Here is a 72089-nt window from a genome sequence, read left to right on the forward strand (position 1 = left end):
AATTGGTATGGTTGAACTCGTATCGTAATGGGTGTTCGGACTTCATAAAAATTATATCGGATTTCGTTAGGCGAGCCCCGCGTTGACTTTTGTAGACTTTTTAGAATAAATTTTTAAGTCGACGTTTTATTATCCGGAATTATTTTCGGTGAATGTTAATGAAGTTATACAATTAATTTAGATAGATTTGAGCGGTCCGGAGGTCAATTCAAGAAATAAGGCAATTTTGGAATATCGGCATAACTTCAAAAAAGTAAGTATCTTGCCTAACTTCGAGTGGGAGAATTACTCCTTAGGCATTGAGTCTTATGTGCCGTTTGTGAAATGTGAAAAGTCATGTATGCAAGGTGAGGAGTACATACTCGGGCTTATATATGCAAAATATATTGGGTTTAAGTCTTAGGCATATTGTGTAGTAAATTGAATAATTGTTGGTATTTATTTAATCATCTATTTTTCATGCCTAAATCCTTATTGGTTGAACTTGTTTTTATATGACAATTTGATGTGATTGTTAATTGAATATTTATGTAATTCTGTGAGTTTGTTGGTTTGATATTTCTTGAAATTTAATCTCATTATGGATTTTCCCTCCGCAAATAATTAATTAAGCAAGCTTAAGAAGATGGGTTAATATAATTATCTAAATTTAGATTAATGAAGGCTTTGCTTTATGTTAAATAATTTCTATCTCGGTTGATTATTTTGTGGTGATATACACATTATGTAGAGCCTTCGGCTATTAGTTGTGAAATTAATTGATTTGGTTGTATCTTTGGAACTTTGGTTGTGGCCATTAGGCAAATTGTGATATAAATTGATTTTGTTATGTTGCCATGATAATTTTCCGTATAAATTGTTGTGTTGTGTGAGTTATTATTTTGGAAAAATAAGGGTGGCATTTCACCGTTGATATTACGTGGGTATAAGGGTGGCATTTCACTGTTGTTGTGTTTGTTAGAATATTATCTGGGCGGAGTGATAAGGGTTGCTATTGGAGTGATAAGGGTGGCAATAGGAGCGATAAGGGTGGCTATAGGAGCGATAAGGGTGGCAATAGGAACGATAAGGGTGGCTATTGTCAGGGACGATATGTGATGATGTGGAGTTGTGGTATTGGTGATTTTCATGTGATGTTGTAATTTTTTTGTGTTTATTTTTATACCTTGTGCAATTTGTCTTGCTGTTGGTAAATTGATAACAATCTGATTTATGTTGAAATTGAGAGCATGTGGCTATTGCCAGGCGAATTATGAAAAGAAATGTGGGCACGAGGTGCCGTGAATAAATGATAATGATATTTGGCACATGAATTGTCCGTGCAGTTGTGGTATGAAATGAGGGCACGAAGTGCAGGGGAAATATGTTGATTTAATTATGGGCACGAAGTGCCGTGAAAATATGAAAATGGGCTGAGGCCCGTATTTTTATGATTATGAAATGAGCTGTCACATGGAAACTTTTTAATTGAAAGAATTATATTCAAAATATTTATATGAAAGAATTGTATTTGAAAGATATTTATTTGAGGAAAATTATATTTGAAGAGATTTATTGAAAGAATTTTATATTCGAAAGATGTTTATTTGAGGAAACTATATGTGAAAAAGAGTTTTATTCGTAATAATTATAGGTGAAAGATATTTAATAGAGGAACTTGATTTAATTGGGTGTACTTATATTTAGAAATTGTTGAGCGATATTAATGGTGTCATTGTTGCCCTGTTATGCATATCACTGGTTGATTTGTGTTGCCCTTATTGTTATTTCCTTTCTATTATTCTTGTATATCATATTGCACGGGTTTTTAGACTAGTGAGTGTCTTGACTGTACCTCGTCTCTACTCTACTGAGGTTAGTCTTGATACTTACTGGGTACCGATCGTGGTGTACTCATACTTCACTTCTGCAAATTTTTGTGCAGAGCCGGGTATTGAAGATATCAGACTTGGGCTGAGTTAAAGAGGGATCGTAAAGATTCAAGGTAGAGCTGCTTGGCCGTCGCAGTCCCTTGGAGTCTTTTCATTACATTGTACTTTAATTATTATTCAAACAGTATTGAGTATTCGATCCTTGAGATCAATTCATGTATTCAGTTAGAGTTCATGACTCAGTACTACCAGTCTTGGGAGGTTGTATATTCATATTTATTCCGCTGTTAGTTTTGATTACTTATTTAATTAAAAACAAATGGCTTCAAAATGTAATTGAAATCGGCTTACCTAGTCTTAGAACAAATGGCTTCAAAACAATATTGGGATCAAATACTCAATATTGTTTGAATAATGATTAACAATAAAATAAAATAGAAAGACTCCAAGGGACTGCGGCGACCAAACAGCTCTACCTTGAATCCTTGAGATCCCACTCTAACTCTGTCCGAGTCTGATATCTCAAATACCTGGCTCTGCACAAAAATATGCAGAAGTATAGTATGAGTACACCACAGTCAGTACCCAGTAAGTATCAAGACTAACCTCGGTAGAGTAGTGACGAGGTACAGTCAAGACACTCACTAGTCTAATAACATGTGCAATATAGTATACAAAATAATAGAAAAACAAATAGCAGTGATAGCAACAATAATCAACTAGTGATGTAAACAGCAAGGCAGTAAAAACTCCATAAATATTGCTCAAACAGATAATGAACACAAATACAACCAATAATCAAATCCTTCAAAATATACATCTTTCACCTATAAGTTTTTCAAATAAAATTCTTTAGAATATAATCCTTTCCAATAAATATATTTCGAATATACTTCCTTCAAATAAATATCTTTCTAATATAATTCTTTCGAATAAATATCTTTCGAATATAATTCTTTCAAATAAATATCTTTCAAATATAATTCTATTAAATAAAATTCACCCTGTGACACCTCATTTTATAATCATAAAATACGAGTCTCAACCCACTTTCATATTTCTACGGCACCTCGTGCCAATATCTCTATCACAATCACACGGACAACTCACGTGCCAATATCATCATCATATTTTCCCCGGCACCTTGTGCCCATATTTCATATCTGTTACTGCGTGCAACCCGATCCCATATAAGATTAATCATACCTGTTGCGGCGTGCAACCCGATCTCATATAACATAATCCGCCTGGCAATAGCCACAGGCTCCCAATTTCAACATAGATCAGACTATTATCAAGTTTACCGAAATAACAAGACAAGTTGCACAAGATATAAAAATAAACACAAGAAAAATCACAATATCACAAGAAAATTACCAACGCAATAACCCCACATCATTACATAAAAATTACCAACATAATAACTCCACATCATCACATATCATCCCAGACAATAGCCAATATTATCTCTCCTATAGCTACCTTTATCACTCTTATAATAGCCTCCCTTATCCCTACGTCCTGACAATATTAATAGCCACCCTTATCGCTCCTATAGCCACCCTTATCGCTCTGTATAATAGCCACCCTTATCACTCCGCCCAGACAATATCCCAACAGACATAACCACAGTGAAATGCTTCCCTTATACCCACATAATATCAACAGTGAAATGCCACCCTTATATCCTCATAATAATAACTCAAATCACACAACAATTTACACGGAATATTATCACGACAACACAACACAATCAATTCCTATCACAATTTGCCCAACAACCACAACCAATTTCAATGATATAGTAAAATCAATAAATTTCTAAAAAATAACCCAAGGCTCCACACAATGTATATAAAACCTTAAAACAACAACAAGGAAGGAAAATTAACTCAGTATGACACAACACCTTCTTTAGTCCAAATTTTTGAAAAATATATTAGTATCTCAATTTAAACTTATTTAATAAATTATTTGCATACGGAAAAATTCATAATATAATTATTTCCAGAAAATATCAAATCAACAAACACACGAAATTCTCATAAAATTCCAAGCCGCAATCACACTAAATTATCACATAAATACAAACTCAACAAATAAAGAATGAGGTATGACAAATCAAGGATTTACTAAATTTCCACAATTTTTCAATTTAATACATAAGGGTGTCTACAATTTTTAACCGATATAGTTTGCACATATAAACCAAGTACGTACTCGTCACCTCACGTACATGATTTTCCAATCACACAATTTCCACATAAGACTCAATGCCTAGGGAAAATTCCCCCCCACAAGGTTAGGCAAGATACTTACATTTTTGAAGTTAGGCCGATATTCTAAAATTGCCTTCTTGCTTGAATTGACCTCCGGACAACTCAAATCTATCCAAATTAATTCAATTCAGTCAATACTAATTATAGAAATTAATTCCATATGAAAATACTAATTTTCCAACAAAACCTGAAATTTAACTCAAAAATTGCCCGTGGGGACCACGTATCGGAATCTGACGAAACTCATAAAATCCGACAACCCATTCAATTACGAGTCCACTCATATCAATTTTATCAAATTCCGATAACAACTCGACCTCCAAATCTAAAATTTTTGTTCTTGAAAAGTTTTGCAAAAATCTTGATTTCTTCCATTTAAATCTGAAATAAATGATTAATATAACCATGAATTTATTAAATATAATCACTTTTGGATATAGGACACTTACCCAAGTCGAAGTCGTAATGAAATCCTCAAAATCGCCCAAGAACCGTGCTCCAAAAATCCAAAACGAAATGAAGGAAATGACCATTTTTTGTCCTTAAGTTTCTGCCCATCCATCACTAAAAGTCCATTTTCCGTCACTAAAAATCCATTTTTCGTCACTAAAAGTCCACATCAGAACTTGCTTGCACCAGCAGTTATTTTGTTCACTAAAAAGGCTCTAACTCCATCATACGAACTCGAAATTTGACGATTCTTGTTCCTATGAGTCACAAAAAGTAATACGAACCTAGTCACTCAATCAAAACTCAATTTAGAGCTCATTTGCTTAATGCGATACGAATTTCACTAGTTAAACAATTAACTCATGTTTCGCGCTAAAAACCCAATCGCGACTTGATGAAATTAAACCAAACTTTCTAGATCACTCCTATAATTTATCATCAAAATCTAGGAAGTCTCGAAATTGAATTTCGATCTCTAGAACTAAAAATGGACCTTTGGATCATTACATGCTTATGTTGAAAACATCAAACTCTTCCAAAACTCTTTCCCGACAGCATGTAGTGTATCAACCATAACTTCTTGTACTCAACCCCAACTACCAAACGATTTACATTTCTGCAAACTAGATACAAAGGTCTACAACTTTCATGTTTTCCTCCCAACTCCTTATAGATTACGAGATATAAGCTCCCAAAGTCAGCCCTGTGCAACAAAATTTCTGGCGATGTTTACTGTTGTAGCCAAAATTTGCAGTACCAGCTTCAGTCAATTGATCATAACTTTTTGTACAAATGTCCGAATAATGAATGGTTTGTCATTCTGGAAACTCGAATCAATGGGTTATAACTTTCATGTTTTGATAATTTCCAGATTCCTTATAGATTTTGAGATATAAGCTTCCAAATTCAGCTCCGCGCATCAGAAATTTCGCACATTGCTGTCAAACAAACCAGCAGTTAAAAATGATCTGAAACTCACTCGAGGTCCTCGGGACCTCAACACAATACACCAATAAGTCCTAAAATATCATACGAACTTAGTTAAAACCTCAAATCATATAAAACAACGCTAAAACTACGAATCATACCCCAAATCAAGCTTAAAGAACTCAAGAATTTTCAACTTCTACATTCGATACCGAAACCTATCAAATCAATTCCGATTGACCTCAAATTTTATACACAAGTCATAAATGACACAACGGATCTATGAAAATTTTCAGAACTAGATTCCGACTCCGATATAAAAAAAAGTCAACTCCCCGGTCAAACTTCCCAAAAATTCAACTTTCGCCATTTCAAGCAAAATTTCACTACGGACTTCCAAAATATTTTTTGGACACGCTCCTAAGTCCAAAATCACCATACGGAGCTATTGGAGTCATCAAAACTACATTTCGGGGTCGTTTACATATAATTCATCATTCGATCAATTACTTCAACTTAAGCTTCCAAAACAAGAATTGTTCTTTCAATTAAATCCTGAATCATCCGAAAACCAAACTTGACCACCCTCACAAGTCATAATACACATTTTAAAGCTGCTCGAGACCTTAAGCCACCGAACGGAATGTAAATTCTTAAAACGACAAGTCGAGACGTTACATCCTCCCCCTCTTAAAACATACGTTCGTCCTCGAACGTGCCAAGAATTATTCTGAGGACATTAAATTTCTAAGTGTATTATTACACACATACTCGAGGGTGATACTCGAGGGTGATTCTACGTCACCACAATTTAGCATGGGTCCGACAACACCATCTCAGTTGAGATTATTTCTTTAATCCTCATTTATAAACTTTAAAGCCAACTTCTTACTCTCCAATTAATTTCAAAAGGCCTTATTATCACATCAACGCTGTAACACTCCTCAAATCTATAAAAGTTTCAAGATCTGCTAAATATAGAATTTTTATTTTTTTTATCTTGCCTTAAGTGCATAAAAATTATACTTCTATTACGGATTTAAACCTTTGTGATTGACTTTTGAGTTACTTCCCTATTTATAAATAATTGGATATACAATTAGGGGAATATTAATAATTTTAATATTATTAATTTTTAACAATGAGTATCATTAAATACTAGTTAAGTCAAAACACAAAAAAAAAAAAAAAGCAATAAAGTCACGTGACTGGGGGAAAAGAAAAGGCTTAATGCCTTCTAGAAAATAGAAAGCCTTATACGAAAGGCTCTGTCTCTCACACACAAAAGGCTAAAAGCCTTATACAAAACGGAGGCGCCAGAAAATTGCACGGAAAATTCTAGGGTTCTTCACAACTCACTTATTCTTGAACACATGTACATAAAATTTTCTATTGTCAATTATCCTACAGTAGTAATAGGTAAGAATTGAATAGTTAATTCCCTTCTTCCTTTGTATCAACAATAAGTTCCATGTTTAGGTGTAAAACTTTGAAATTAATTCAAATGCACTGGTTGTTGTAGAATCAATTGTTTGACGAGTATAAATTGGACTGGGGCCTACGTATTGGCTCAAGGAGTTTTGAGGTGAGTTGATATAACCCTTTACTAAAGTGGTTTAACTCACAAAAGCACGCATACAAGGTGTTTGATGAATTGCTTAAAAGAGTTTATATGTACTTAATTGGAGCGAGTGAGTACCTTTGAATTGTTCTAGCTAAAGTTTAGATATATTATTATGATATATGTGCATAAATGTTTAGATTTTTGTGTTATTCTTATATGCCATTTTCATGTTGAAAATTCATGAAGGAGCAAGAATCTTTAGATATACTTTTGAATATTTATTTCATTCTTATGCCATGCTTTACATTTAAGGATACCAATATGAGTATGTATAGGATGTTTCAGAAAAGATTTAGACTTGAAAAGTCACAAGAAGAAGTTTTAGAAAGAAAAGATTTTTGGGAGTATCCTCTATTCTGAGAAGGGGTCATCGTCCAGGCCGAGGGTCCTGATCAAAGTAGGGAGCACACGAGCCGAGGGTCTCGTTGCTGAGAATTTGCCAAGCTAAGGTATGGTAAATGAGCGCTGAGAGCCATGAAACGAGTGGCACCTTATGGATTGCGCCTATTCGATCAGGTTGGGATCGAACCCGTGCCGATCACACGGTGACTGAGACAGAATTAAGTCAGGATAGTTGGAACTCCCGAACTATAAAGTGAAGTATTTTTTTTAAGAAAGAAAAAGAAAATAATTTCTTTTAGAATATTCATAAACTGCTATTATGCAATTATTTTAGAATTGTTCTTATAAGCTTTATGTTTTACATACATTTAGAATCTTTGCTCGTAATGTATATGTTATTAAAGTTTCGTCCCCTGTCGTTGAGACTCACTGAGTACAATGGATGGTACTGACGTTCTCTTTTGGGAACCTACGTTGGTCTGCGGTACAACGTAGGAACCGATTCCTTCGCTCAGTCATGTTTAGTGATCGGGTGCCAGTCCCGGCTTGTTCAAAAAATGGGTCATGACAAACTTGGTATCAGAGCGTCAGGTTTATGGAGTCCTAGGGGTCTATGAAGCCGTGTTACTAGAGTCTTGTTTATGGGTATGAAGCGCGCCATACTTATAAACATGAGGCTACAAGCATTTAGGAAAAGTCTCATTTTTTCATACTTAAGATCGTGCAGCAGAGCCTACCTCTAAGAAATTATCTAATGTATTCGTTTCTCCAAAACATGCAGAAATGGCTCATACTCGCAACTCTAACACCGACACTCAGGATGCTGCTCAAGAAACTATTGCTACTATTATGGCTCAAGGTAGAACTAAGAAGGTTTCAACTCAAAAAAGGAAGGGTAAATCCACAAAGGGGGTTCAAGTACCCCGGGTTGAACTTGAAGAAGGGGTGGGGCATGATGATCCAGTACCTCAGGATCCAGTGCCGCCCCTAACGGCAGCTCCGGCTCAGACAGCTATATCTCCAGAGGTGGGTCAGATGTTTAATGCTGTCAACAGTGCTATGGAAATGTTTAAAGCCTTCATGGCCAACCAGAACGAGAGAAGAGATGAGATTCCACCTCAATCAAATAGAACAATTCTGAGTCCTCAAGAGTGAATGAATTTTTAAAGTTGAGTTTTCCATTGTTCCATGGTTCTATAGCTGATGAAGATCCAATGTTGTAGCTGGAGGGTGTCAAGAAACCCTCCGAGCGATGAAGGCATTTGATGATGATGTTGTGGAGCTGGCTGCTTACCAGCTTAAAGATGTGGCTAGTGCTTGGTTTGAGATGTGGGAAAAGGAAAGATATGAAGATGATGGTCCTCCTACTTGGGAAGAATTTGAAGAGGCCTTCATGACTAACTTTATCCCGGAAGAGGATAGGGAAGCTAAGGCTACAGAGTTCGAATAGCTCAAGCAAGGGAATGAAAGTATGCAAGAGTACTGCATGGAATTCATAAGGTTGGCTAAGCATGCTCCTCACATGGTTAAGATAGAAAAAACAAAGATTTGCAGGTTTTTTGGCGGTTTGGCTTACCACATTAAGGATACGACATCAGCTGCAGCAGTAGGAATGACAGCTTTCTCCTCTGTTGTAGGATTCTCCAAGCACTTAGAAAAAGACAGACAACAAAGGAGAGAAGAAAAAGAGCATAACAAGAAAGCCCGGACAGCGGGCAGGTTAATGGTACATCCAGCAGAGGTGGAAGGGGTTCCTCCAATAAGGAGTCATTAGCACCAGCTCAGTCCAGTCATCAGTCAGGTGGTGGGTCTTCTTTCAGACGTACTCAGAGTTATGGAAACCAGTCTCGCCAGAATTAGAATTTTAGGACATCATCCTCACATAGCCAGAGTCATGCTGAGCAACATTCACAACAACAAGGTCTTTGTGGAACATGTAAGCGGCAACATTCAGGTCAGTGCAAGCTCGAGTTTCATGGTTGCTATCATTGTGGAGACATTGGTCATATAAAAACCAACTAAGCAAAGTTGCGACGTAATTTCAGTGGTGGATCAACTCGTCCTTCTAGTTACCTCAGCTACTGCAGTTGCACCACCTCAGGCTCGTGGTTCTCATAATCAGACCGGGTATGGGGCAGGAAGAGGTGCAGAACGAGTTACTCAGGGAGGGGGACAACCCCGTTTGTTTGCTACACTTGATCGTCAGAGTGCAGAGGCATCTGTAGAAGTTATTACAGGTATACTTCTAGTCTGCTCACATAATGCTTATGCCATAATTGATCCAGGTTCAACGTTTTCATACGTGACTCCATACTTTGCAATTAACCTCGGGCTAGAACCTAAACAACTTAGTGAGCCATTCTTAGTATCTACTCCAGTTGGCGAGCCAGTGAAAGTCACAAGAGTCTATAGAGGTTGTATAGTTTCAGTACATGGTCGTAGCACCGAGGCCGATCTCATAGAGTTAGAAATGGTGGATTTCGATGGTGGATTTCGATGCGATCATGGGTATGTATTGGTTATCTTCCTGCTATGCCATATTAGATTGTCATTCCAAGTTAGTCAGGTTTCAATTTCCAAATGAAGAAGTCTTAGAGTGGAAGGGTAGTTCAACATCGCTTGTAGGTAAGTTTATTTCTTACTTTAAAGCACAACGAATAATCAGTAAGGGGTGTCTCGCCTATTTGGCTCACATCATTAATCCAGAATCAGAACCACCAGCTCTTTCGTCTATGCCAGTTGTTAGAGAATTCCCAGAAGTTTTCCCAGATGACCTTCCCTGACTTCCTCCTGAAAGAATCATAGACTTTGGCATCGATCTCATGCCAGGAACTCAGCCCATATCTATACCTCCTTAAAGGATGGCTCCAGCAGAACTTAATGAGTTGAGAAAACAGTTGAAAGACCTTCTTGACAAGGGCTTCATCAGGCCGAGTATTTCACCGTGGGGTGCCCCAGTCCTGTTTGTCAAGAAGAAAGATGGGTCTCTCAGAATGTGCGTCGACTATCGGCAGTTGAATAAAGTTACCATTAAGAACAAGTACCCACTGCCAAGAATTGATGATTTATTTGATCAACTTCAGGGTGCAAAGTACTTTTCAAAAATAGACTTGAGGTCAGGGTACCATCAGTTGAGAATCAGTGAAGAGGATATATCTAAAACAACCTTTAGAACTCGCTACGGGCACTATGAATTTCTAGTGATGTCCTTCGGGTTAACATATGCTCTATTTGCATTCATGGACCTCATGAACAGAGTTTTCAAACCATTCATTGATACCTTTATTATCGTGTTTATAGACGATATTTTGGTATATTCTAAGAGCAAGGATGAGCATGCAGACCACCTCAGGATAGCCTTGTAGACCTTGAAGGAGAATGAACTTTATGCCAAGTTTTTAAAATGTGAGTTCTGGTTGCAGTCAGTAGCATTCTTAGGCCACGTGCTATCTAGTGAAGGCATAAAAGTAGACCCTCAGAAGACAGAAGCAATCAAGAATTGGCCAAGGCCTACAATGCCAACCGAAATCAGGAGTTTCTTAGGGTTAGTTGGCTACTATAGAAGGTTTGTAAAGGGGTTTTCCTCACTTGCAGCTCCATTAACTAAGTTGACTCAGAAAGCAGTTAAGTTTCAGTGGTCAGATGCTTGTGAGCAGATTCAAGAGTTAAAGAAGAGGTTGACCACTGCACCTGTGTTAACCTTGCCGACAGGTTCGGGTGGGTTCACAGTGCATTGTGATGCCTCCATAGTTGGTCTCGGTTGTGTTCTTATGCAAGATGGAAAAGTTATTGCTTATGCTTCCAGGCAGTTAAAGAATCATAAGAAGAACTACCCCACACATGACTTAGAGCTTGCAGCAGTGGTGTTTGCATTAAAGATATGGCAACACTACCTTTATGGCGAGCATTCTGAAGTGTTTACAGATCACAAAAGCCTCCAATACATTTTCAAGGAAAAAGAATTAAATTTGAGACAAAGAAGGTGGCTCGAGCTATTGAAAGATTATGACATCAATATCCTTTATCACCCGGGCAAAGCTAATGTGGTAGCACATGTACTTAGTAGGAAGTCAATGAGTGTCTTGGCCCATCTTGCAGTGCAAAGGCGATCTTTGGGTCGAGAAATTCAAAAACTAGCAAATGATGGAATTAGATTAGATGAGACCGAAGAAGGAGGTATAACTGCTTATGCCTTAGCGCAATCCTCCCTTGTTGTGCATGTTAAGGCTAAGCAAGGCGAAGATCCGTACTTAGTGAAGTTAAAAGAAGGAGTCAGAAACAAAGAAATCACTGCTTTTACCCTAGGAAGTGATGAAGTTTTGAAGTTTAATGATCGGTTATGTGTGCCTGATATAGATGGGCTTAAGAAGGTCATAATGGAAGAAGCTCACAGTTCGAGGCACTCTATCCACCAAGGTGCTACCAAAATGTATCTGGACTTGAAATAGTTGTATTGGTGGAAAGGCATGAAGAAGCAAGTAGCAGATCATGTGGCTAAATGTTTGAATTGCCAGCAAGTCAAAGCCGAGCATCAGGGTCCTGGTGGCCTAGCTCAAGATATAGAGATACCACAACGGAAATGAGAGATGATTAATATGGATTTTGTAGTATGTCTACCTCGCACATACCGTAAGCATGATTCAATTTGGGTTATTGTAGACCGACTGACAAAGTCCGCGCATTTTCTACCAGTAAAGATAACAGATTCTGCGGAGCAGTACATGCACTTGTACATCAAAGAAATAGTCTGATTGCATGGTACTCCGATTTCAATCATATCTGATAGAGGCCCTCAATTCACAGCACATTTTTGGCAGGAATTTCAGAAAAGATTAGGTACCAAGGTCAATTTGAGCATCGTTTTCCATCCACAGACCGATGGTCAGGCAGAAAGGTCCATTCAGACACTCGAAGATATGCTGCGAGCATGTGTTATAGATTTTGGAGGTAATTGGGATGATCACTTGCCACTTATAGAATTTGCTTACAATAACATCTATCAGGTCAGCATTGGTATGGCTACTTATGAAGCGTTGTATGGGCGAAGATGTAGGTCTATAGTGGGTTAGTTTGAACCAGCAGAGGTGCCGTTGATTGGTCCAGAGTTTGTTTGTGAGGCCTTAGAGAAAGTTCATTTAATCAGAGAAAGACTGAAAGCGGATCAGAGTCGTCAAAAGTCTTATTCTGACAAGAGGCATCGTGACTTAGAGTTCATGGATGGTGATAAGGTGTTTTTGAAAGTTTCACCAATGAAAGGAGTTATGAGATTTGGTAAGAAAGGGAAACATAGTCCTAGATTTATCGGACCTTATGAAATTCTAGAAAAGAAAGGAAACGTGGCTTATGAGCTAGTGCTGCCCGTTGAGTTGTCCTTTGTTCATCCTGTCTTTCATGTGTCTATGCTTAGAAAGTACATTCATGATGAGTCGCATATAATACCTATCGATACCATAGAAATTAAAGAAGGCTTGACTTATGAAGAGGTACCTATAGAAATTCTTGATAGGCAAGTAAGAAAGTTGAGAACAAAAGATATAGCATCGGTAAAAGTTTTGTGGAGTAATCATAATTCAAAAGAGGCTACGTGGGAGGTCGAGGAAGATATGAGGAAGAAATATCAATATTTAATTGAGGAAAAAGGTATGTGAACCTAGATTTGGTTTGGCATTTATATTTTATTTATTAAATACAAGTTAGCATGTGTTTATGTCCTTGCTAGATTATACTTAGTTGTTGAAGTAATTTAGTTTCTGTCAGAGTATATTTGGTTGTTGGTAGTGTAGTTGTGGTATTGATGACAGAGATATTTTTTGGATAGTCCAATTTATAGGGGAGACTGTCGAAATTTTTGAAAATTTAGGGAGTTAGCCAAAATTTTAAGTCCCTTGGGAAAGTGAGTAGGGCTAAGAAAACTTAAAAAGTTCAAGGACTTAAGGAATGATTGTTAGCTTAAGAATAGGGGCCTAGAAACGTTCGAGGACGAATGTTTTAAGGAGGAAAGATTGTAACACTCCTCAAATCTATACAAGTTTCAAGATCCGCTAAATATAAAATTTTTATTTTTTTTATCTTGCCTTAAGTGCATAAAAAATATACTTCTATTACGGATTTAAACCCTTGTGATTGACTTTTGAGTTATTTCTCTATTTATAAATAATTGGATATACAATTAGGGAAATATTAATAATTTTAATATTATTAATTTTTAACAATAGGTACAATTAAATACTAGTTAAGTCAAAATACAACACAAAAAAAAAAAGAGAAAGCAATAAAGTCACGTGACTAGGGAAAAGAAAAGGCTTAATGCCTTCAAGAAAACAAAAAGCCTTATATGAAAGGATCTGTCTCACACACACAAAAGGCTAAAAGCCTTATACGAAACGGAGGCGCCAGAAAATTGCACGGAAAATTTTAGGGTTCTTCACAACTCACTTATTCTTGAACTCAGGTATATAAAAATTCCCTATTGTCAATTATCCTACAGTAGTAATAGGTAAGAATTGAATAGTTAATTCCCTTCTTCCTCTGTATCAACAGTAAGTTCCATATTTAGGATAAAACTTTGGAATTAATTCAAATGCACTGGTTGTTGTATAATCAATTATTTGACGGGTATAAATTAGACTGGGGCCTACGTATTGGCTCAAGGATTTTTGAGGTGAGTTGATATAACCCTTTACTAAAGTGGTTTAACTCACAAAAGCACGCATACAAGGTGTTTGATGAATTGCTTAAAAGAGTTTATATGTACTTAATTGGAGCGAGTGAGTACCTATTAACTTAGAATTGTTCTAGCTAAAGTTTAGATGATTTATTATGATATATGTGCATAAATTTTTATATTTTTGTGTTATTCTTATATGCCATTTTCATGTTGAAAATTCATGAAGGAGCAAGAATCTTTAGATATACTTTTGAATATTTATTTCATTCTTATGTCATGCTTTACATTTAAGGATACCAATATGAGTATGTATAGGATGTTTCAGAAAAGATTTAGACTTGAAAAGTCACAAGAAGAAGTTTTAGAAAGAAAAGACTTTTGGGAGTATCTTATATTCTGAGAAGGGGTCATCGTCCAGGCCGAGGGTCCTGATCAAGGCGTTGACTTCCTGAAACTACTTGTGCCAAAGTAGGGAGCACACGAGCCGAGGGTCTCGTTGCTGAGAATTTGCCAAGCTAAGGTATGGTAAATGAGCGTTGAGAACCATGAAACGAGTGACACCTCGTGGATTGGGCCTATTCGATCAGGTTGGGATCGAACCCGTGTCGATCACACGGTGACTGAGACAGAATTAAGTCAGGATAGTTGGAACTCCCGAACTATAAAGTGAAGTATTTTTTTTAAGAAAGAAAAAGAAAAGAATTTCTTTTAGAATATTCATAAATTGCTATTATGCAATTATTTTAGAATTGTTCTTATAAGCTTTAAGTTTTACATGCATTTAGAATCTTTGCTCGTAATGTATATGTTATTAAAGTTTCGTCCCCTGTCGTTGAGACTCACTGAGTACATTGGATGGTACTGACGTTCTCTTTTGGGAACCTACGTTGGTTTGCGGTATAACGTAGGAACCAATTTTGCAGGCGAGCAGGCTACGGGTTAGGACTTCCCTCACTTCCAGTACTATTGGTGAGCTCCGCTTTTGTTCGTGGAGTACTCCTTTGAGTCGTCATTATTTAGCTAGTTCTTTGTTTACTTAGATAACTACCCAGGAAATCTCATGTCCTGAGCGGTGCATCAATTTATCAGTAGAGGCTTCATAGACACAGTCGGTGGGTTAAGATTTAGATGATTTTGATAATAACTTAGCAGTATTTCATTGGTTACTACGAATAAAATTTTGGAGTTAGTTTATTTTAGATATTTAAATTAATTAAAAGTATTTGGTTACAGTATTGCCTTGTGCCATATAACGTTTGAAGTTATAATAGATTTGATAAGCGTAGATAGTTCGCTTGATCATGTTTAGTGATCGGGTGCCGATCCCGGCTTGTTCAGAAAATAGGTCGTGACAAATGCACGGTATTAGTTTCAACCAGCTATAGCAACTCGTGCCTATGCACACATCAACGTATGTCCATAACCACATCTCTGGTCATAATAGCTATTTATAATTAATTCCAGCATCCTCAATTAATCTCATATTAACTAAAATCTCATTTCAAATTTTCGCAACACTGATAGCAACACGCGAGGCATGAAGACCTCATAATTATTTATCCGAATCAACGAGTTGCATTTAACACTACCTGGGCACTCACCTAATAGGCTAAAATGTAATGTTTACAGCACAAATATGGCTAAATATACACAAAAACATAAAAGAATTATCAAATAAGCCTAACATGCATGACTCCCCATTAATACTATAGTTCAAATTTAATTTCACAAAGGGAAAATTTAAACTCATAAATTTTTTACCACAAGGACCTCGTCCTTATATAACTTCCACCGCGGCTTGTAGCCCAATTTAAATATTTCACATCATATAAAAATGTGAGAATCTCGTCCTCAACTCTGAATCACAAGTATTTTGCACATTGTGCAAACTGAAATTTTTCCATTTCCTTTCTTTCTTCTTTTTAATCAATTCCGTAAATAATTTTCACAATACATAATGAACCCCCATACCAATAGGGCATGTAATTCATAAAATTGAACTCAATTATTCCGAAATCACATCAAAACCTACTATAGTGAGTAATAGAAAGTCACTTTTGGACTCATAGCTCTCAGTAGTGTACAAAACAAAATGATAGACACGAGCTAACACCATCAAATCTCCCAACAGGGATAAACACATAAATAGGTTTCCGAATTACGAAGCTCACCCATAAGTAGAGCATAATAGGAGGACTCACCTCGATACTCAGAACCGAATCAAACTAAGGAAAATATTCCTTTATAACAAATCAGGATCACACCTGTAACGACACCATGTAGTGTAGAAGCCTGAGCCATACCATATCAATTATATCAACGGGTCAGAGCCTCCCCCTCTAGGGCGCCCTCTACCCGCCTGTCCTCTACCCCTAACTGACTGTGCATGTGGGGTAATAACTGGAATAGAGCTTGTAGCCTGAGTATTCTGATGAAATATGCCTCTCCCAAGTCTGGGACAATCTCTCATGATGTGCCTAGTATCACCACACTGATAACAACCCCTCTGCAGGTTTGGCTGCTCATATTGAGTCTGTGCCAGATAACTAGAATAACCAGTATAGGAACCATGTGTCGGTGGTGCATTGAAAGAACTTACTAGAGCACTGCGAGTATTCTGAAATTGTTTCCATGACCCCGTTGATACTGAAATATAGAATTATTATGGATGCGGGAATACCACAAGTCCCAGCATTATCCAATATAAATCTTAACTCTTAATCATATACAAGTTTCGGAGAACCTTTCAATACCACATAAATACATCTCAGGCCAAAATTGATATAACACATGACCCCGCAATTTAATCGTTTATAGTTGACTCCCCTCACTTGGCGCGAAGCCATAGGATACATTCTGATGATCCACAATACTAACCTTCATCGCTCGTACGACATCGGTCATAAGACACCTCAAGCCATTTATTTGGCGCATGTCATCCTCGTGACAGTTAAACTCGCTTCCTCCAATGGCTTGGCTGCTAGTATGTACCCTTCGCTAAATAGAAATCCCATACGAACCACATAGTCCCTAATACCACCAATTATCTTTAGATCTACATCCACCTCGTGACCCTACCATGATTGTGATGATTAGGCAACTAATTAAACCTTCTTAAGATCGTACTTATCAACCAGATGTCAGAACCTGCTGCACTCATATGTGCACAACTGAATGATCTCTCAAAATTTCCGCATCCTCGATCTGGACGATATGTGGTAACAATGGTTGAGCAACCCTGGCTCCCTTATAACCCCTATGTAGTATCACGAACCGTTGGCGCATAGTTGATATCGAGTGCGCAATTTCATACACGAGTGGATGCAAAAGAACATAAGATATATGCTTCAAGCTGAATAAATGCGGCACGATAAGGAATGAAAGAAATGAAAATTTTCCTACTAGCTCTGTAGCATCTCGAAGATAAGTACAGATGTCTTCGCACCGATCCGCAAGACTCTACTAAACTCGTTCCTGACTCGTAGAACCTATGAACCTAGAGCTCTGATACCAACTTGTCACGATCCAAAATCCCACCACAGGCATCGTGATGACACTTAGTCTGTAAGACTAGGTAAGCCGATTATAATTACAATTCAAGCCATTTTTTTAAAACATATAATTTTATACAAGTGTCGAAACCAAAAGCGAAAACAAATATAAAAAACTCCCAAGACTGGTAATACTGAGTCACGAACTCTAACTGAACACATAAAATTATCTCACGGATCGAATACTCAATACTGTTTGAATAATGATTAATAATACAATAAAATAGAAAGACTCCAAGGGACTGCGGCGACCAAGTAGCTCTACCTTGAATCCTTGCGATCCCACTCTAACTCTGTCCGAGTCTGATATCTCAAATACATGGCTCTGCACAAAAATATGCAGAAGTGTAGTATGAGTACACCACAATCGGTACCCATTAAGTATCAAGACTAATCTCGGTGGAGTAGTGATGAGGTACAGTCAAGACACTCACTAGTCCAATAACTTGTGCAATATTGTATACAAAATAATATAAAAATAAATAGCAGTGATAGCAACAATAATCAACTAGTGATGTAAACAGCAAGGCAACAAAAACTCCATAAAATATTGCTCAAACAGGTAATGAACACAAGTACAACCAATAATCAAGTCCTTCAAAATATACATCTTTCACCTATAAGTTTTTCAAATAAAAATCTTTAGAATATAATCCTTTTCAATAAATATATTTCAAATATACTTCCTTCAAATAAATATCTTTCCAATATAATTCTTTCGAATAAATATCTTTCAAATATAATTCTTCCAAATAAATATCTTTCGAATATAATTCTTTCAAATAAATATCTTTCGAATATAATTCTATCAAATAAAAGTCACCATGTGACACCTCATTTCATAATCATAAAATACGGGTCTCAACCCACTTTCATATTTCCACGGCACATCGTGCCAATATCTCTATCACAATCGCACGGACAACTCACGTGCCAATATCATCATCACATTTTCCCCGACACCTTGTGCCCATATTTCATATCTGTTGCGGCGTGCAACCCGATCCCATATAACATTAATCATACCTGTTACGGCATGCAACCCAATCCCATATAACATAATCCGCCTGGCAATAGCCACATGCTCCCAATTTCAACATAGATCAGACTATTATCAAGTTTACCGAAACAACAAGACAAGTTGCACAAGAACTCCACATCATCACATATCATCCCTAACAATAACCATTATTATCTCTCCTATAGCTACCCTTATCACTCCGCCCAGACAATATCCCAACACATATAACCGCAGTGAAATGCTGCCCTTATACTCACATAATATCAACAGTGAAATGCCACCCTTATATCCCCATAATAATAACTCAAATCACACAACAATTTACACGGAATATTATCACGATAACATAACTCAATCAATTCCTATCACAATTTTTCCAACAACCACAACCAATTTCAATGATATAGTAAAATCAATAAATTTCTCAAAAATAGCCCAAGGCTCCACACAATGTATATAAAACCTCAAAACAACAATAAGGAAGGAAAATTAACTCAGCATAACACAACACCTTCTTTAGTCCAGATTTTTGAAAAATATATTAGTACCACAATTTAAACTTTTTAAATAAATTATTTGCATACGAAAAAATCCATAATATAATTATTTCCAGGAAATATCAAATCAACAAACATACGAAATTCTCATAAAATTCCAAGTCGCAATCACACTAAATTATCAGATAAATACAAATTCAACAAACAAAGAATGAGGTATGACAAATCAAGGATTTACTAAATTTCCACAATTTAATACATAAGGGTGTTTACAAATTTTTAACCGATATAGTTTGCACATATAAACCAAGTACGTACTTGTCACCTCGCGTACATAGTTTTCCAATCACACAATTTCCACATAAGACTCAATGCCTAGGGGAAATTCCCCCATACAAGGTTAGGCAAGATACTTACCTTTTTGAAGTTAGGCCGATATTTAAAAATTACCTTCTTGCTTGAATTGACCTCCGGATAGCTCAAATCTATCCAAATTAATTCAATTCAGTCAATACTAATTATAAGAATTAATTCCATATGAAAATACTAATTTTCCAACAAACTCCGAAATTTAACTCAAAAAATGCTCGTGGGGCCCATGTATCGGAATCCGACGAAACTTACACAATCTGACAACCCATTCAATTACGAGTCCACCCATACCAATTTTATCAAATTCCGATAACAACTCGACCTCCAAATCTAAAATTTTCGTTCTTGAAAAGTTTTGCAAAAATCTTGATTTCTTCCATTGAAATCCGAAATAAATGATGAATATAACCATGGATTTATGAAATATAATCACTTTTGGATATAGGACACTTACCCAAGTCGAAGTCGTGAAGAAATCCTCAAAATTGCCCAAGAACCCTGCTCCAAAAATCCAAAACGAAATGAAGGAAATGACCATTTTTGGTCCTTAAGTTTCTGCCCATCCGTCACTCAAAATCCATTTTCCGTCACTAAAAGTCCACACTATAACTTGCTTGGACCAACAATTATTTGTTTCACTAAAAAGGCTCTTACTCAATCATACAAACTCGGAATTCGACGATTCTTATTCCTATGAGTCACAAATAATAATACGAACCTAGTGATTCAGTTGAAACTCAATTCGGAGCTCATTTGCTCAATGTTATACCAATTTCGCTCGTTAAACAATTAACTCATGTTTCGCGCTAAAAACCCAATCGCGACTTGATGAAATTAAACCAAACTTTTCAGATCACTCCTATAATTTATCATCAAAATCTAGGAAGTTTCGAAATTGAATTTTGATCTCTAGAACTAAAAATGGACATTTGGATCAATACATGCTTATGTTGAAAATATCAAACTCTTCCAAAACACTTCCCCGACAGCCTGTAATGTATCAACCATAACTTCTTGTACTCAACCCCAACTGCCAAACGGTTTACATTTCTGCAAACTAGATACAAAGGTCTACAACTTTCATGTTTTGCTCATCGCCCAACACCTTATAGATTGTGCGATGACCTAAAAGGTCATCTTATGTTTTAGAACTCGAATCTGCGCTTTTAAGCCTTAAAATCTCATTTTTACCCTCCTCGATTTATGTGTACAGTCCGGGCGTATTTTCGAAAAACTTTTATGTTAAAAACTGATGAAAATAAGAATTTATGCATTAAAAGTTGATTTTAGTTGACTTCGGTCAACATTTTTGGTAAATGGGCCCAAATCCATATTTTGACGGTCTCGGTGGATCCGTATCGAATTATGAGACCTGGGCGTATGCCCGGAATCGAATTCGGAGATCCCTAGCTCGAGTTATGAATTTTTGATGAAAATTAAAAGTCTGAAAATTAATTATTTTTAAGAATTGGTTGATATTTGGCCTTGTTGATACCGGATCCGTATTTTGGTTTCGGAGCCCGGTATAGGTCCAATATAATATTTAAGACTTGTTTATGAAATTTGGTGAGAAACAGAGTTGATTTGACGTGATTCGGACGTCCAGTTGAGAAGATAGAAATTTTAAAGTGTTCTTGAAAATTTCATTTGATTGGATGCTAAATTTGTAGTTCTAGGTGTTATTTTGGTGATTTGATCGCGCGAGCAAGTTCGTATGATGCTTTTAGACTTGTGTGCATGTTTGGTTTGGAGCCCTGAGGGCTCGGGTGAGTTTCGGATAGGCCACGGGATGTTTTGGACTTAGAAAAATCTGGTATTTTTGCTGTATCTGGTGTCTGCTATGTTGTGCTTCGCGATCGCGTAGTCACTCTCGCGGTCGCGAAGGGAAAACTGGGCTGGGGAGGATTTTACTCTACGCGAACGCGAGACCATGGTCGTGAACGCGGAGCATTGGGGGGGGGGGGTTGCTCTACGCGAACGCGACCCGTCGAACGCAAACGCGTAGTTTTAGCTAGGCTGGGCAGGGGACCTGGGAAAGCTCTATGCGAACGCGATCCCTTTCACGCGAACGCGAAGGTAAGGCGGGCTAACCCTTCACGAACGCGTAGAGCCATCCGCGATCGCGTAAGTCCTTAGGACGCTGCTCTTCGCGAACGCGACAGTGTTCACGCGATCGCGATGAACACTGTCGCCCAGCACTTAACAGAATCTAAAAACGGGAATTGGCCATTTATTTCATTTTCTCAAAAACCAAACGGACTAGAGGCGATTTTCAAGAGTTGTTTTCTTCCCCAAAGTGTTGGTAAGTGATTCTAAACCATTTTCTTTCAATCACCCATTACATTTTATGAATTATCAACCTAAAATCTAGAGTTTTCATGGTAGAATTAGGGGTTAGAGTAGAAACTAGAGATTTTGGAAATTTGTGGATTTAGACCTCAATTTGAGGTCGGATTCCAAAACCAATTATATATCCGGGCTCGGGGGTAAATGGGTAAATGGATTTTGGTCCGAACCTCGGGTTTTGACCAAGTGTGCCCAAGGTCGATTTTTGACTTTTTGGAAGAAAATTTAGGAAATCTAAATTTATGCAATATAATTGATTCCTTTAGCAATATTTGATATTATTGAGTCATTTTTTAATAAATACGAGTGGTTTGGAGGTGAATTCTAAAGGAAAAGTTGTGATTGAGTATTAAATGGCCTTCGGAACGAAGTAAATGCTGTGTTTAACCTTGACTTGAGGGAATTAGGAACCTTAGACTATTTGCTATGTGAAATTCATGTGAGCGGCGTATATGTGAGGTAACGAGTACTTATGCGCCGTCAATTTACCTATTTTTTATGTTTCTTCCGTTTTTCTTATACTGTCTCTTTCCTATGCCTAATTGCTACATGTTTATACTAGTGTTGTTAAATTGATCGTTCTTATCATGTTTACGGATTTTCTGGTGATAGTTGAGTATTTATTTCAAAGTTGAGATTGATATTGTGGAACCAAATGTTGAAGTAAGGTTCGTGCTTGTTATTCTATTTCCCTGTTGTTATTTATTCATTGAATTATGGTAAGGGAGAGTGTTAATACACGAAGGGTGATGCCGTGCCATATTGTGAGTGTTAATGCACGAAGGGTGATGCCGTGCCATATTGCGAGGGTTAATGCACGATGGGTGATGCCGTGCCATATTGTGAGTGTAAAAGCACGAAGGGTGATGCCATGCCATATTGTGAGTGTTAATGCACGAAGGGTGATGTCGTGCCATGATATGAGAGTTAATGCACGAAGGGTGATGCCGTGCCATTTTTATTGATTTTATGGTGAGATTGAGAGTAAAAGCACGAATGGTGATGCCGTGCATTTTTTTTCCTTTGCTGTATTCGTGCTCCTTTTGATTCATATTATATTGGTTGTTTCAGTTCTCATTCTGTTGTATCCCTTTACTTCGTATTTTCCCCCAACATGTTTTTCCCTCCCGATAATTCTTGTCTAGCTCTTCATTACTGTTATTTGTATATACACTGTTAAATTATACAGGTTGATTTGTAGGTGCATTGCCTTAGCCTCGTCACTACTTCGTCGAGGTTAGGCTCGACACTTACCAGTACATGGGGTCGGTTGTACTGATACTGTACTCTGCACTTTCTGTGCAGATTTTGGTACCGGCTCGGATTGATCGAGATTTTAGCTATTGGACCCGCTATTCGAAGACTCAAGGTAGATCTGTCGGCGTTCACAGACCTTGAAGTCTCCGTCTATCTTTTCTGTTTTACTGTTTCTTTCATTCAAACAGTTGTATTTCTCTCAAACTATTACTTGTAGTAAAATCTAGAATGCTCATAAATTGTGACTCCAGATCCGGGTGGTAGTAATTAATACAGTTTTTATATTATTCCGCACTTATTATATTTCATCTTAGCTAATTATTGTTATTTACTGAATGGAAATAAGGATTTGGTTTAATAATTCTCTAGCGTTGGCTTGCCTAGCAAATGAAATGTTAGGTGCCATCACGGTCCCGACGGTAAAAATTCCGGGTCGTGACAGATTGCGAGATATAAGCTCCCAAAGTCAGCCCTGTGCAGCAGAAATTTCTGGTGATGCACACTGTTGTAGCCAAAATCTGCAGTACCAATTTCAGTTAATCGATCATAACTTTTTGTACAAATGTCTGAATAAATGACACAACGGATCTATAAAAAATTTCTTAGAATTGGATTCCGACTCCGATATCAAAAAGTCAACTCCCCGGTCAAACTTCCCAAAAATTCAACTTTCGCCATTTCAAGCAAAATTTCACTACGAACTTCCAAAAAAATTTCGGACACGCTCCTAAGTCCAAAATTATCATACGGAGCTTTTGGACTCATCAAAACTCCATTTCGGGGTCGTTTACACATAATTCACTATCTGGTCAATTATTTCAACTTAAACTTCCAAAACAAGAATTGTTCTTTCAATTAAATCCTGAATCATCCGAAAACCAAACTTGACCACCCTCACAAGTCATAATACACATTTCAAAGCTGCTCGAGACCTTAAGCCACCGAACGGAACGTAAATTCTTAAAACGACAAGTCGAGTCGTTACAATAAATTATGCATACATTAAAATTATATGATATATTAAAAAAAAATTTCTTATTAAAATGGGGTACACGCGCAACGTGCGTAGCACGAAACTCCTTAACGAAATGTCGTTCGATTTGTTTTACCCTTAAAATAAATTTTATGTTGGATAAAATTGTAATTTAATTATTTCTATAATTTTTAAGACTTTAAAATTACCTAATAGTTGGTTATTACATTCTTCCTACTTTGGAATATGTATCTACTTGTGTAACAATATTAAATGCTCTAATTGTTTTTTATAAATGAACTACTAATATTTAGGAGTATGAGATCATAATAAATTTTCCACTTCTATTCTCAAATAAATAATTTTAACTTTAAAACCAATATAAACAAATAAAAAAAAAGTTTAAAGCCTAAGGAACTCCAAAATATTATTTCCAGAAACACTACCTAATCAGGTGGTTTCACATCTCCCAAAAACAAAATCACCCAAACAAATCTGGTACTACCAATTTTCTTTTGTATACTTTTATATGGACAATTATTTATTAGATAAATATGGTATTTGTATGATTCTTTAAACACAAGACAAGGAGCTATACATTATTTTACTTTGTCATGCAGTACACATGATGAGTTCGATAGAGATTCATTGTAAATACACAATTTATGAATATAAGATTTATTTGAGAATTTGTTTTTATAATTCTTCATACTTATATTGCTAAGAATTTGACATTACAAGATATAAAGAGAGAAATTTTCTGTCATTGAGTACATGATTATTTTTTGCTTTGAGACAATAATTTTTCATCTTGTTATCTTGGTGAACGTCTTTTAAGAAAATTTTGAATTTTAAAGTTGATACCCCTTGCATTCTAGAACAAAAATAATTTTATAAATTTTATGTTGAAATAACATTTATTGATTAATATATGAAAAAAACTGTATTATTGATTTAAAGCTTTTGATGCTTTTAGGTAATTTTTTTTTTATATATCTGTGAGAATGGGAGAACGAGCTAGAGTTCACACCTATTTAATTTTTTACCTTTATTATTATTATTATTATTATTATTATTATTATTATTATTATTATTATTATTATTATTATTATTATTATAACAGAGATCATTAATTGTAAGAGTTTATTTTATGTTGTGCGGCCATAGGAATCTGATTCACTGAAATTATCCTGCAAATTAATACATGTATTTTACGCATGATACAGTATTATAAAAAAGTTACTACTTAATTATTGAGAGGATTTGTTAATTCTGTAGGTATTCGTTAATTAAGTCAAAAGAAGATTCTTAAGAAAATAAACTGAATGCAAAACGAGAGTCTCCTATACAATTTTTAACTTTATTGGTGAGGAAGTAAAATTTTTCTAAAATTTTCTTGCTTTAGTTTGGTTCCTGCATTATAAAAATTCAACCTTTAAATGATCTTATTTAAAGTTGGAAGCATTTGTTGAAACCAAAAAAAGAATAGACTATCAAATCATAGAAGAGAAGAGAGATATGTCACAGATTGTTCATCATGTCATAAATATAAAATATAGAAGCCATTATTAGTCAAATAAATACTACTTCGCTCAACTCCCAGAGAATGTGACGATGTAAGCTTTTTAGATAATTTAATATCTATTGTATAACTCAAAAAAATTCTTGATATGTATGCAATAAAAACTTTATAATTTTTAGATACTAATTTTGTAATGTTTGACAAATAAGTTAAATTACACGTGCAACGCACGTACACTAAATCTAGTCAATATAAGTATATATGTATATTGAGATCTTTACATAAATAACCGGTCATATTCATTATTTACTTTTTCTAGCTATATACATAAATTATATATTGATTACATAAAATTATACACATATAGTATATAAATTATATATATTATACTTTTGCTGACTATTTTTAATTTAAGTGATTGGGTGGACGGCTATTTAAGTGAATTCTTCATGTATATATTTGGTTCGGGAATATGAATATTTTTTGTGGAACGGCTAAATGTAATGACTTTTCCACACTGGTGGCCAAAAGGCCCAAAAGTTGCCAAAACCCAAAGAGAAAGCCCAAAACCACACCAGCTTAGCTCAGAGCTGTAGCAGTAGCAGTAGCAGAGAGGGTTTAACAATCCGCCATAGCCGCCTCCCTTTCTCACACAGTACAGACAGTGAAAATGCGTAGACTCACGTCCCCATTAACACGTCTCCACCTTCGAACACTGCTCCGCCGCTGTATTTCTTCGTCGGCGACTAATCAATCCCACCACCTTCCCTGTTCCCAATTCTCCCTTTCCAAAACCCACCTTTTCACTTCACCACTGCCCCATGACCCATTTTCGTTTTCACTATATTGCACCAGTTTTAAACCCTTTTCATCCCAATCTGAAGATCCTGTAAAGGATCAAGAAGAAACAATTGCTCAGTCTTTATCGTCTGAGCTTGTCAAAGAACTGGACGCGGAATCTCTCTCCATTCCAGAAAGACTCGATCTTTCTTTCTCCCACATAACTTTAACGCCTTCCCTGATCCTTACCACACTCAATCTTTCCCCAGATGCTGGCAGAACTGTTTTAGGTTTTTTCAAATGGGTTAAATCCAAAGAAAGTTTCAATCTTGATGATGAAGTTCTAGCTTTGTTTGTGGATTATTTTGGACGGAGAAAGGATTTTAAAGCTGCAAATGATGTGCTTACTGATGGCCGAGGGGTAACCGGTTTTAAGACGTTTGAGTCCATGGTTGATAGGCTTGTACGGGCCGGGAGGGCCACTCAAGCAGTGGCATTCTTTGAAAATATGGAGAAAGATTATGGGTTAGTTAGGGATTTGAATTCTTTGAAGTTGGTTGTTTCTAGGTTGTGTGAGCATGGTTTTGCTAGTTATGCTGAGAAAATGGTGAAGAATTTAGCTAATGAATTTTTCCCTGATGAATATGTATGTGATATGTTGATAAGGGGTTGGTGTGTTGATGGGAAACTTGATGAGGCGCAGAGGTTAGCTGGGGAGATGTGTAGAGGAGGGTTTGAAATTGGTACTGCAGCATATAATGCAATTCTTGATTGTGTTTGTAAGCTTTGTAGGAAAAAGGATCCATTTCGGCTTCAATCCGAGGCAGAGAATGTGTTGGTGGAAATGGAAGAGAACGGTGTTCCTAGAGATGTGGAAACCTTTAATGTGTTGATCACTAACTTGTGTAAGATCAGGAAAACAGAGGATGCTATGAATCTGTTTTATAGGATGGGGGAATGGGGTTGTTCTCCAGACGAGACGACTTTTTTGACACTTATTAAGAGCTTATACCAGGCTGCAAGGATTGGAGAGGGTGACGAAATGATTGATAGAATGAAATCTGCAGGTTTTGGGGATGCACTTGATAAGAAGGCCTATTATGAATTTTTGAAAATATTATGTGGGATTGAGAGAACTGATCATGCTATGACTGTCTTTGCAAAGATGAAAGAGGATGGTCACAAACCGGGGTTAAAGACTTATGATTTGTTGATGGGAAAGCTGGTTGCTCATAATCGTGTTGACAAAGCAAATGCCCTTTACAAGGAAGCTGAGAACAATGGATTGCCAGTTGAGCCAAAGGCCTATATGGTGCATCCTAGATATGCAAAGAAGAAATCTACAGCCATGAAGAAGGAGAAGAAGCGAGAGACACTGCCTGAGAAAATGGCTAGAAAGAGGACAAAGCTAAAGAAAATTCGCCTGAGTTTTGTGAAGAAACCTAGGAAAATGCAGCGCCGAGCATATTGATCCCTTCTGTATCTGATGATTTTGAGAGAGTTTTTCAAGTGGTATGCTGAAAGGTTTTCCCCCTCTTTGTTTTGATACAACTAGACAACATTAGAAATAAAATCTTTGATTCGCAGCTGTGCACACTCCTTTTTTTTTTTTTTGCTTTAAAAATATGTAACTGATGAACCAATTTATATTCTTGTATCTCATGAATCCATTATGAACTAAAGATCCAACTTGCTGTCATATCTCCTTTTGCGTAACAAACAGTAGTGACATTTTTCTATGCTTCAGATGGACTTGAGTATATATATTCTCTAGTGACAGATAAATCTAAATTACTTGTGACTAGTTTAATTGGCAGTTGTTGGTGTTGAATTCGCTGTGCAGTTCTCTGTATAGGCGTACATATTTTGTACTGGTTTATTGAAGTCGGATGCAAGAACAGCATGTTCAGAATAATCGTTGGAATTCTCATTCCCTAGTGCCCTTTAGTCTAAACTCTAAAGCTGTTTTCTACCATGTCTTGCGCATACTTTTTTTCCCCTTCTGCTGGCAATTAGATTGTTTTTACCTATTCTGAAGCAAAATCCATATCCCAGTGGTGCTTCATCTTTGGGTAAAGATTTTTAGATGTGCCAGGTTAAGTTAGATTCTTATAACAAAAGTAGGAATTTCACCAAAGAATTCTTTGTTTGTTTGGAGATACTTAAATAATGTTGTACCAGCAAGATCAGTGCTTTGGAAAAGGGAACTAATGATTTGCACAGTATTCTCTGTGTTTGGTAACTCTTTAAAAACTTCGGTCATGTGTTCTTGCTGCTCGATATTCCTGCCAATCAACAAGGTTGAGGTTTTGCCGTTTTGGTAGTATTATAGACATTTTGTTATATTAGCAGAATTTGCCCTTACATAAGGAGACGTGGATTCTGAATCAAAATACATCATATAATAGGAGTCATCTTCACATCTAAGTGAATTACCTCAACAGGGTTTGTGTTGCACGATCATGGAGAAGTTGGTAATGGAAGCAGTGAACGATGGAGACTGAATGGATGAAAAATATTGAATATGATGTGGTTGAGTATTGTGAAAATGCTGCAGATTATTGTGGATGGACCATAGAAAAAATGTACATGGCATTAGGAGGATGCGTCTTACTCAGCAAATATGAAGTATGATGACTCAAATATCGGATTGGATATAAGGAATTGTTTTGCACATAAGTATCTGCATTTTGGATTATATGTGACTAAAATTTCAGCCATATTATAACTTTGAGCGATCATCCTGCTGCTATTACAAACTACTTCAGGAAAACAAAAACATTTAAATGATTTTCTTTCTATCTGTCTAAGATTTGGCGGATAGAGTTACTTAGTACCTGTTATTGGTGGGAGGTGGCAGGTACCCCATGGAATTAGTCGAGGTAGGCGCAAGTTGACACTACAGTTATTAAAAAAAAAAGGAGGAGGATGATGACCACTTGGGTCAGAATGATGACCACTTGTGTCAGAGTTCAGCTAGGTTGGTACTTGGTAGCATTGTGGAGGATGTATTGAACTTGGCTGTAATATTCTCTGGTGTTATTTATTTATTTATCACTGATAAGTGATTACTCAGTTTCTCAAATTGAAGCTTGCATACGTGCCAGCGAGAAGTGGGGTTTCACCTGATCACTCTAAACCCACTGATGAGGAAGAGATAAATGAAGAGTTTTTTTCTTTATTCAGGAAAAGTAAGAGAACCAAAAAAAAAACAGAAAAAGGAGCAAAGTGCTACCAAAAGAACTCTGTTCGATGCCCAAGCTAATGAAGATCAAGCTGCTGCATCCAAGATCTGTTAGCTGCAACTTACAGTTATATTGAAGCTTAGATATAACTAATTCGTGTCCAGTTGGCTTTTGTGGTTAGTACTACTATTTTTATGCACCTTGGCAAGCGAGGTATAGTAACTCTAACTATAACACGAAAAAAGATGTCATTATGAGGCTTTATTGCTTTGTGAATGGAGTATATAAGAAGGTTCAAATCTGAAAGGAAGCAAAAATCTAGCTTATTTCTTTTCGTCTGATTAAGTCTCGGCGGACAGAGTTACCGGATACCTATATTGTTATGAGGTAGCAGGTACTCAGTGAAATAATCGAAGTGCGTGCAAGCTAGTTATCGGATACCGTGTAAGCTAGTTATCGGATACCTATATTGTTATGATGTAGCATGTACTCAGTGAAATAATCGAAGTGCGTGCAAGCTAAACAGGCAAACCATCTTCAAATAGAGCATATAAAAACTACTTTCAAATTGAAATGCCTTATTTTGACCAAAAAAAGAAGTAAAAGAAAGATGGCAAGCACTCAATACATATTGGGCAGCAACTTTAAGAAATGTAATACTCCTATTAGTTTATTTAGGTAATACAGTTTTTCTTGAAACATATATTATATGAGTCAACTCATTTTTAGACCGCTCATTGATTTTCAACCCTTTTTTTTAATTATCTGAAATATGAGCGAGTTTGATTTTGATATGTTTTTGTTGAATTCATTTTCAACACACTCAAATCCAAGATAACACGCCCAGTCCAGGCGCCAGCCACCACTACTCTTCAGGCCTTCAGAGTCAGATATCATAACAAAAGAATTTTATGCTTCTTGCATCTCAGATTTGTGCCAAGTGTCTCATCTTAATGGAATTTTTCTCCCAAATTTCAACGAAAATTTTATTTAAGAGCAGAAAGATGTGCCAAAGTATTTAAAGTTTATTGATAACTCTATATAATTGTAAGCTAATGTAAAGCAATGATCCCCCTTAATTAGCCGCGTCTTGACCAAGTATGATAATGAAACGTTAAATCTAATAAATTCTAATGCTTAACCAAACAACGAAAATAAAATATCCACGGTGTTCAACTTTTTTAATGGTCCAACTATCTGTTTCTGCTAGTAATAAAAATGGAAAAATAGCAAACAATTGTATGAAGTCTCTCTTTTAAATAGATTAACAATAAAAACAGAGGTGGCCGGTGGGATGAAGCAAACCATAAAATTCATTGAACAGCCATTTCTTATTCTAAATTTGAGTACTATTTGTTTTTGAAGGCCAAAACATTGTTATATGATATAACCAGAAAATTGCACTAACATTATGGCCACCGTTTTCATTGACAGGCAATATATCTTTTTGGTGCTATTTGTATATCTTTTGTGTGTGCGTATGTTTTTTCCTTTCTCTTTTCCCCCTGTATTGGTTCATCAATTTAGTTTCATTTTGACACAGTTCTTTGCGTGTTGAAATAAAAGCACGTATTAGACGTTTCTAGATACATACAATTTTCAATTACAATTCACAAATACTTTCTTGGGGAAGTGAGAGTCTGTGTCCTGCCAAAAAGCAACTGAATAGAATCTCTATAAAGAAACGAAAATTGACATCCTCAATAATTTTTTCTAAAGCTATTTCTTAATGAAGTTGCATTGAATTAGTTTGCCTTTCTAAGCCCCAAAAAAGTCACGAGGCATGTGAGCCTTCCAAGTCAAGCAACTATCATAAACTGTGATCGAGTGCTAAGTAACCTTTCATTTTTTAATCGGAGATTTCGGATTCGAGTCATAAGTATAAAATTATCTTTGTTACGGTGCCTTGCCCTAATATGAGAATGTCTTGACGCAAATTCAAATTTAATCGAGTCCTAAGGCGAATGTCGAATATCTCGAAAATTAAAAAAACTATCAAAGGACCTAAAAAAGAAAGAAGAAGATGCTAACACGTCAGCTCTACTAACCACTTTTGAGTGTTTTTAACCTAAATGATCCAATTTAGAATGTCATTAATCATAATCATTTGCACATATAATGGCCAATTATATTCCACGAAGTGTTCCCATTCAAAATCATTTAAGTTTAAGTCAATTACTTATACATGTTGCAGTTTCTCAAATTTTAATCATATTACACATAAGAGAAATTAAACACAAGATTAGTCACTACTTTTTAAAGTGAATTTAACAATCTGCCCCGAAAATCTTGTACTTCACTAGAGGGTATTGCGCTGTGAAAATCCAATTACATGGTTGAACACATGAAGTTATGACAAAAAAAAAAAAAAAAAAAGAAAACGCGGAAAGTCAATCTTAAAGTAATTTTTACTTGGACAATTATCCCCTTGCAAAATTTCACCAGATTTTTCCCATACTAAACTAGTTAATTTTAATTAAAAGCAACAACAAAACCTAGAGTAGAGAGGATGTTTCCAAATGACCCTCGGTAACCTTCCCTCCAAGAACTCTCCGCCTTGCTCTTGGGGTGACTCGAACTCACAATCTCTTGGTTGGAAGTAGAGGGTGCTTACCATTAGAGCAATCACTTTTTTTAAATCTCTTAGTTTAGTTCAAGGGAAATAAATGTGAAGCATCCCTCCCCTCAATTCCTTTTTCCGTCAAACAAGATTCCTTCTTTTTTTCTGCAACTCTTTTCCCAAAAATTGCAACAAAGGGCTGGCAATTGTCCTTTCTTTTCCCTCTATTGGAAAGGTTCCTTTTTGTTTTCCCCTCTTATTGCCGCGGCATTTAATGGAAACACTGAAAATTCCTTACTATCAGTGTTCCAAATTACAAATTCAAGTAATCTCAAAGAAAAATTAAATAGTATTTGCTAATCTGGTGACAGTTGGCTCAATACAGTCTATTTCGCCCCTCCTTTTTCAGTTTTAACTAACACAGTAGTCCATATGAACATTACAAAAGGCTAATTCCTTGCCATTACAACATTTTAATTCCCTTCCCTCTTCTTTCTCTCTCCTACTCTGCCAACCTGCATTCCCCACACAAAATATTTGTCACTCTTCCCTAGTCCAAAAATCCAGAAATACTCAACCAGTTTTTTTCTTTTTTTAAACTCAACAATGGAGGTTTGCCTTAGTTCCAGCTCAAGATCAATCACTAAATTTGGCAGTTTTGTTATTCTGATCGCTTTCTTGATTTCTCTAATGTGCTTTCAGTCTACAGGTGAGTGCTCAACGTGTCAATGAACTAATGAAATTTACCCTAAAAAATATATAACATTCCTTATTTTTTATTATGCTAAGGAGTTTTGTAGAATCAAACTGACTAAGTTGTTCTTTGTTCTTCCTTTTCTTTCTTCTTCTTCTTCTTCTTTTATTGTGGGCGAGTCATAAAAGTAAAGATTTTTTGGCATTGGTGGAGTTGTTTTGATTTTAAGCTTTTGGTCAAAGATAGTTTGGATATTCGAGTTTTGAGTGTGGTTTGGTTTATTGACGGAACAAGAATGTCTTGCACGTTGATGTGCATGCTAAGCTTTGGTTACTCTGCAGCACAGTAGAAGACTCTAGAGCATTTTGACCTTCTTATCAAAGACTTTATTGTTAATTTCATCAATATTCCCCCATTGTTTTAGGTGAAGTTCTCTGCATCTTGTTTGTTTTATTCCTTGTTTTGTTTTTAAGTTTGTGAACAGTTTGAAGCAAAATCTGTTTCTATGCCTTTTACTTTTTAAGTCAATATTACCTTGTAATACTAAATTCACCTACTTAATGTTTCAGTCAACCATTTGCATTTATAATGATTGGAACATTGATATTCTAGCAATGTGATTTTACTGAATTTTGTTTAGATTGATGAGTTAGTTCACATTGTTGATATTAGATTCACCTACATAATCTCAGGGTTGTCATATTATATTTACCTCTGACTGTTAAATTTATAATGCTTGGGACATCAAAATTGTTCAATTTGGTACAACAACAACAACAAACCCAATCCCACAAGTAGGGTCTGGAAAGGGTAGTATGTACGTAGACCTTACCCCTGCCTTCAAGAAGGCAGGTAGGGGGCTATATGCACTTGTTGTTGGCTAGGTTGATGATTTAGTTCAGATTACTGATTGTTGTTGGCTCAGTTATGAAGACGACTTCTAGAAATTTTATTTGTCTCTATGAAGAACAAATTTTGGGATATGGAATAAACTCCGATAAATAGTAGAAATTAAACCACTACTAACACTATTTGTTTGGTGTCCTTTTTCCCCCCTGTTTCTAGAGCTCGAATAAAAAAGTTTACTGATTGCTGAATATTGTTGCAGACGCTTATGATGCACTCGATCCAAATGGAAATATTACCATAAAGTGGGATGTCATATCTTGGACTCCAGATGGATATAATGTGAGTGTATTTGCTCTTATTTTACTAGCGAAATGTTCAAAGGGAGATATGACTCTATCTAGAAGGAACATGATTTCAAATATATCATTGTCTCATTTCCAATCTAATTGGATTGCCATTTAAGCATTGAAGGATTTCATTTTGATCCCTCACTCCTCAAGATGAAACATAAATGAATATATCTTTACTTTTGTGTTTTGTCTGAAACAGGATAGGACGCACATATCTTAAAGGTCCCCTCTTATCTCACTTCCACAAAATAAACAACCTAACCTCAGGGTGGTTCAAGTAATTAATTCTGTTCTTTACCAATTCAAAATGCTACAATAGCCTTAATGGCAATGATGTGCTCTAATTTCATTAGCTCTTTCTGTAGAGTACATCGGTCCCTTATATAATCTTTCCTATCTAAGCATTTTTTTTAGAGAGGTAACATTGTATTAATCAAAACCACAAAGGCTGTGCTGGTTCATATTTCCAATCTAAGCATATTTTATATATGAAAGGTTTTAGGACCCATAAGACTACACTTAAGTTGATATGTTTGTTTTTATAAGTTTCTCTAAGTGCATCATTTCCTTGTTTATTTGAATTAGTGCAACATGGAAGTTCAAATTTTTTTCTTTTTTTTCCTTTTTATCTAGTAGCAAAATCACTCATCACTTAAAATACCATCCAGAGCTTATAATGAAGTTTATTACAATAGTGCTTGACCCAAAGAGTATTTTCTCCCCTGAATTATGCAGGTTGTTGTTACAATATATAACTTCCAAAAGTATCGTCATATTCAAGCACCAGGATGGCAACTTGGTTGGACATGGGCAAAAAAAGAGGTAATTTGGAGTGCAACGGGAGGTCAAGCCACAGAACAAGGAGATTGTTCAAGATTCAAAGGAAATATTCCTCATTGCTGCAAAAGGGACCCAACCATTGTTGATTTGCTGCCAGGAACTCCGTATAACCAGCAAACTGCAAATTGTTGCAAAGGTGGAGTAATTAGCTCATGGGTTCAAGATCCACAGAAAGCTGTGAGCTCATTCCAGCTCGGTGTTGGTCAAGCAGGAACAAGCAACAAGACAGTGAGGTTGCCGAAAAACTTTACCCTCAAGGCACCAGGACCCGGATATACTTGTGGACCTGCGAAGAAGGGGAAACCAAGCAAGTTTCCAACACCAGATGGAAGAAGGGTCACTCAAGCTTTGAGTAAGTTATAGTGGATTATCAAGCTATGAGTATCCAAGAAAAACTTTTTTCAGTGGTTGCATGTTTTCTTTTTCAATTAAGTATATTGTTATTTCTATTCCATTCCTTTAGTTTCTCAAGACACTAATGACATGACACATCGGTAAAAGATGCCTACCTTTTGAGCATGAAATTTGTTTTTTGTTCTACTGGCGAGTGGTATAATCATTTTACTTGTATCTTTTTTTTCTTGTAGTGACGTGGAATGTTACTTGCACCTATTCACAGTTCCTAGCTCAGAAGACACCTACCTGTTGTGTCTCACTCTCCTCCTTCTACAATGACACCATTGTGAACTGCCCAACATGCGCCTGTGGTTGCAAAAATAACATAACTCAACCTGGAACATGTGTAGAGTGAGTGGATACTATCTTTAATCTCAAAATCTCCCTTTCTTTTTCATTTTAGCTTCAGGAACTTCGTAATATTCATATGAAATTTTTATGCTCTCTGACAGGCAGGACTCCCCATATTTAGCTTCAGCACTTGTAAGCTCAGGAAAGAATGATTACAGTCCTCTGGTTCGATGTACTGAACATATGTGTCCCATTCGAGTTCATTGGCATATTAAGACCAACTATAAAGAATACTGGAGGGTAAAACTCACCATACAAAATTTTAACTACAGAATGAACTATTCCCAATGGAATCTTGTTGTTCAGCACCCCAACTTTGACAATCTCACCCAGATATTCAGCTTTAATTATGAGCCACTGGTCTCGTACGGTTCCATTAGTGAGTAATCTTTCCCCTTGATAAGTAAATACAACTTTTTATATACATTTGAGCTTTCTAACTGATTTTCTTTTAATTGATCTTGTACAGATGATACTGCTATGTTTTGGGGAATCAAATTTTACAATGATTTGCTAATGCAGGGAGGACCTTTTGGAAATGTGCAATCAGAGATCATATTTCAGAAGGATAAATCGAAGTTCAGCTTTGAAAAGGGATGGGCTTTCCCTCGACGGATATACTTTAATGGGGACAACTGTGTTATGCCACCTCCGGATGCCTATCCTTACCTACCAAATGCTAGTGCCCAAAGTGCGCCCACTATACTTCACTCTCTGACAGCAATTTTGGTGTCTCTGATTCTACTATATTCACATACCTTGTAATATTATAAGAAAGAAATAGAATTAAGGATTGTCATTGCTTCCGAAAGAGAGAATTTCCTACCCTTGTTTACACCAACCTAGATGTCTTCAGTAAATTTAAAAGCATCACTTTTGCAACTTCATCCCAAGGTTCCCAAATGTGAATGTGTACTTGTGATTTTGTAGATGTAACTATTGGCTTGCTGTGTTCCAGTTCGATTGCATTGAGATTCAACAGATGCATTGTATATCTTTGTAGAATTGTAACCCTTTATGATAATGCATCAGTGCCCTATATCTTGAAAATTTTGATGTACACTATTGAATGATGTTAAGAAAGATTTGGCGAAGCAAGAATCTTATACATAAGTGAAATGAAATACTATCTCCAGATATATAACAAAATAGACAAGGTGCAATCTCACTGTTCTCTCTATATGCATGCAATATAAAACCAACCTAAGCAAGCTCTTTCAATGTTGGAACACAGTCTAAATATTATCAGAAGGGCCAGCAGAATCTGTTGTTGCTTCCATTCTAGGAATTTTTTTGCCATTACCAGGTGAGGAAAATCATCCAAATCATGCAAATTACAGTGATTGAAAATGAAAATGGTCGTTTTTCAGTAGAGTTGGGCAAAGTTGGATATTAATCCGGAGGGGGAAGCTTGCATTCAGCTCCATTGAAGTAGACTCTCCGGGGAAATCCCCATCCTGACTTTAATGTAAATGATTCCTTATCCTTTTGCATAAGCACCTCAGACTGAACATTCCCCGCAGGTCCAGCTTCCATCAAGAGATCATTGTAAAATTTCATGCCATAGAACATGCCAGTATCGTCTGTGTATCAGGATTGATCGTTAAGTTCAGTTCGATTTTTTATCTGCACGAAATTAAGAATGAGAAAAAAGCTAAATTCACGTTCAGATGCACTCACTAACGGATTGGTATGGCACGAGAGGCTTGTAGTTGAAGCTGAAAACTTGAGTCACATTGTTGAGATTAGGATGTTGTGCCACAAGTGTCCACTGTGTATAGTTCAATCTGTAGTTGAAGTTAGTGATAGCAATCTTGACTCGCCAGTAATCCTTGTAATTGATCTTAACGTGCCAATGCACGCGTATTGGGCACATATGGTGGGTGCATTGTAGCAATGGCTCATTATCTTTTCTTGGAGTATTTATTCCCTTCTTTTTCAGTTTCTCGGAGTCGCTCCTGCATCATGAAATCTCAGACTAATTATCAACTGAATGGAAAAGCTCAAAGTTTGCAATACAAAGCTTCAAGATTTGAGAAACAAAATTTCTCCATTTCAATTTCAAGTATCTGTACAGTTCCACTGAAAAGGATACCTACATGATGCAGTTGTGTTTATGGCTGCAACCACAAGCACAGGTTGGGCAAGGAGTGATGGTGTCGTTGTAGAAAGTTGAGAAAGAAACACAACAACTCGGGTACTTGGACGCTAGAAACTGAGAATAGGTGCATGTCACATTCCAGGTCACTGCAAGCAATGTTTTCATCAACCTGATTGCTTATTTATTTAACTTCTCAAACTGACAAAAGCAAATTTACACTAGGAGGGGGATTTAATGCCCTTCTTGAAATGACCAAAAATAAAAGAGAAAAATAGGGAAACTTACTCAATGCTTGAGTTTTTCGCCTGTGATCTGAAGTGAGGAAAACAGTGGATGGAACTATCTTAGCAGGGCCACAAGTGTAGCCTGGTCCTGGACCAAGCAGACTGAAATTCTTGGGCAGTTTCACCGTCTTGTTTGATGTTCCAGCAAGTCCAACACTAAGCTGAAAGGAAGAAACTGACTCGGAAGGATCTTCGCCCCAAGATGCCATAACACCACCTTTGCAGCAATTGCTGAACTGTTGGTTGTAAGGAACTCCAGGAAGCAAGTCAAGAATTACAGGATCCTTCTTGCAACAATGTGGTACATTTCCTTTAAACTTGGAGCAGTCACCTTGTTCTGTTGCTTGTGCTCCCACTATGGACCATATCACTTCTTTCTTTGCCCAGTTCCATCCTAAAGTCCACCCTGGGCTCATAATGTGCCGATACATTTGGAAATTATTCATTGTTACTACAGCCTGGACGAATATTTTAGATTGTCATTACTCATATATTCCTTTGTGTATTTCAATATTATGGAACTCAAGTATATTTTACTCCTTTTTTATGCTTCTTTCAACCCTTTTTCTTGAAAATACTAAGGTTTTAAGAAGATACTTACTACATAGCCATCTGGTGTCCAAGACAGGACATCCCATTTTATTGTGATGTTACCAAATGGATCCAATGGATCAAATGCATCTGAAGGTAGAAAAGAATATGTAAATTGATTACCAAGGAACAAAAGAGAAAGGGGCTATTATAATATACAATTTCCTATATAGGTATGTACTGTACCTGCATGAGGCAAGATAGAAGACAAGACGATTGCGAAGAAGATCAGCTTTGCTAGAGGAAATAAGAGGAGTTGGCATCGATCGGAATAATCTTTTCCTTCAAAAGATATTCCTTTCTGAGACATCGTTAGTCTCGTATGTCTTGATGTTTAAGGATCTTATGTTATATCTAAAAGAATGAAGTTGGAGTATTAAAAGATTGGGATTTTAAGCAGAAGGTAAATTCATGTTGATGCCACACCTAATGGTTGTTGGGTGTTTTATGCCATAATATCATTTTCTCACCCCCACTCCATAATACTCTCACCTATGGAAAGTTGTGAAAGGCGGGAGAAAATGGGACATCTGAACGCAATAGCTAAGCAGTCATTTCCTAGGTGGGATATATCATCACTTCTGATTAGTGACTTCACTGTACGCTAAACTGGCCTTTTATAGTAGATGTTACGTCTTAATTGCTCTTGATTATGTATAACAAAATTATTAACCTCCACCCCTTCCCTTAAAAAGGCAAAAAATACTACCCTATAACAGTATAAGAATCCGAATTTGATGAGAATATTAATCAATCAATATCTATAACAGTCCACCACCCTTGCAGTTGTAAACGTATTCGAAGGACGGAGAATTTTTTTTCTAATATGTATCATTTTCAACATTATTTAATGTTCTTGAGAGCATATTATATTGTTAAGACCAGGGCAGCTGAGTCAAGGAGGTGTTTCAAATTGATGAAATCCAAGTGAAGTTGTACGGTGAGCTCGAATGCCTCAAAATAAAAGTTTTTTAGCTTTGGCGTTTGAAGCCTCTTGAGCATTGTTACATAACTGAACAAAGATGTGTTAGCAATTTGAATGACAACGACTGTCTGAAGAGGGCTCTTCAGAGTTATATTTTCTTTTTTTATTAGCTTATTCACTCATAAACTAATTCAAGTGGCAGACTGGAAAGTGAAACAACATATGTTTGTGAAAATTTATCCAGCAGGTTGTTGTCAATTAAAATACAGTAGAATCAGAGTTAATCCTAATATCCCTGAAACCTGTATGAATGGTTTACATTTTATGGCACACATTTGATATCTATAAGAAAATGGCATTGGATGATCTGAGTGTAAGCACCTTATTTTTCGTTATAACTCTTCACAAGTTCTGGAAATTGTCAAGTGTATTGTAATACTCATTAATACATTCCTGTTCTTCAATATTTATCACCAAATACCACCACAGGCTAGGAATACCAAGAGAAACAGAAGAACCGCAGTTGGGCAACACTCTTTATCCGGAAGAATTTGGAACAAACGGGTAAGATTCAGGAGATGGCATCACACAGTTATTGCCATTGAAGTAGACCCTCCGAGGAAAAGCCCAACCTTTCTTTAGTGTAATTGTGTTTCCATCCTTCTCAAGTGTTAAATCTGACTGCACATTTCCTTTTGGTCCAGCTTGCATCAGGACATCATTATATGGTTTTCTCCCATAAAACATGGCAGTATCATCTGCATAATTAGATTATCATCAGTCCGATGAATGCCTTGACGGAGAATAGCAAAAGAAAATGTATTGTATCCATATGAATCAAATAAAGAGATAGAGGGCATACTAATCGATGGATAAGGCATGAGACGCTTGTATGAAAAGCTGGAAACTTTGGTAGCATTATTGAAGTTTGGATGCTGAACGACGAGTGTCCACTGTGTATAGTTGAATTGATAGTTGAAGTTTGTGATGGTGATCTTCACTCTCAAATACTTCTTGTAGTTTGATTTCACATGCCAATGCACTTTGACAGGGCACATATGTTTTGTGCATTGCAGCACTGGCTTATTTACTCCCTCTCCACTCGGTGTCTTCCTGCAATTACACTTGTTCGTTATTTTAAAGCTACTTAACAAGGCCAATTGTTACTTGTTTAAACGTGCTATGCGCATCAGTACCTTCATAAGAGAGAAAAGTATCGACTACTAGTACTTAATATAAAGCTTTGAACAATGGGAAATGCATATCTTACATGACACAGTTGCTGCTTTTCTGGCAGCCACAAGAACACAAAGGGCAAGGTGTGATACTTCTATTGTGAAAGGAAGACAAGGAGACACAACACGTTGGTCTCGGGGAGGCTAAGAACTGAGAGTAAGTGCATATCACTCTCCATGTCACTGCATATTGAGCAAAAATATTCAGGCTGTTAGAGACAGACTTAGGAAACACAATTTACTTCCAATTAAAAAGAAAAGGGCAGCTCAGTGCACTAAGCTCCCGTTATGCCGGACCACAAGGGTCTATTTTACGCGGCACCTTACCCTGCATTTCTGCAAGAGGCTGTTTCCATGGCTTGGTGACCTTCTGGTCGCATGGCAGCAACTTTACCAGTTACGCCAAGGCTCCCCTCCAAACACTATTTACTTCCAATCTTGGGTTAAAAATCGTGAAAATCAAACTTACTCATAGCCTTTGTCACTCGTCTACCATCAGGCGTGATGAAACGAGTGGAAGTGATGATTTTAGCAGGACCACAGGTATATCCAGGTCCTGGAGCGAGCAAAGTGAAATTTTTGGGAAGTTTGACGGTTCTGTTTGTAGTCCCAGCAGAGCCAACACTAATCTGAAATGCAGAGAGAGCAGCAGAAGGGTCTTTCCCCCACGAATCCAAAACACCACCCTTGCAGCAGTTAGCAATTTGCTGGTTAAAAGGGGTATTTGGCAACAAGTCAACAATGCTAGGATTTTTATCACAACTGTGAGGAATATTGGTTCTAAACTTTGAACAATCCCCTTGTTCAGTAGCTTGTGCTCCCAACATGGACCAAATTACCTCATTCTTTGCCCATGTCCATCCTAAAGTCCATCCAGGGCTCATTATCGGACGATACATTTGGTAATTGTTCATTGTCACCACTGCCTGAAGAATTTCAAGAATTCATGTACGTACCAAAAATCTCAAACTGCTTAGTATTAAAATGTGAATAACATAATAATTCAAATATATTTACCACATAACCATCAGGAGTCCAAGAAAGCACATCCCATTTGATTGTTATGTTTCCATTTGGATCCAATGCGTCAAAGGCAGCTGCAGTAAAAAGTAAGAAACTCAATTAATTATATTACAAAATTTATCAGAAAACTAGAATCACTCCAATTGAATTTTGAATGTTGAGAGCTACTACTTGAATATAATGAAATACCTCCACCAGAACATAGCACAAAAAGGAGAAACATTAAGGTATAAGAGTTCCAGGAAATCTTGCACTCCATTGTGTAAAACTAATCCAAATTTCTCGAGAATATAGAAGAGCTTAACGAAACAGTCTGCTTACTTGTAAACAGTGAGCTATAAAATTATGATCAAAATTTCCTGAAAGGAGTTGAAGAAAAAAAGGGAATACTGCTTTCAACGTGTAAAAATAGAAGGGGAGAAAAAAAATTGAACAAGTCGCATAGGAGGTTACTTCCTAGAAACAGACTCTAGAATTATTTAATACTGCAACCTCACTTTCTTGGTTTTTATCTACTAGTGTCAAAGTCCAACTTTGAATTAGTTGAATTTGTCTTGCATGAAGAGTTAATACTATATTAATATTGCTAGAAATGCCTCAAAAGAACTTAACTTAATAATGTTATGTACATTGTTCAACGAAATAGTACGAGTGGCTAGTTCAGAATCAATTCGAATCACTATATTTTACTCATGGGTGTAACTTGGACAACACTTTCTCTTTAAAAAAAAAATCTGAGAGAAAGCTCCTATATAACTCAAAAATTGAATTCAATTGAATAGATATTTTGCTTTCTGAACACTTCCAAGAGGCACTAATATAAAGAAGATGAAGAAATCACTTATATAGAGTTTAAGAATGAGAGGATTGAGCATATTATAACGCTTCTAAAACAAGTTTAAGAATTTGCATCGAAGATATGATCCAAAATCCATATCTGGACAATCAATTAATTCTAAAGAATTATACATAAAACTGAATCTCCTAAAACCAAAAACAAAAAATTGAACTATTGTCTGATCCAACTACCACTTAGTTTCTCATGTCTCGTATACTATAAGTTAAATTGACCAAATTCCAGCGTAGCATGCGGGATATCGAAGATTTTAACAGCCTAAAATGTTCGATTAAACTGAAAATATCAAAGGGAAGAAAAAAGAAGGTCGATATTATATGCCTCGTTGGATACTGAATTAAATTATTCGTTTTTTTTTTCCTTCACCCGTTCCTAAAGGATACACGTTACTTCTCCTCCATCGAGGAACTCATGTGCTCCTTCGTCCGAATAATACTTTATTCATCTGTTCCAGTATAAAGAAATAATTAAACACACGGGTCGAATAATATTTTATTCATTTGTTCCGGTTAAAAAAAAGTAAACTAAGGGTACGGTATTTTATATATTGTTTACCCTAAAATTCGAGTAACAATTAAACTTATTTAGTGGTTTTAAGGATACGTGATTTAATCAAATACCAATTGATAAACAAGGAATTGAATAGATAATCTGAATAGTAAAATAAATCAAACCAGTGTTCTAGCAGTGTTTTCGACCTCGATTCGAGATGGCCTCGAGGTTGGGTAACAAGAACAGTAAAGAACAAAAAGTAAACAATGATGAACAGTAATGGATAGTAAGTGAAATAGAGAGCAGCGTTTGTGTATATTCTTATCAGTCAAAAAATCCCCCTACAAATGAATGGGATCCCTCTTTATACAGTAGAGGAATCCTAAATAAGGTACAATTCTAATAACGGAAACAAATTCCATGATTGGTTTCAATAACCGCTTGATTCGATCTGTTACGGAATTTCCGCCGAGATCTTCGGTCGGTTGCTAATATCTCGTCATTCCGTTATTATGCTCGGTCTCGATCTTCAATGAGCACTTCGATCTTCATGCTCCATACTCTACCATTGTGCTCGAGCCTGGTCTATTACGAGCTTACTCTCGAGGCAACTCCTCGTGCCTACGAAATCGGATATGCCCGATTTCGACAGTATACAGATAGTCCCCGCGTTTCTTGGAATAAAATGATAAGAAATGGTTTGAGCCTCAATTTTCTGAAACCTCGATCATGACGTCGTCCTCATGACGTAAGCGAAGGTTGTGACCGAAATGTCCCGTCGGTTCAGTTCCCCAAATCATTAATGCCTGTCAGTTAGCGGTCGGCCACTAGCGCTACCGAACCGTCGCCGTGAGCCTATAAATACCCGCTCCTTCATTGAATCAAACTTTACTTTTGCTCTAATCAAACCTCTAAGTCTTCTTACTCTTTTCGTCTCCTCCTTTTCGTCGTTTGTAGAGCCACCTTCGTCAGCACCAAGACCACCAGTTTTTCATCTTCCTTCGCCCTTCTTTACTTATACCAATGGCAAAAATATCAAAGACCGTACCGCAGAAGGAGAAAGCTTCTTGCTCCTCTTCCCGGCTGTCCGACGACAAGGCACCGGTGGAGCCGCTTCCCCACGAGTACGTTCCCGGCCCGTGTACTCTAAAATCCGACTTCCAGGTCAAAAACCCTTCATCGATCCCGGGTCGATGCGAGCATGTGTCGATGTACATGTGCTAGATAACGAAGAGCCACCTCGAGGCCATAAAGACGGACTGCAACTGGGGTCCCGAGGTCGTGGTGCAAATTCCTGCTCCCAAAGAGAGCATCACCGCTTATGTGGAGGGGTTCCTAAGTATTTACACTTACCCCTTCACATTTGGTCCCCTTGACCCAGTGATTATTGATCTTTGTAAAATATATCAGGTCACCCTCGGCCAAATCCATCCTTCTCTATGGCGCATAGTAATCATGTTGCGCTTCTTTTCTAGCAAGGCCGAGGGGCTGGAGTTTACTTTAAATCACCTCATGCGGTTGTACCGGCCTCGAATGTATCGAGGACTAATCAGGTTCCAATGCCGGACAATGAAGGCCTTGTTCTCGAGCATTGACGATGACAAGGATCGGGGTTGGATGAGCCATTTTATACGGGTGAGGACCCGTGACATTATCCCGGAGGAGAAGATGTCGTTCCCTGAGGAGTGGAACTTTGAGGAGTGGAACTTTGACTGTAAGTGATCTTTTAAACTTTGTTCTTCGTACCTTCTTCGACTTTGCCTAATATCCCCTTTCGACATGCAAATATTCCTTGGATGCCTCAAGCGGTGCCTGACCTCAAAGATTGGGTTCGGAAGTTAGCCTCAACTTCCACTTATGCCGAACGCGCATGGCGTGATTTGTCAAAGGGCAGATGTGAGGCCAAGAACCACGGTAAAGATCTCTTTTTCCATGTTCTGAAACAATTTTTGTACTTCATTCATTACTAATTTTCTTTCATGCAAGCCTGACCAAGGATGCCATTTTGAGGCCCTCGAGTGGCGAGGAAGAAACCAAATCCCCGATTCTGAAGCCAGGGAAAGACAAGAAGTGGAAGAGTGCCTCGCAATCCGAGGACACAAAGCCCAAACCTCGAAGGGTGAGGAGGAAAGTAATTGCTCTCACGATGGACTCGGTCCAAGAACTGAGAGATGAAGAAGAGGAAGAAAAGGAAAATGCCTCGGCACTGACTGTCCGACCTAGGAAAGCCGTCGAGGTCACCAAACCTTCTGAGCCGATGGTGGCTGCTAAAATCAAGCCTCGTGTCGAGGAGGCTTCAAAAAAGAAATCGGGTGAGGATCCCGAATTACCAGAGTTCGAGATCATTTCTCGTCCATCCACAGCTACACCGACGGGGCCGGTTTTGAGACCCCGAAGACCGATCAGAGCGTCACGAGCGACTTGCTCGGGACTATGACAGCAGGTCACTTCCCTTCCCTTCCGACTTTTTCTAAGGAGGCGCTAAGGGAAGCTCGAGAGTTGAAGACCCCTAATATAGGCGGAGGCTCTAGTGTAGGGGATCCCTTTCGGGATTGCTTTACTGGAGTCGATGATGCCTCTGATATCAGTGACGCTTCTATTCTTTTAGAAGAAGCCCAACGTCTCTTATCTCGGGTAAGAATCAGTTACTGCACTTCTTTTCTTTACTCTTTTTTCTCTAAATCTGACTTGTGTTTTCCTTTATTTATTTTTTTACATGCCTTCGCCAAGTTTCGAGCTGACCTTAGCTAGTGTGAAACCGAGCTCCAAAGGGTCTCAGAGGAGAGGAACGCTCTGAAGCTTCTTTGTGGCCAAAAGGACGAAACTATAAAGGACCTTCAAGCGGATTTGGCCAAGGCTCGTGAGAAAGAGGCCGAGCTAGATAAGCAGGTAACCATACTTTTGATAGAGTATGGACTCGGCCCAACTGTGGAGGCTAATACTTCACTATCTCAGCTGCAGCAAAAGGTCAAAAGGATTGAGCTACTTCGGGGAGAAGTCGATCAGGTCAAGGCCGATTATGATCGGTGGAAAGAGAATATGGACCTCCTGACTGCGGAAAAAGAAACTACCTTGGCCAAACTGTCTTCAGCCGAGGTTCAACTTCGGGTCATCAAAGAGAAAAGTTCGGCCCAAGACAAGAGGATCGAGGAGCTTGAAATCGGGCTTGCTGAGGCCAAGGCAGAGATCGAAAAGACAAAGGTCATGGCGGACAAGTCCATTTCCATGTATTGGGCCGATGCTGAGGCTATTCAAATGCAGCTAAAGGAAGCTTCTGACGAGAGCGATGGATCATTGACTCGACAAAGTGTCAATCCTGGAGGGAAACCCTCGAGGAAATCCATGCTCGAGGTTTTGACCTCTCTGAGGAGATAGCCCGAGCCAAGGTGCTTGAAGCTGAAACCAGGCAGCTTGCCTCCTTCGATGACGAAGACGAAGATGAAGAAAGCAGTCGAGGCGGATCCGATGAGGGGCCTGAAGGAGAAGTTGCTCCCGGAGAAGAGGTCAAAACCGATCGTCGTTAGGACTTAGTTTCTCTTTTTGTAAGACCTTGATCAGTCTCTTCTACATAACATTTTTTACCAATATATAATAGAAAAATGTCTTTTGAATGTCTTCTCAGTTTTATGTTCAAACATGTTTTGTGCCTTTGCCTTGTGAAAATTTTGTTGTTGCATCCTTTGTAATCGAGTGAACACTAGCTCGAACTTAAAACAAACCCTTAGGTTTTTTAGACACGCAAGGGTGAGTCCCCGAGCTCAATAATATGTTCGAGATTTCGGATGGCTTGATCGATGCCATGACTGCACTGTTTTTATAACTAAGTTCGAGTAAGTTTCAAACTTAGAATAGAACAAACCCTTAGGTTTTTTATCAAATAATGGGTAATTTTCGAACTTACAGTAACATATCCCTTAAGGTTTTATGGCGGATCTTTGAGCTAAATTTAAGTTAGTTTTATTTGAACTCGGAATAGTGGAACCCTTAGGTTCGAGTTGAGTGAGAACAAGGTCTCGAACTCTAAATGTATTGGCCCTTAGGACCTTATAGGTTGGGCCCATATAGCCTCTAAAAGATAGCTATTATTTCCCCCTTTCGGCTTAAAAGACTTAGTAAAAATTTCTTAATGCATTAGCATGTATTTTTTACCCATTGGGTTTTTTAAGGGTCCGATGTCGGTTGAAACCCTTTTGCTTTTTGTGCCTTAGCACGTTTGTGTTAAGATAATTTGATACCTCTTAAGGTTTTTCGAGGACTGTTTTTATCGAAGCCTTTTTGATTATTTGCCGAGGGTAGCCTTTTTTAACCGGTTTTTCAAAGAATTTGAAGGCCTATCGTTATTGCAGAATTCAGACGTCTCTGAGCCGCGTTATTTAGGCTGTAGCCTTCGGGTATGTATTTTGGCCGTAGCCTTCGGGTATACCTCTTGGGCTAATTTCCCAGTAACATTTCAAACTTGTTTGAAATGTCAGTCCCCGAGAACGGTGGCCTTGGCCTATAGATCGAGGGGTGCCTATTTGAGATCTTATGAATTTGAGTTTAGATAACTCGAATATGCCTATCATTGATGGCAGTCCCCGAGTGTATATTTGCACTTTGGCTCTTGAGCCGTTTCTCACATTATCATAAGTATAAGGTTTGTATAGTAGAGAATTTTCTTCGAGACACAAAATATTTAATGAAGAGAGAATGCTTCTTTGAATAATTTATATATGCGCATATGTTTTTCCATCAGGGCTCGATTAATTTATATGGACACAGTTTACTTGACCGTTTGGCCCATTACAAAGCTTCCATATCGAGGCCCTTTGATACTATTCTTGAGAATATAACATCTGAGGGTAATGCCCTCCAGTATTCGAGGTTGATTGCAAAGAAGCCTTGGATACTATTGAATTGTCCTCAGGTAGAACATAATTGTTGCCTTGTTAAAAACCTCGCCGGAAAAATCCAGTTGGGATAAAAACCGATCTAAGGGGAAAAGAGTGCAATGCGTACTTTAAAACCCGAGGTCTCGATGTCTTTGGTCGAACTCCTTCAATGAGTTAGCATCGAATATATATAAATGAAAGAAGGGAGGGAGTCATACCTTAATAATAATATCGTTTGAGAAGTGATATATTCAGTTGTTTGGCAGTGGTTCGCCGTCCATCGTTCCGAGTTTATAAGACCCTTTTCTGACTATATCGAGGACTTGATAGGGTCCTTCCCAATTCGGGCCGAGCTTCCCTTCATTAGGATCTCGAGTGTTGATGGTGATCTTCCTTAGGACTAAGTCCCCGACCCTGAAATGGCGAAGGTTGGTTCTTCTATTATAGTACCTTTCGATTCGTTGCTTTTGTGCAGCCATTCAAACGAGTGCCGCTTCTCATTTTTCATCTAATAATTCAAGGCTAGTATTTATAGCCTCGTGGTTCAATTCCTCTGATGCATGTCGAAACCTTGCGCTGGGTTCTCCGACTTCAACTGGAATTAAGGCTTTGGAGCCATACACTATGGAAAACGGAGTTGCCCCTGTACTGGACTTCGATGTTGTTCGATATGCCCAAAGGACTTCGGGCAGAATTTCTCTCCATTTCCCTTTAGCTTCGTTCAACCTTTTCTTTAGGTTTTGGATGATAGTCTTGTTCGTCGATTCGGCCTGTCCGTTCCCACTAGGGTGATATGGTGCTGACAATATCCTTTTTTATTTTACGGTCTTCAAGAAATTTCATCACTTCATTGCTGATAAATTGTTTACCATTGTCGCATACTATTTCTGCGGGTATCCCAAATAGACACACGATGTGATCCTAGACAAAGTCTATAACCTCTTTTTCTCTCACTTTCTCGAACGCCTGTGCTTCAACCCATTTAGAGAAATAGTCAGTCATAAATAAAATGAACTTAGCTTTACTTGGGGCCGATAGAAGAGGACCGACGATATCCATCCCCCGTTTCATGAATGGCCATGAGGATAGGACTGAATGATGTTGTTCTCCGGGCTGATGGATCATCGGTGCAAACCTTTGACATTTATCACATTTTCGAACAAACTCCTTAGTATCTTTTTCCATGCTATCCCAATAGTATCTTGCTTTAATGATTTTGTGAATCAGTGATTCGGCGCCGGAGTGGTTCCCGCAAGTGCCTTCATGGACCTCTCGTAAAACATAATCGGTGCCTCCTAGTCCTAAGCACACTGCTAATGGTCCATCGAATATTCTTCTGTATAATGTTCCATCTTCAGCCAATGTGAATCGAGCAACTTTGGTTCGTAGGGTCTTCGACTCTTTAGGGTCCGATGAGAGCTTTCCATTCTTCAAGTATTCAATATATTTATTCCTCCAATCCCAGGTTAAGCTTGTAGAGTTTATCTCGGCATGACCTTCCTCGATCACAGATCTCGAGAGTTGAACGACAGTCCCCGAGCTGATCTCATCTTCCTCAACCAATGACCCCAAGTTTTCAAGTGCATCGGCCTTACTGTTTTGTTCTCGAGGTACATGCTGTAAAGTCCATTCCTTGAAATGGTGTAAAGTTACCTATAGCTTATCCAAATACCTTTGCATTATATCCTCTCGAACTTCGAAGATTTTGTTTACTTGGTTCACCACCAGTAAAGAGTCACACTTGGCTTCAGTGACTTCTACCCCCAAGCTTTTAGCTAGCTCGAGACCTGCAATCATGGCCTCATACTCGGCCTCATTGTTGTTAGTTAACCTAGAAGTTTTTATAGATTGCCTAATAGTGCTACCCGCGGGCGGCTCCAAAATGATGCCTAGCCCGGACCCCTTCACATTTGAAGCGCCGTTTGTGAAAAAGGTCCATACCCCCGATGACGTACTCGATTTTAACAAGAGTTCCTTTTCAACTTTGGGTACGAAGGTTGGCGTGAAATCGACCGCAAAGTCCGCTAAAATTTGAGACTTGATGGCCGTCCGGGGTTGATATTCGATGTCGTACCCACTAAGTTCGATGACCCATTTGGCCAATCGGCCCGACAGTTCAGGCTTGTGAAAAATATTACGAAGTGGGTAAGTGGTTAATACGCATACGGGGTGACATTGAAAGTATGGTCTTAACTTTCTAGAGGTGCTTATCAGTGCAAGTGCCAATTTGTCTAAGTATGGATATCTAGTTTCTACTTCTCCTAAGGTTCAACTTACATAATAAACGGGAAATTGCGTACCTTGCTCTTCTCGAAATAGGACACCACTTACCGTGACTTCCGATACTGCCAAGTACAAGTAAAGTTTCTCATCTGCCTTTGGAGTGTGAAGCAGTGGTGGGCTCGATAGGTATCGCTTCAACTCTTCCAATGCATGTTGGCATTCCGGAGTCCAGGCGAAATCGTTCTTCTTTTTTAGTAAAGAGAAAAATCTGTGACTTCGATCCGATGACCTCAAAATGAATCGGCCTAAGGCAACTATCCGTCCAGTTAGACTCTGTACGACTTTTACACTATCCACGACGGCGATATCTTCGATGGCCTTGATTTTATCGGGGTTGATCTCGATCCCCCAATTCAATACCATGAAGCCGAGGAACTTGCCCGAACTAACCCCGAAAGGCACATTTCTCGGGGTTGAGCTTCATGTTGTATTTCCTTAAAATCTCGAACGTTTCCTACAAATGAGCCAAATGGTCCTCTACACACAAAGACTTAACTAGCATGTCATCAATATAAATCTCCATTGATTTACCTATTTTTTCTTCGAACATTTTATTCACTAGTCATTGGTAAGTAGCTCCTGCATTTTTCAGCCCAAAGGGCATTACATTATAACAATATGTTCCATATTTGGTGATAAATGAAGTCTTCTCTTGGTCTTCCGGGTTTATTTGGATTTGATTGTACCCGGAATAGGCATCGAGAAATGTAAGGATCTTGTGGCCGGCGGTGGCATCGATCATGCGATCGATGTTAGGCAGTGGAAAGGAATCTTTGGGGCACGCCTTGTTTAAATCCTTATAATCTACACACATTCTAAGTTTATCCCTTTTTTTAGGGACTACCACTACATTGGCTAACCATTCGGGATATTTTACCTCCCGAATGGATCCTATTTTGAGAAGTTTAGTTACCTCGTCCTTTATGAATACGTGCTTTACTTCGGACTGGGGTCTTCTCTTTTGCTTCACTGGTTTGAATCTAGGGTACATGCCTAGCCGATGTGTCGTTACCTTCGGTGGAATCCCTATCATGTCTAAATGGGACCAAGAAAAATAATTTATATTATTAATAAGAAATTGAATAAGGTTTCTCCTGAGTTCGGGGGTTAATCCCGTTCCCAGTTATACCTTTCTCTCGGGTAGGTACTCGATCAATATAACATGTTCCAGCTCTTCGACCGTTGATTTGGTGGCGTCAGTATCTTCGGGAACAACAAAAGTTCGAGGGGTCAGAAAATCCTCCTCTTCTTCTTCTATCTCCCGCTTCCCCGATTCGGTCGAGGCTGGTGGCTGTGATTGCTATTTGACTTCCTATTTATCTTTGATGCTCGACCTTTCTGAGGTTGATAGTGTAGATATCGGTGTTACCTCATCGACCGCAAATATTTTTTTTGCAGCATGCTGCTCCCCATATACTATTTTTACACTGTCTGATGTCGGAAATTTTATCATTTGGTGGAGAGTCGAAGGGACTGCTCTCATATTGTGGATCCAAGGCCTTCCGAGTAGGGCATTGTACCTCATGCCGCCCTCGATCATATGGAACTTAGTATGTTTAATGGTTCCAGCCACGTTCACCGGTAGAATAATCTCTCGTTTAGTTGTTTCACTGGCCATATTGAAGCTGTTTAGGACCCGAGCTGCGGGCACGATTTGATTTTATAGGCCGAGCTTCTCCACAACCCTCGATCGGAGTATATTTGCCGAGCTACCTGGATCCACTAAAACACACTTAACTTGAACTTTATTTAATAAGATAGAAATTACCAGAGCGTCGTTGTGGGGCTGAGAAATGCCTTCTGCTTCTTCGTTGTTAAATGATATAGTGCTTTCGGGCACATAATCTCGGGTTCGTTTTTCCCTAGTGATTGATACCTTACTGCATTTGAATACGGGTCCCTGTGAAATGTCGACCCCACCGACGATCATATGAATGACATGTTGGGGTTCCTCCTGTTCATTTTTCCTGTTGGCATCTCTTTCTCTGAAATGATTCTTGGGTCGATCGCTGAGGAACTCTCGAAGGTGGCCCTCATTGAATAGACGGGCTACCTCCTCCCTTAATTGCCTGCAATCCTCGATTTTGTGACCATGCGTGCCATGATACTTGCATATAAAATTTGGGTTTCTTTTTGAAGGATCAGTTTGTATGGGTCTGGGCCACCTAGTATCTTTGATCCTTTCGATTGCCGATACAATGCTTGATGCATCAATGCTAAAGTTATATTTCGATAACCGAGGTACTTTAGTGGGATCGGCGTACTTGTCAAAACCACTCTTGCTCATAAGTCCGTGAAAATTCTGTCCTCGATCACTTCTCCGATCGTTCAGGGCAGAATTGCGTCCTAAACCATTATCCTTATTGTTCCTTTGTTCTGCGGTATATGGTTGATATTGGTCTCTATTCGACCTTGGCTCCTTGTCAACGGTTCTATGGTTTTTAACTTGTGACCTATTTGGATATGCTGAACCGGAAGGGGCTCCCAATTGATCATCCTCGACCCTGATTTTCGATTGGTATCGATTGTGCACATCTGCCCAAGTTACATCTGGATATTCGATCAAATTTTGTTTTAACTGATGTGATGCTATCGAACTCAGCTCATTCAACCCTTGGGTGAAAGCTTGAACGGCCCAATCATCTATGACCGGTGGCAACTCCATGCATTCCATTTAAAATCGGGACACGAACTCCCTAAACATTTCATTATCCCTTTGTCTTACCTTGAAAAGGTTCGATTTCCTCGTTGCGACTTTTATGGCCCAGGCGTGTGCCTTTACGAAAGAATTTGCTAACATGGCAAATGAGCCGATGGAATTTGGTGGCAGGTTGTGATACCAAATCATTGCTTCCTTCGAAAGGGTCTCTCCGAATATTTTGAACAACACAGATTCGATTTCATCATCCTCTAAATCGTTACCCTTGATGGTGCATGTATATGAAGTAACATGCTCATTGGGATTGGTGGTACTATTTTATTTGGGTATGTCTGGCATACGAAATTTCTTTGGAATAGGCTTCGGAGCCGCACTTGGAGGAAAGGGCTTTTGTACACACTTCTTTGAATCCACTCATTTCAAGATTGGCGGTGCCCCTGGTATATGATCAACTCGAGAGTTGTATGTCTCCACTTTTTTATCATTGGCTTCGATTCTCTTCTTCCCTGATTCAATTCTTTTGGTGATCTCCTCCAGCATTTTAATTATCGCAGGATCAGTCCCCGATTCATTACCATTCGGCCTCTCCGGTACTGGCTCGGTACGATGAGTAATTTTCGGCTCGACCTATTCGGAGCTCTATGTTGATTTTGTAACTGAGCAATAGCGTTTTGCTGAGCCTAAGCATCTCGAATATTACTTGGAGACTGACTCCCTCGTCTCCTCTGACTTGTGTTCCTTGGCCATAGATTGGCCTTCTCTGCGTACACTCCCATCGAGATCTGCGCCTAGGTTCGTATTTAGGGCAACGTGCGAACTGACATCGACGGGGTTGGCAACCGGTGCTCCCCCGTGATTAGCCTGTGGTACTTCGATTCCTGGAGCAATCACATTTTCGTTTTCACCATGGAATCCGAGGCCATTGTCACCATGTGTGGATGCGTTTTGTGAGTTTGACATGTTTTAATCTGAAAGCAAAGATACTTGACAAGAACAAGCGTAAAATAGTGTGTTTCACCAGAATCAGTACTGAAAAATCACTATTATCCTTAGCCCCACGGTGGGCGCCAAACTGTTTACCCTAAAATTCGAGTAACAATTAAACTTTTTTAGTGATTTTAAGGATACATGATTTAATACAATACTAATTGATAAACAAGGAATTGAATAGATAATCTGAATAGTAAAATAAATCAAACCAGTGTTCTAGCAGTTTTTTCAACCTCGATTCGAGATGGCCTCGAGGTTGGATAACAAGAACAATAAAGAATAGAAAGTAAACAATGATGAAAAGTAATGGATAATAAGTGAAATAGAGAGCAACGTTTGTGTATATTCTTATCAGTTAAAAAATCTCCCTACAAATGAATGGGATCCCTCTTTATATAGTAGAAGAATACTAAATAAGGTACAATTCTAATAACGGAAATAAATCCCATGATTGGTGTCAATAACCGCTTGATTCGATCTGTTCCGGGATTTCCACCGAGATTTTCGGTCGGTTGCTAATATCTCATCATTCCGTTATTATGCTCAGTCACCCTACAACACATTACAATTTTTTGGTAATGGTGGCTCTAGAGCCGATGGTCTATCAAAAACAAGCTATTTATCTTTTTAATAGCATGAGTAACGTATGCGTACACTCTACCTTCCTCAGACCCCACTTGTTAGACTGCATTGAATTTGTTGTTGTTGTTGTTGTTAAAGGTGGCTCCGCCACAACTTTCAGCTATGGCGTTTAAACTTACTATAAACTCAAAAACTTTTAAAAGGATGTTCACTATGTATGGATCAATTAAAATATATGAGTCTTTGTTTGCATGTACGAGTTTGTCACGGTTCATTTTGAGTCCACTTTTTTCTTCACTCAAGTTAAAGGAGTACCGGGTATTTTTATTTCTGGAAAAGAGAATGTTTTGTTTTTCAAAACAATTGTTTTGTCCAACCACGTTTTCGATTATCGAACCCCTGTTAGATGAATGGAAATTTTCCAAAACCTTTCCAATGTGGCATTTGATGCAAGATCTGAGTTTGACTGAACCAGTAAACATTTTGACAGCAACATCTAACAAAGCACTGATCAGGATCATAGAAAGTGGGGGCATCTTTGAATTCAAACGATATTCCTTTAAATGTTCTAAAAATTTCTGTTGATGGACTTTTTTAAATCATTGTTTATATTTTGACCTCATTACAAAAGATTTTGACAAAATAGCCATGCATCAGAATTTTAAATTATGTTCTTCAGAATTTTGAAGCAATCCCTCAAAATTCTCAAGTAATTGAAATTCTGACGAATTTGTCAGAATTTGTGACAAAATTCTGAGGATCACCATAATTGCTGCATGTTTTAAAATTCTGTAAATCGAAAAAATCCTACAAAACGAACTTTAAATTTTTAGTGGGACTTTTTTACCAAACTTTTTTTACTAGGGTCAAAATATAAATAATAACACTGAAATATCCTATTTCCATCATTATTCTTTAAATATTCGACTTCAAAACGTGCAACAAATACCGCCCAAGAAGTAATCCAATAACGAAACTCGTCTTCGATGGAACCCACTGGCTTAAATTCCCTCTCTATGCTTCGGTTGGTATTGCTGGCTAACTAGTTTAGGGGTCGACTGGTTTTTTCTGTTTTCTTAAAACACATAAACATTGAACCAAATTCGTGAACCCTTACTCGTAATTAACTAAATACATTAAACTTTGGTAAAGGATGTTCAAAGACTTATATGGCACACTTCTTCCAATCACATAAGCACCGTTTCACTACATTGTCTAGTGTCCACATTTACAAGTACTTTTAAACCTAACATGTGATCCTATTTTATTTTTAACCCGTCCAAAAAAGAATGATATCTTCTTATGCTTAATAACAATTTAAATATAAACTTCTCATATTACTCTTAGTGAGATAATTTATAGCCACAACAATTTGTATGGCTTAATCTCAAAAGATTTTTCTTTTTCTCTTGTCACGAATTAACGTGACTCCATTTGAATTAGAGATCAAGAAGGAATTGGGAGGGGCTCCTTAGTTAATTATAATTGTTTATCAGTCCTTATGTTATAGTCTCCTAGTTTAGGAATATCACAGTTTAGTCTATAGTACTCAGTCTAATGAATTAAGGACACCTATCCATTAGATACCAACAACCAGTACAACAATGCCTCTATCATCTTCTATTCTGCCCCTATGCATTGTAATCGTCAATCAGATTTTATGAATCTAATTTACTGTTTTGCTTAGCTTTTCATTCTTTTTCCTTTTCGTTATTCACGAGCTGCCTTCAATTCAACTGTTGTAGCTCAACACGCTACATTTTGGTATCAGAGCATCCGTCTTGGGCAACCATGGTGGATAAGACCCGACACTCCGAAGACGGGGGTGGTACTTCCAACCTCGAAACACAGATCCAAGTGTTCATAGCAACCTCTAGCAAGAGGATTGAGAACTTGGAAAGTTGCAGAAAAAATGAGAAGTAGCAGCCCAACGATTGGAATCATTGGTGGTTGATATTAATCGGAGGGAAGCTTCCCGACATGAAGTACAATCTAACATGGCGCTAGCTCAAGAAGGTGCGTATTTGGAGTCGGGACAGTCATCTGTTCATGGAGCTCCTCTAGCTACGTCGATACCGGTAACCCCATCGTCAGTAACAAGGGTTACTCATCCTCATTCAGCTCCATTGATACCGGCTTACCCTGGTGTTACCAATGGGTTGTGGTTGCCACCGACCCCGACGACTCTCATTTTTTTCGGTACCATAAGCGGCTTACCTCTTCCTACTCCTACCCATCTACCTAGATTAACCTATACAACACCAGCTAGTGACCCATTGACATTTGCCCCTATGAGCTCTTATTTTTCACACAACTAGTCACCACTACTAAAAAACAGCAAATCTGCAACCGTCAAATCAGTCGAAAATCAATTTTTTTCGACAGATTTCCAGCTGAAAAGTGTCAGTTGGAACACACGTGGTCGCAATATATTTGCAATTGAATTGGTCAAAAATTTGCGACGGATTCGCAAACTACAAAATACGGGGACATTTGAAATTAAGCCATTTGCATTTGCGACTGATCAAAATTATAAAAAAAAAAAAAAAATTAAAAGTTTTGATTGATTCCGTCGGAAAATTAAAAAATAAAATAAAATTTTAATAAATTATTCTGACTGAAACAGTCGTAAATATTGATTATTAATTAATTAAAAATATCAAAAATTCTCCATTTGTGACTGATTCAGGTGAAATCTTAATTAATTTTGTTAGAAATTTTCAATTTACGACTGAATCAGTCGCACATCTAGGTAATTCCTGGTGAAATTTGCGACTGAATCAGTCGCAAATCTGGGCATTTTAAGCAGAATTCTGGTGTATTTCTAATTACACCACCTGCCAAATAAAACAGCCAACCAAACACCTAATAACTAACCCAAAACCTAATATAACAATCCAAACCCAATATTTACTACAAAAAGAACAGTAATATTTATAACAATTCAACCAACTAATCAAACAACCAACTATCAAATAACATAAATTACACATGTCTCTGACTTCAAATCTAAAACATTCAAATAGCCTATTTAGAATCGGTCTCCTCCTCAGATTCAGACTCTATTGCAGCTCCTTTCTTGCTTTTCTTTTTAAACAATTTTTAGATCAAAGTCTGAGTTGCTTGAAATTCTTGCGATATTTGATCCACTTTTTGACGCATAACTTCCATGTCTTCTTGTGAAACTGATGCCCTAGGGAATAATGCTGCTGGTGGATGACTGGAGAATAATCCCGTAGACTTGACATTTATTTATTATTTTCACGAGAAATAAAGAAAAGAAAGTAAAAGAAGTAAGAAAACAAGTACGCAACTTTCAAACTAATACCAACAACTTTCAAACTAATACCAAAATAGATAATTACATAATATTTATACCTTTATTCACTCCACCATCCGTCTGTAACGACCCGGCCGATCGTTTTGAGAATTAGAGCCCCGATCCCCTAATATCTACTTTTCCTATATTTGTTTCTGTTTTTGGGAATGCCGGAGTGATTGGTTATGGAATCTAGAGAGTTTTGGGACACTTAGTCCCTAGTTGTAAATTTAAGCCTTAGAGTTTGGACCGTAGTCAGAACTGTGTGAAGACGGATCCGAAATCGAATTCCGTCGACTCCGTTAGCTCCGTTGAGTGATTTTGGGATACGGAGGGCGTCTGGAATGTGTTTTGGAGGTCTGTAGTAGATTTAGGCTTGAATTGGCGAAAGTTAGTTTTTCGGCGATTTCGGCCGATAGTGAAAATTTTGATATCGAGCTTCGAATGGAATTCCAAAAGTGGTTGTAGGTTCGTAGTATCATTTGTGACCTATGTGTAAAATTTGAGGTCATTTTGACTAGATTTGATGTGGTTCGGCGTCGTTTGTAGAATTTAAAAATTTTTAAATTCGTAGGCTTGAATCTGTTCTTAATTCATGATTTTTGTGTTGTTCGACGTGGTTGAAGGCTCGACTAAGTTCGTATGGTGTTTTAGGATTAGTTGGTATGTTTGGTTGAGGTCCCGAAAGCCTCGGGTGTATTTCAGATACTTAACGGGTGAAAGCTTGGACTTAGAGGAATTTTTTATTTTTGCTGGTTCTGGTGTTTTCGCACCTGCGGTGGGGAGTCCGCAGGTGCGGCCTCGCAGAAGCGAGGCTTGGATCGCAGGTGTTCTTTTAGGCTGGGGAGTCAGTGGTCGCAGATGCGACGAGTGAGCCGCAGGAGCGGAGCCGCATCTGTGGAAGGGCAGTCGCAGATGCGGAGGTGAGAAGGACCCAAGGTTCCGCAAAAGCGGACGATTGAGCACAGAAGCGCATCCGCAGGTGCGGACTCAAGCACGCAGGTGCGGACCCAGCCCGGATAAGTGACCTTCACACCTGCGATAATATTTTCGCAGGTGCGTGACCACAGGTGCGGTCCTAGGTCCGCAGGTGCGGAAACCGCTGGGCAGAAAAGAGGATTTCGAGGGTGTGAAATTTCATAACGCAAAATTCGATTTAGAGCTCGGTGGGAGACGATTTCTCGAGGGATTTTGAAGGAGAACTATTGGGTAACTAATTCTAACTCTATTTTGATCATAATAAATTAATCTATTATTGTTTTCCTCGTCTAATTAAGGAATTTGAGGGTAGAAGTTTGGAAATGGAGGGGAAGGTTCCCCAATTGAAAACGTGAGATTTGAATGGGAATTTGGCATCGCATTTAGATGATTTTTGTTCGAGTAAACTTTTGAGTGAATGGGTGTTCAAAATTTATAATTTTACCCGATTCCGAGTTGTGGGCCCGGGAAGACTTGTTTGGGCATTTTTTCTAATTTCACGCTTTAGCTTCGAATTAATTAGCTAAATTGGTTACCTGTAGTTATATTTACATTATGAAATTAATTTGAATAGATTCGGGCCATTTGGAGTCGGATACTCATAGCAAGAACGTGATATCGAGTTGATCTGAGCGGTTCGAGGTAAGTGGCTTGCCTAATCTTGTGTTGGGACTTTCCCTGAGGATGTTTGATATTAATTAATGTGTGGGCGCCGTATATGTGAGGTGACGAGTACGTACACATGCTATTATTGCAAAAATCTCGTTTTTCCCTTTCTAAATCATAAACTGTTTTTCCTTATTAAATTGCACTAATACGTTTAATTGTTAAACTTAGATTAGAGAAGCATGCTTACGTGTTTTAACTGCCTAATTGACATTCTGTGCGCCATGCTTAGTTAAGTCTCTATTTTTCCTTATCTGTGTCCAGTATAAACTGTATAACTCGATGCCATACCTGCCATTTCATCTTGCGTTGCATATTTAAATTGGGACTACGTATTCCGGGAGATCCCCCTGTACTGCATATTTACTTTGGGACTACAGACGTATTTCAGAAGATCCCCCAGCACTGCATATTTACTTCGGGACTACGGACGTATTTCGGGAGATCCCCCAACACTGCATATTTACTTTGGGACTACAGACGTATTCCAGGAGATCCCCCAGCACTGCATATTTACTTTGGGACTACAGACGTATTCTGAGAGATCCCCCTGTACTGCATATTCATTTGGAACTATGGGACGGTATCCCGGGAGATTCCCCACTGTGTTTACCTTGTTCTGAGCCTAGGGCTCCCTTAAATGTTAAACTTTCGAGAATTTCTTTAACTGTGTTACCGTAAATTTTACTTATATCTTTTACTGTTTAATTTATTATATTTACTCCGGTAGGTCCTTGATCTGACCTCGTCACTACTCGACCAAGGTTAGGCTTGGCACTTACTGGGTACCATTGTGGTTTACTCATGCCCTTCCCTGCACATGTTTTCGTGTGCAGATCCAGGTGCGAGCTATTAGCCTCGGGGTTAGTGCGTGCTGCTGTTTTTAGGAGACTTGAAGGTACTACTGCTGGCATCCGCAGATCTTCGGAGTCCCCTTCTACTCCCTCGCCTAGAGATTTTCTTTATTATCTTTAGACTTTTGTATAGAGCTACATAGATTATAACAGCTTGTGACTTAGTGATATTTCGGGTCTTGGAAAATTATTTGTATATGCCGGGTGGTACTACTCTTGGCTATTCACAATATGTTGTTTATCTTTAAAATATTGTCTTTTCTTTATTTATTTTTTAATATTTTATTTTTTCGTAATATTTATCTTACCTAGTCGTAAAGACTAGGTGCCATCACGACACCTTAGGAGGGTTAAATTTGGGTCGTGACAAGTTGATATCAGAGCACTAGGTTCATAGGAGTCGCGAGTCACAAGTCGGTTTATTAGAGTCTCGCGGATCGGTGCGGAGACGTTCGTACTTATCTTCGAGAGGATATGTAACTCTTAAGAACAATCATATTTCTTTGATTTCCTTGTCGTGCGAGTTATTGACACCAAAAATTCTAAGATTCTATTCTATTCTTTATCACAGATGGTGAGGACCCGTACTGGGAGGACCGACGACCAGGCACCCGAGCCCCCTGCCAGAGCCGCCAGATGGCGGGGTCAGGGTAGAGGACGACCACGCGGTGCAGCCCGAGCACCTATGAGAGCTGCGTTAGAGGAGCCCACAGCAGCTCCAGCTGGAGGGCCAACACCGGAGATCCCTATTGCTACTCTAGCCCTCCAGGAGACTTTAGCTCAGTTCATGAGCATGCTCAACACTCTGGCTCAGGCTGGACTATTTACGATAGTTCCCGCTACATCTCAGGCCGGGAGAGGGGCACAGACTCCCGCAGCCCGCACGCTTGAGCAGAGGGTCCAGGTTGATCAGGCCCCAGAGTATATTCCTATGCCCCTAGTGGCTCCGATTCAGCATGAGATCAGGGTAGCTGCTTCCGAGGCAGAGCAACCCAGATTGAGAGGTACAAGAAGTACCACCCACCTACTTTCAGCGGACTAGCTTCAGATGATGCTCTGGGTTTTCTTGAGGAGTGTCATCGTATTCTCCGCACTATGGGCATTGTGGAGATGAGTGGGGTTTCGTTCACCGCTTTCCAGCTGAGGGGAGCAGCATATCAGTGGTGGCATGCCTATGAGCTGAGTAGTCCGGACGAGGCAGCCTCACTCACTTGGACTCAGTTTTTAGAGATGTTCTTGCATGAGTATGTTCCTCAAAGCCTAAGGGATGCTTGGCGCGCAGAGTTTGAGCAGTTGCGTCAGGGTGCTATGACTGTGTCGGAGTATGCAGTCTGTTTCAGTGAGTTAGCTCGCCATGCACCGGCTCTGGTTGCTACAGTCAGAGAGAGGGTTCGTCGCTTCATTGAGGGACTCTACCCCAGTATTCGGACCAGCATGGCCAGGGAGTTGGAGATGGACATCACTTATCAGCAAGCAGTGAGCATTGCTAGGAGAGTGGAGGGCATGTTTGCCCGGGATGGAGAGGAGAGAGAGGCCAAGAGGTCTCGAGAGACTGGTCATTATTCAGGAGCTCGTGCACCAGCAGCACGCTATGGTAGGGGTTTTGTGAGTTGCCCTGCTCATTCAGCTCTTCCAGCAGCCAGCGGTGTTCTAGCTCCTCCTAAACCTCAGGAGCCCTATTATGCACCGCAAGTATCCTGTATGCTTCCTACTCGAGGTGCTATTACCGGCCAGTCCAGCAGGCCAAGTCCGATTCAGTCTCAGCCGTCGCGTCCTCCGAGAGGTTGTTTTGAGTATGGTGACACTCGTCACCTGGTTAGAGATTTCCCCAGAGCCAGGAGGGGTGCACCCTCACAGACTTATCAGCCTCCACGTGCTCCACCGGATCCTTCGGCCATTCTTCCAGCACCAGCTTCCACCCCACCTTCTCAGCCAGCTTGAGGCGGATGTCGGGGAGGTCGAGGTCACCCTAGAGGGGGAGGCCAGGGTAGGTACTATGCCCTTCCAGCCCGTTCAGAGGCCGTTGCTTCAGACTCAGTCATCAAAGGTATCGTCCCTGTCTGTCATAAGGATGCATGAGTATTATTTGACCCAGGCTCTACGTATTCATATGTGTCTTCTTACTTTGCTCCACTTTTGGGGATATCTCGGGATTCTTTGAGTTCCCCTGTTTATGTATCTACTCCCGTGAGAGATTCTCTTGTTGTGGACCGCGTATATCGGTCGTGTTTGATTGCTCTTAGTAGTTTTGAGACCAGAGCCAATTTATTATTACTCACTATGGTAGATTTTGATGTTATCTTGGGCATGGACTGGTTGTCGCCCCATTATGCTATTCTTGACTGTCACGCTAAGACCGTGACACTGGCTATGCCAGGCTTGCCGAGATTTGAGTGGAGAGGTACCTTAGAGTATACTCCCCGCAGGGTCATTTCATTTCTTAAGGCTCAACGAATGGTTGAGAGGGGTGTGATGCGTATTTGGCCTATGTGAGAGATGTCAGTATTGTTACCCCTATAGTTGAGTTAGTTCCAGTAGTGAGGGACTTTTCAGATGTGTTTCTATCTGATCTTCCGGGCATGCCGCCCGACAGAGATATTGATTTTGGCATTGATTTGTTGCCAGGCACTCAGCCCATTTCTATTCCTCCATACCGTATGGCTCCTCCTGAGTTAAAGGGGTTAAAGGAGCAGTTGCAGGAGTTGCTTGATAAGGGTTTTATCAGGCCCAGTGTATCACCTTGGGGGTGCTCCGGTCTTATTTGTGAAGAAGAAGAAGGATGGTTCTGTGCGTATGTGTATTGATTATCGGCAGTTGAACAAGGTTACAGCGAAGAACATGTATCCTTTGCCTCACATGGAAGATTTATTTGATCAGTTACATGGTGCCAGGGTGTTTTCCAAGATTAACTTGCGTTCTGGCTATCATCAGTTGAAGATTCGGGATCCGGACATACCGAAGACTGCTTTCAGGACCAGATATGGTCACTATGAGTTTCTTGTCATGTCATTTGGGCTAACCAATGCCCCAACAACCTTTATGCATTTGATGCATAGTGTGTTCTGGCCTTATCTTGATTCCTTCGTTATTGTGTTTATTGATGACATCCTGGTATATTCACGGTCTCAGGAAGATCATGAGCAGCACCTGAGGACCGTGCTTCAGACCTTGAGAGAGAAGAAATTGTATGCAAAATTTTCTAAGTGTGAATTCTGGCTTGATTTTGTGGCATTCTTGGGCCACATAGTATCTTGTGATGGGATCAAGATAGATCCGAAGAAGGTGTAGGCAGTGCAGAGTTGGCCCAGACCATTATCAGCTATGGAGATTCGCAGTTTTCTTGGTTTGGAGGGGTATTACCGTTGCTTTGTGGGGGGGATTTTCATCCATTGCCGCACGTATGACCAGGCTGACCTAGAAGGGTGCTCTGTTCAGGTGAACCGAGGAGTGTGAGGAGAGCTTTCAGAAGCTCAAGACAGCTTTGACTACAGCCCTAGTATTAGTATTGCCTACATGTTCGGGGTCCTACAGTGTCTATTGTGATGCCTCGAGGATTGACCTTGGACCAGTATTGATTCAGGACGGTAGGGTGATTGCCTACGCGTCTAGACAGTTGAAGGTGCATGAGAAGAATTATCCGGTTCATGATCTCGAGTGAGAAATTATTGTTCACGCCCTGAAGATCTGGCGTCATTATTTGTATGGTGTTCCCTATGAGATTTACACTGATCATCGGAGTTTGCAGGACTTGTTCAGACAGAAGGACCTTAATTTGCGTCAGCGGAGGTGGTTGGAGCTACTTAAAGACTATGATGTCACTATATTATACCACCCTGGGAAGGCCAATGTAGTGGCCGACACCTTGAGTCGCCGGGCAGAGAGTTTGGGGAGTTTGGCATATCTTCCGGTAGCTGAGAGGCCCTTAGCCTTGGATGTTCAGGCCTTAGCCAGCCAGTTCGTGAGATTGGATATTTCAGAGCCTAGCCAGGTATTAACTTGTGTGGTTGCTCGGTCTTCTCTTTATGACCGCATCAGGGGGCGCCAGTATGATGGTCCTCATCTTCTAGTTCTTCAGGACAGGGTTCGATGAGGTGGTGCTAGAGATGTGACTATTGGTGATGACGGTGTGATGTGGAAGCAGGGCTGGATCTGTGTGCCCAATGTAGATGGGCTTCGGGAGTTGATTCTCGAAGAGGCCTACAGCTCGCGGTACTCCATTCATCCCGGTGTCGCGAAGATGTACCAGGATTTGAGACAGCACTACTGGTGGAGGAGGATGAAGAAGGATATAGTTGGGTTTGTGGCCAAGTGTCTCAACTGTCAGCAGGTCAAATATGAGCACCAGAGGCCGGGTGGATTACTTCAAAGGTTAGAGATCCCAGAGTGGAAGTGGGAGCGGATCACCATGGACTTTGTAGTTGTACTTCCATGGACTTTGAGAAGGTTCGATGCTCTTTGGGTGATCGTGGATCGGCTGACCAAGTTAGCTCATTTTATTCCAGTGTTGACCACTTATTCTTCTGAGAGGTTGGCTGAGATTTATATCAGAGAGATTGGCCGCCTTCATGGTATTCCAGTATCTATCATTTCAGATAGAGGTACACAATTCACATCACGATTTTGGAGAGCCGTACATCAGGAGTTGGGTACTAGGGTGGAGTTGAGCACATCCTTTCACCCTCAGATGGATGGGCCATCCGAGCGCACGATTTAGATTCTTGAGGATATGCTTCGTGCCTGTGTGATGGAGTTCGGAGGGTCATGGGACCAATACTTGCCACTTGCAGAGTTCGCTTACAACAGTTACTAGTCCATCATTCAGATGGCACCGTATGAGGCTTTGTATGGTAGGCGGTGCCGGTCCCCAGTGGGATGGTTTGAACCGGGCGAGGCCCGATTGTTGGGTACAGATTTGGTCCAGGATGCCCTGGATAAGGTGAAGGTGATTCAGGAGATACTTCACACAGCCTAGTCTAGGCAGAAGAGTTATGCGGACTGGAAGGTTCGTGACTTGGAATTTATGGTTGGTGAGCGGGTCTTGCTTCGGGTATTGCCTATGAAGGGCGTCATGAGGTTCGGGAAGAAGGGCAAGCTGAGCCCTAGGTTCATTGGTCCTTTTGAGATATTGCAGTGAGTTAGGGAGGTTGCTTATGAGCTTGCCTTGCCTCCCAACCTAGCAAGAGTTCACCCGGTATTCCACGTGTCTATGCTCCGGAAGTATCACGGTGATCCGACTCATGTATTGGATTTCAGCTCAATCCAGTTGGACAAAGATCTATCTTATGTTGAGGAGCCAATAGCCATTTTGGACAGGTAGGTCAGAAAGCTCATGTCAAAGAATATTGCTTCAGTAAAGGTCCAATGGAGGGGTAAGCCGATTGAGGAGGTGACTTGGGAGACCGAGCAGGATATACGCAGCTAATACCCTCATCGTTTCACAGTTTCAGGTATGTCTTTATACTCGTTCGAGGACGAACGATAATTTTAAGAGGGGGAGGATGTAACGACCCAGCCGGTCGTTTTGAGAATTAGAGCCCCGATCCTCTAATATCTGTTTTCCCATATTTGTTTCTACTTTTGGGACTTGCCGGAGTGATTGGTTATGGAATCCAGAGAGTTTTCGGACACTTAGTCCCTAGTTGTGATTTTAAGCCTTAGAGTTTGGACCGTAGTCGGAACTGTGTGAAGACGAATCCATAATGGAATTCCGTAGACTCCGTTAGCTCCGTTGAGTGATTTTGGGGTTAGGAGCGCATCCGAAATGTGGTTTGGAGGTCTGTAGTAGATTTAGTCTTGAATTGGCGAAGTTATTTTTTCGGCGATCTCGGCCGATAGTGAAAATTTTGATATCGAGCTCGGAATGGAATTCTGAAAGTGGATGTAGGTTCGTAGTGTCATTTGTGACCTGTGTGTAAAATTTGAGGTCATTTGGACTAGATTTGATGTGGTTCGGCGTCGTTTGTAGAATTTGAAATTTTTTAAATTCTTAGGCTTGAATCCGTGCTTAATTCATGATTTTTGAAGGTAAAACTGGCATTGGGTTTTTGAATCTTGTAGTTCAAATATCTCAGGTATAACTCACTTCGCCTATAATATTCCTTTAAGTCCATCCTAGCCTTCTAGTTATCCTTTGTCTTGTTTTTGACATCCATTACAGTATTAAACAAGTTATCAAAAGAATTTTTTTCAATATGCATGACATCAAGATTATGCCGAAGAAGATTGTGCTTCCAATAAGGCAACTCCCAGAATATGCTCTGTTTACTGCAGTTGTGTGTAACACCATTACCAGGTATCTTATTAGCCAAGGGATACTCTGTTACCTTATGTAGATCCCTAACTCTGTTCCAAATCTCTTCTGGAGACAAGACGGATGGTGGCTCCTCATAATCAATTTTGTTCTTCATATAGTATTTCTCCTGGACTTATGATACATTGTCAAGAAGCGGTGATGGCAGTCAAACCATGTGTTCTTACCTCCATGTTTCAAAGTGAATGCCTTTGTATCTTCCATACAAGTCGGGCAAGTTAAATTTACGACAGTCGACCACCCAGACATCATTCCATAAGCAGGAAAATCATGTATAGTCCACATCAAAGCAGCATGTAATCTGAAGTTTTTCTTAGTTGGTACATCATATGTTTCCACGCCTTGATGCCATAATAACTTTAACTCATCAATCAATGGATGCATGTAAACATCAATCAACTTTTTTGGATTGCGTTGACCTGAAATAATACAAGTTAGAAACAAATTTGGACTTGTCATACATAACTCAGGTGGAAGATTATACAGCGTAACAAACACCAGCCAACATGAATATGGTGTAGCAGAGACAAAAAATGGAGTGAATCCATCAGCGCATAATCCCAACCTAATATTTCTTGGTTCACTAGCAAAGTACGGGAACACCTTATCGAAATGCTTCCATGTTTCTCCATTTGATGGATGACATAGAACACCATCTGACCTTCTATTCTCATAATGCCATCTCATATGAGGAGCAGAGCTCATTGATGCATACAACCTCTTTAACCTTGGTATAAGGGGTTAGTACTGCATCGCCTTCACCGTGATCTTCTTCTTTTTATCATTTGTGGCATCCTTGTAACGAGGCTTGTTACAAAATTTATAGTTTTTTAGAGATGCATCATCCTTATAGAATAACATTCAACCATTCTCACAACAATGAATCCTCTCTGATGAAAGACCCAACTTGGAAACCAATTTTTGCCGTGTAGAAATCTTTGGATAGATCAATATTTACTCAGATTAAGTTCATTCATAAGCCCAATGAGAGAATTCATGCCCGATTGAGAAATAGAACTATCCAACTTAATCTGAAGTAATCGAACAACAACAAACAACTTGGAATGTATTGAGCCTTCATGGAACGGACAACTAGCTTCCTATAAATCTTTGAAGAACTTCTTAGCCTTATCATTTGGTTTAGATTGAGCCCCTAGGAACATCTCAAAGGTATCCCTCATCATGTCATTGAATCTAGAATTTTAAACATTATTCTCCATTACGGGACTACCCTCCTCACCACCAAAAGAATTATGAAAATCAACATCATTTACGCTAGCAAGATTCTCCCCATGAGCAGTCCACACATAATAATTTTCCATAAATCCCTTTTTTAAAAAGATGACATGTAACAACATCTTCTCCCAATAACTTAGCACACTTGCATTTCACACAAGGGCACCTAATCGTTCATTCAGTACGAAAATCATCAAGTGTCCTTGCCTTAGCAATAAATACAGCATCCCCTTCTTTAAATTCATCCCTTAACCCCATACGATTAGGATGATTCCTATTATACATCCATCTACGATGCGCAAATGCCATCTACACAAACAAAAAAACTAGAAGTTGACATATTTATTTTATTTATACTACTTACTAAGTTATATTCTCCCAAAGGTTATCTAAATAGTTTAATTATATATTTTACTATAATACTTGGGTGGTTTCGATATTAATATGTACATTAAACAACTGTAAGACAAAAAAGTCCTAAAACATACAAAATTAATCTAATTTATTTCAAACTAGCATATGGTAGCGCTCTAATACTTAATTAATTGCATTTTCTTCATTTCGTTCCAATAATAAATAATATAATTAACACATAGATAAGGCATGGAGAATTTTCAAACGAAAAGCCAAAACAGAAAAGTATTAGCACTTAAGTTGTTTCTTAACTAACATATCTTGAATGTATAAAAATTCTAACTCTATAAAATATTGTTCAACTCTAACTATTATAACCTACATTATAAGAAGTATTAGCACTTAAGTTGTTTCTTTAGTTTTTTTATTTTTTATAAACAAGAATTCCATACTTATAGAACATACCCAAATTATTCTAAATTTATTTCTTGATTTACTATTGGATACATGCAAGTATACTAGTCATTTTCACAATACCATCTAACTAAAAAGAAAAAAAATAGCTAATTAATCTAAACAGGTTAATTTTTAACAAGTCACTATACACATATTATATTGCAAAAATTATTGATAATTTATCTATACTATATTACAAATTATATAGCTAATTTATACACACTATTTTGCTAAATTAATGCAAAAAAGAAAAACCTGGAAAACGACCAATGGATAAGCTGCCAAACCACCACCGGAGGGGAGATGAGCCGCCGGATTCCTACACCAAAAATGAATTAAACAACTTGGGAACAAAAAATTTGGGGGAGGGAGGATGGACGAGAAAATGGAGAGGGATAGGGAGAGGGTGAGGGAGAGTGAGAGAGAGGGAAATCATACTTTATATGGTTAGATTAGAGGAGAAAATCAAGAAATAGAGTGGGTGGGGCAGAAGAGGAGAGGGGAGGAGAGGGGAAAAAACTAGAGAAGAAAGAAGAAAGAAGAAATAAGAAAAAATGGGTTAGGGCTGTATTAAAAATAGATTTACGACCGAATCGGTCGCAAATTTGAAATTTGAAATTTCAAATTGCGACTGATACGGTCGCAAATCCCGTTGACCAGTCAGACCTCATTTTTATTGCAGGTTCCGACCAAATCGGTCGAAACATTTAATTTTTAATTTTAATTTAATTTTTGCGATTGATTCAATCGCAAACCATAAAAAATATTTTTGCGGTATTTTCCACATAATTGAGCGACCTAATCAGTCGCAAATTTGAGTCAAAAATTAAAAAAAAAATTAACATATATTTTTAATAAAGTTTCGACCGAATACGTCAAAAATTGCGACTGAATTAAATCGGTCAAAATTATTCAGTCGCAAATTTGCTGTTTTTTAGTAGTGCACTTCTTCAACTTTCAATACCAGGTCTACCTCGTACCACTTCTGGTTTTTCCCATTCCATTCCTAGTCGAATTTCTCCTTCCTACTCAAACTCAGTGATGCCCTTAACCTTTGGAATTTTAAACTCCACAGCTTCATCTTCTAAATTGCCATCTTAATCATCAGCCCATTTCTCCTCGTATACACCAATAATGACTACAACCCAAATCCCTTCACAGGCCCAGATGGGAATTTCAACCCAAATGCCCATATACCCATACACTACTTTTATACCTCCTCCTTATAACACACCAACCCATTTTCCTATACCACTTTAAGCCCAACCTCAATAGTCGCGCATGCCAAAGGGTAAATTGTCTTTCCCAGAATTTGATGGTAATAATACTCGAGCTTGAATTCGGCGTTATGATCATTATTTCAACCTGTACCGTGTCCTTGAGGTAAAAAAAATGACGTACGAGGCTATCAATACTAAGGAGGCCATTGATAAATGGTACGACTTTTATATGATAGACAATGGAGGTTATGTTACTTGGCCCCAATTTTGCGTTAATATTTGTGAATGATATGGTCAATCCAAGGCTGTTAATAAAATCACAAAGTTCAACTGATTGCAACAATGGGCTGATGTGCACAGTTTTCAAAAGAAGTTTGAGGATCTACGTTGTCATGTGTTACAAGATAGGCCCCATTTAGACGAGGCCTATTTCATTGAATGCTTTGTGGGAGGCCCAAAAGTAGAACTTGAGCCCTTGGTTGATGTGGCTAATCCACAAACTTTGTTAGAAACATACAAGTTTGCCAAACGTTATGAGCATTCCCTCAATGCTTCTGCCAAACAGACCTTGTCCAAAATGCCCAAGCCCAACCCATCACAGTACCCAAGAAAAGCCCAAATTCCTTTTTCTGCTAGTCGAAGATCAGGAAAAAACTTCAAGGTGACGAGCCAGAGAAACCTTTCTATCGAGGCCTTGAAAGAGCAGAACCTATGTTTCAAGTGTCATGATAAATATTTGTAATGACCTGTCCGGTTGTTTTGAGTATTATAATCCCGTTTCCCAATTTACTGCTCAATTTATGCTTTACAGCCGTTTTAAGACTTACCGGGTTAGTTGGTTTGGGTCCAGAGGGAATTCAAAGTGAAATGAGACACTTAGTCTCATAATTGAAACTTTTAAGTTAGAAAAGTTGATCGAATGTGGACTTATCTGTAAACGACCTCAGATTTGAATTTTGATGATTCCAATAGCTCCGTATGGTGATTTTGGACTTAGTAGCGTGTCCGGAAAAATAATTGGAGGTCTTTAGTGGAATTAGGCTTGAAATGACGAAAGTCAATTTTTTGGGAATTTTGACAGGGGGGTTAACTTTTTTATATCGGGGTCAAAATCCGATTCTGAAAATTTTAATAGGTTCGTTATGTCATTTATGACTTTTGGCAAAATTTGAGGTCAATCGGACGTGAATTGATACGTTCCAGCATCATTTGTAGAAATTGGAAGTTTCGAAATTCATTAGGCTTGAATCTATGTGTGATTCGTATTTTTGGAATTGTTTGATGTGATTTGAAGGCTTGACTAAGTTCGTATGATATTTTAGGACTTGTTGGTGTATTTAGTTGGGGTCCGGGGGGCCTCGGGTGAGTTCGGATGCTTAACGGATCGAATTTGGATTTGGAGGAGGAGCTGAAGCAGCTGGGCATCTGGTATGATCGCACAGGCGCGAAAAAGGGCCGCAGGTGCAAGCTCGTGGAAGCGAGGCATGAGTCGCAAAAGAAAAAATGAAAATTTTTGCCGCGGGTGCGAAGAAATCCATCGCAGGCGCGAGTGTTCTTCCGCAAGTGCGAAGACCGCAGGCGCGAAGAAATCCATCGCGGGTGGGAAAATCCTGGACAGAATGTTAAAAATAGAGGAGTCCGAGATTTTGTCATTTTTGACATTTCCAAAGCGGGTGAGGCGATTTTTGAGCGAGAAATCACGGGAAATCTTGAGGTAAGTCCCCTATGATCATTTCTACTCCATAATATTGAATTATCATCGAATAATCCGACTAGATTACATGTTTTTGAGGTATAAATCGGGGATTTGAACTTAGGGATTTGAAAAATAGATTTGAAGATTTGGAGGTCGAGTTTTTGGTAAAATTGGTATGGTTAAACTCATGATTGAATGGGCTTTTAGATTTTGTAACTTTTGTCGGGTTCCGAGACGTGGGCCCCATGGTTGATTTTTGAGTTAATTTTTGGATTTTTATGGGAAAATTGTATTTTCATATGGAATTAATTCCAATAAATTTTATTGACTAAAACGAATTAATTGTGACTAGATTCGAGGCATTCAGAGGCCAATTTACGAGGTAAAGGTATAGCAGAGTAAAG

The 72089-nt window shown here is 38.7% G+C and overlaps 4 protein-coding genes across 5 annotated transcripts; 2 read left to right on the forward strand and 2 right to left on the reverse strand.

The window, feature by feature from the left end:
• Positions 1-26221: 26221 nt before the first annotated feature.
• Positions 26222-28178, forward strand: LOC107828769 (small ribosomal subunit protein mL104 (rPPR9)). Its single transcript, XM_016656139.2, has one exon. It carries the CDS (start codon positions 26370-26372, stop codon positions 27948-27950), a length of 1581 nt encoding a protein of 526 aa, XP_016511625.2. The 5' UTR covers positions 26222-26369; the 3' UTR covers positions 27951-28178.
• Positions 28179-32682: 4504 nt separating this feature from the next.
• On the forward strand, positions 32683-36704 carry LOC107784532 (COBRA-like protein 1). Of its 2 annotated transcripts, none has more exons than XM_075251608.1 (6): positions 32683-32933; positions 34027-34106; positions 34853-35309; positions 35545-35704; positions 35806-36083; positions 36174-36704. In XM_075251608.1, exons 1-6 carry the CDS (start codon positions 32831-32833, stop codon positions 36467-36469), a joined length of 1374 nt encoding a protein of 457 aa, XP_075107709.1. In that variant the 5' UTR covers positions 32683-32830; the 3' UTR covers positions 36470-36704. The 2 variants fall into 2 exon arrangements, with proteins under 2 accessions (XP_075107709.1, XP_075107710.1); XM_075251609.1 differs by having other exon boundaries at positions 36227-36411.
• A 267-nt stretch (positions 36705-36971) lies between these two features.
• Positions 36972-39051, reverse strand: LOC107784614 (COBRA-like protein 4). Its single transcript, XM_016605805.2, has 6 exons — positions 38867-39051; positions 38691-38770; positions 38091-38547; positions 37804-37951; positions 37385-37662; positions 36972-37287 (listed from the first exon to the last, which is right to left on the reverse strand). The coding sequence occupies exons 1-6, from the start codon at positions 38988-38990 to the stop codon at positions 37097-37099; spliced, it is 1278 nt and encodes a 425-aa protein (XP_016461291.1). The 5' UTR covers positions 38991-39051; the 3' UTR covers positions 36972-37096.
• An 897-nt stretch (positions 39052-39948) lies between these two features.
• On the reverse strand, positions 39949-42247 carry LOC107784708 (COBRA-like protein 4). Its single transcript, XM_016605905.2, has 6 exons — positions 42053-42247; positions 41858-41937; positions 41310-41766; positions 40876-41023; positions 40468-40718; positions 39949-40363 (listed from the first exon to the last, which is right to left on the reverse strand). Exons 1-6 carry the CDS (start codon positions 42120-42122, stop codon positions 40143-40145), a joined length of 1227 nt encoding a protein of 408 aa, XP_016461391.1. The 5' UTR covers positions 42123-42247; the 3' UTR covers positions 39949-40142.
• Between the last annotated feature and the right edge of the window lie 29842 nt (positions 42248-72089).

This window comes from Nicotiana tabacum, chromosome 4 (assembly GCF_000715075.1).
Source record: "Nicotiana tabacum cultivar K326 chromosome 4, ASM71507v2, whole genome shotgun sequence".
Lineage (NCBI taxonomy): Eukaryota > Viridiplantae > Streptophyta > Magnoliopsida > Solanales > Solanaceae > Nicotiana > Nicotiana tabacum.

What these genes read in the sequence shown, in the direction of transcription:
- LOC107828769 (XM_016656139.2), top strand. Translation starts at nt 26,370, where the DNA reads ATGCGTAGACTCACGTCCCCATTAACACGTCTCCACCTTCGAACACTG.
- LOC107784532 (XM_075251608.1), top strand. Translation starts at nt 32,831, where the DNA reads ATGGAGGTTTGCCTTAGTTCCAGCTCAAGATCAATCACTAAATTTGGC. An exon ending in AAGGGTCACTCAAGCTTTGA is followed by an intron (nt 35,310 to 35,544) that starts GTAAGTTATAGT and finishes TTTTTCTTGTAG; the next exon opens with TGACGTGGAATGTTACTTGC. An exon ending in CAACCTGGAACATGTGTAGA is followed by an intron (nt 35,705 to 35,805) that starts GTGAGTGGATAC and finishes GCTCTCTGACAG; the next exon opens with GCAGGACTCCCCATATTTAG.
- LOC107784614 (XM_016605805.2), bottom strand. Translation starts at nt 38,990, where the DNA reads ATGTCTCAGAAAGGAATATCTTTTGAAGGAAAAGATTATTCCGATCGA. An exon ending in GCGAAAAACTCAAGCATTGA is followed by an intron (nt 37,952 to 38,090) that starts GTAAGTTTCCCT and finishes CATTGCTTGCAG; the next exon opens with TGACCTGGAATGTGACATGC. An exon ending in CGTGCCATACCAATCCGTTA is followed by an intron (nt 37,288 to 37,384) that starts GTGAGTGCATCT and finishes CCTGATACACAG; the next exon opens with ACGATACTGGCATGTTCTAT.
- LOC107784708 (XM_016605905.2), bottom strand. Translation starts at nt 42,122, where the DNA reads ATGGAGTGCAAGATTTCCTGGAACTCTTATACCTTAATGTTTCTCCTT. An exon ending in AAAAGCAGCAACTGTGTCAT is followed by an intron (nt 40,719 to 40,875) that starts GTAAGATATGCA and finishes GTGTAATTGCAG; the next exon opens with GAAGACACCGAGTGGAGAGG. An exon ending in CATGCCTTATCCATCGATTA is followed by an intron (nt 40,364 to 40,467) that starts GTATGCCCTCTA and finishes CTAATTATGCAG; the next exon opens with ATGATACTGCCATGTTTTAT.